Below are 72,089 nucleotides of genomic sequence, written 5' to 3' on the forward strand. Positions count from 1 at the left end.
ATTTGGGCTAGAAGACTCAAAACCAATCAGCATACCAATGGCAACAGACCATAAACTATCCAAGAATGATGAGTCTGTTGAAGTAAATTAGACATTGTATAGGTCAATGATTGGAAAGTTGAAATATGTTGTACATAGTAGCCCAAAAATTGCATTAGCTATTGGAATAATAGCAAGATTTTTTGCCAATCCTAGAGAAAATCATTTAATGGTAGTAAAGAGAATATTAAGATCCCTAAAAGGAACTGATGACTTTGGTTTATACTACAAGAGAAATGAGAAGTTTGAATTGAAAGCCTACACTAATGCAGATTGGGGAGGTAATATAGATGATAGAAAAAGCACTAGTGGAGGAGCACTTTTCTTAGGAAAGAGGTTGATTATATGGACCAGCAAAAAGCAAAGTTGCACCTCATAGTCCACTACTGAAGCTAAATATGTGGTAGCTACTATAAACTACACCAATATTGTATGGATCAAACATTTGCTGCAAGGTATGAAGGAAGAGGGTAATTAAGCCTGTGGTACTTTATTGTGAAAATAAAATGCTATCAATATATCAAAGAATCCAGTAATGCATGCTAAAACTAAGCATATTGCAATCAAGTATCACTATGTAAGAGAGCTGGTGGAAGACAAACAAGTGAAGATGGAATATGTTAGCTCAAAGGAATAGACTGCTGATATCTTCACAAAAGCACTACCAAAAGATGCTTTTGAGTATCTTAGAGGTAAGTTAGGGGTGATACCCCTAACTAAGGCTACTTGAACTAAAAAGCAAGTATGCCCTACATCAAATAAGCTAAACGTTGAAGATTTTATACATTGATGCAGAGGATGTTTACTTTGGGATCCATGCATAAAGTAGTAGGAGTGATAAAATTTCAAATCAATCACAAGTAAGGTGATAGAGGGAGACATTGAATAAACCTATAAAGCAACACTTGCATATTAAAGATGCTAATATCTCTTTGGTATTGTTGTCAAAGAGGGAGAAATAGACAACTGATCAACAACTATTGAAGATAAAGGATCAGAAAAGAGGGAGAAGATATTTAAAACTAATCAAAGAAGATGGAAAGAGAAGTTGTAAGATGTTGATTAGAATAGTAGAATTTGAGGAATACTAAGGGAGAAAGACAAAGAACAAGGATACAACAGCAAAGAGGGAGAAGCTGAAATGAAGAAATAAGAATAGTAGAAGGAGATGTGATGTTATAATTTACTTTTTAGCATTTGACTCACTATTCTAACCTAGATAGCATTTGGTTGAATATTTTAGTCTGATGGTTGATCAGTTTGGTTTGCCATCAATGCAAAAGAGGGAGATTGTTGGATATCTAATTGAAAAGCTCATTATTGTTGAAGATCAAAGAGGGAGATTGTTGTAAAAGAATGTTTTCAATCATTATTTTGTCATTGATGTCAAACCTACTATTTGTAGGGATGATATGTGCTTATAAGATCCAAGTACTATCACTTAGTTGATTGATGAAGAGGATTTGATCAAAAAGATGTAACAAAATCACCTAAGAGAAACGTTGAGTTATGATGTTGTAATGAAGTGCAAGGATCAGTTAAGACAATGGTTAAGTAATGTACTGATGACATACCCAAGGATACAAAGGTTGGTCACACTTAGAAACATTAGAAGAAGAATTTGTAGCAAGGTTGATTGCAAAGCTTAAACTAAGATCATAAATGGGTGTCGAGCAAGTTAGTTGAAGCCAAGCAAATTTTCAGTTGGTTCCGAGTGATCTTCATGTGCCGAGTGAAGATCAGGTGCTGAGCGTCAAAAAAATTTTAGTTGGTGCCAAATGATCTTCAAGTGTTGAGCATTAGGAAAAACATAGTTTATGCCAAGTAACATAGTATGTGTCGAGCACTAGTATTTCAATGGTGCCGAGCTGCTGCATTATTTAAAAAGATGAAGATTTTCCAAATCTAAGCTAACATAGTGGTTACATTGAATTTTTTGAATGAGTTGGAAGATAAGGATGAGGATTTGGTGGCACAGAATCCTATGTAACCATTTTTGGGCAAATTCTAAAGGATTATTCGAGAAGTTTCTAGAGGAAACAAAATATGGGTTAGATGCAATGAATCCTACCTAATCCATGTGAATTGAAATTGAAAAATGGAAGAATCAAGCTGGAAAAGGTACTCCAAGACTTCTATTTAAGAAGTCATAGACCAAGAAGCAAAGAGTTGTTGGTACTATTGTTTCCAAAGAGCCAAATCTGTGAAGTGGTTAGAAGGGTATCAAGGAGGAGACATCTAGGAGAAGGAAGAGCATAGAGGCTCTACTTCTATGAGTTGTCATGAAGAGATGATTACATTGGTACATTGAGTGTGGAGACTCAAGGAGGCAAAGCTTGAAAGAAGGGAAAGCTGTCAAGAGTTGCAGAGATTGAAGGCCAGACAAGGGTATGAGTTGAGAAGTGATCTAAGATCTACAAGATAAGTTGTATGTCATAGTCAGGTCAAGATTTTCTAACAATTATATTAGATCTAAAAATCCTGTGGACTTAGGTTGGCCTAACATCCATTTGTAAATCCTTTAATAGGGTGGCATTCCTAGTGAATGTTCTAAAGTCCTTTAACTAGACCCACTTCTAATAGGGTGGTTAAATCCTCTAACAAGGTCACATTTAATAGTGTGTTGTAAGCCTTTAACATGGCAGGCCTTTCACAGGGCATCACTTCAGAAGAGTGAGAATTGAGTAGCATGTTACTGGTGGTTTTTCCCAAATTGGGTTTCCACATAAATCATTGTGTCATGTGTTGATTTCTTATGTGTTAATGCTTGCATGTTGATTTATGGTAACTTGTTGATTAGAAAAGTTAAAGCTTGGATGAATGAATGGTTGAATAGGTTCACTACACTTAGTGAAAAGTTTGAATAGGACATTTGGACCTTGAATAACTAATTCACCCCACCCCCACCTTTCAGTTATTCTAAAGTAATTATAACAATATGTATGTATGTATTGGATGTGATTTCTTGCATAATTATATTGCAATCTTTTATAACCAAAAGTGGAAGAGGAAATGAATAAAATAAATTAAAATGTTTAAGAGATTTGAACTCCAAATCTTCCACCTTTTGATTCTACCCTTAACCAACTCACCAATGTAATTCTTCGTGAAACATAACATTGAAAGTGGATTTTAAACCTTGTCTTAGTAAAACTCAAATAAATAAAAATGTCGCAAATATTGAACCCTTGACCTCTTAGGAAAGATCATGGAGACTTAACCATTGTGCCATGAGAATCCTTTAAGGACCATGTTGCAAACTAGATAGTCTAATGATGGTTAGGAATTAAAACCAAATTAAAATCATTAATTAAAGGTTTTATTTATTTAATCAAACCTTAGTGGAGTCAAATGCAATAGATGCAACCTTTGCAATGACTTATGCTCCCTATAAATTAGGAAGACTTCTAAAAAAAGAAAAATTTAGAAGGAAAAAAGAAAAATATAAATACATGAAAGGGAAAATATAGTAAAATATATATGAAGGAAACTTGCACTGGAAGAAGATCTAGAAATATTTAGGGAAAGAAGAAAACCAAACTTCACTAGAGTCAAGGAAGTTTGAAGAAACTGAGGTTACATAGAGACTACTCCACAACCATCATAGAGAAAACAAGTAGGCCACTATCACACCAACTCTTACTTTGAAGATTGTTTGCAATACATTATGAAAGAAAAGAGATTTGGTTATGTAAAAAAATTTGTGTGTGTTATATTCTACTTTAGGTATGTACAACCCTATTAAACAAATGTGTCGATATAGAAAAGGCACAATTATTCTTTGCACATGCACCATTCTATTGGATGAATGCACAAAAAAAAAAAAAAACACAATTAAAATGAATAGATGTGTCTTTCTGCTATATCTATGCATATAAGTAATACAAGCAAAACAATAAGGAATGGATGCACAATTATAAAGAATAGATGTGCAAATTAATTTATTTCTCTATTATGTTTGTTCATTATTTGATACCTTATGGTCATTTTCTTTGGTAGAAATGGTTATTTTTCCATTTTGCTATTACTTGGCTTTTCTAAGATACATTAGATTGTTCTTATTTTGTATGGAATGTTATATTGGTTTTTGGAGTAGGGTAGGAACCCCTAGGTGAGTGGCTCACCATATATGTTGGGGCCCAAAAGTGGCTACATGAGGATCTTATCCATAGAGACTAGTGCCCTATGCCGGTTGGCTCTATAAGTGAGTTGGATAACAAGTGATAACATAATAAAATGAATGGGTTGAGTATGGGTTTCTCACATTAATCAAGATTAAGATGGAGTATTGTTAGAGTACTCAAAGAGGGGACAATCTATGTAGATCATGGTCCCTAACTCATGAGAAGGATCCCAACATTACTAGGCCATGCATATCCTATTGGAGCACTTGGAAGAAGAACATTTTGGGTGGTAGGATATTCCTTGGCCTAGGGGAATGATCCCAACATCACCTAGATTTGATTGAATCCCTTACTCTGGCTTTTGGTTGCTTTGGTTTTACTTTTACTCTTCTCATCTTGTTTTGGGGTTGAGCCTTAGTCCTATCCTTTAGCCTAATAAGATCATGGTTTGTCTCCTAGCTAGGGGGAGTGGTTCCTTATGGTTCCACGCGGTTGGGTAGCAAAACTTTTAGAGGCTTGCTAAGGTCCAGTATTGGAGTGTTATTCTGCTTATAAAGATGCATATGAGGATTCTTATGATGATGTATTGAAAGATGTCTCCAAATTATGATGTATTTTAATTGATGTAAAATACAAATGCTTAAAGGGAACTTGTTGTTGTAATTGAAAAGAAAGAAATGTAAAAGGTGTGGGTACATAGGGAAGAATGGTATTAATAGGATTTAATGTTGTATTAAAATATGGTTGTTATCTCGCTCTCTTGAAAGTTTATTAATGACAAATATTCCAATTATTCTTTTGGAAAGTGTTATGTATCAAGTATTTATTAGTTCCTATAGGAATACTATTACATCCATTAGATGCAATAAAAACTATAAAATATATTAGTTTAAGCAATAAGATTCAAGCATTTTTTTAGGTTCTAAGTTTTTTTTATAAAGTTTGAACATTTTTATTATCTTTTGAAATGGAAAAAAACTATTTAACTAAAATCTTATTGGCTCTCACTAATAATAGTAAGGAAGAAAATTAATTTTTGAAACCAAAAATAAAAATAAAAATTTAAGGCTCTAATTTTTACAATTAATTGTGCAATTAATATGATTGAAAATATCATAAAAGATTATGTGACACTACATTTACTTTATCATTTCAAGAATTTGAGATTTAAATTCTTTATAAAGTTTGAACATTTTTATTGTATTTTTTGAAAAACAAGATTAGTATTTAATTAAAATATTATTAGGTTTTACTAAATACTACTAGATAAATTTAATTTTTAAAACCAAAAATTAATGAAAATTTAAAATTTTAACTTTTCTATTAATTGTGCAATTAATATAATTATTATAAAAGATATGTCACATCACACTTTACCTCACCATTAGTCAAAACAATAATAATAAAATGTACTAATTCATAAAATTTTGATTCATTTTGTCCTTAAAGCATTATCTTTCGAAAGAATTAAAAGTGATAAAAACTAAATAATGTAACAAAGAATTTTAAAAACTAAAAACTAAATAATATTAAAAAAAAATTTGAAAATGGTAGTTATTGTACGTCAACTATGTTTATTAGTCTTTGGCAGAAAACTAATGGAATCATTAGATTCCATATTAGTTACATAAATCTAAAAATTTGAAGATATACTAATGTTTGCAAAAGCTATATTAAGTTGAATGTTTTTTTGAAATTGAAAAATACAATTTTCTCTAGAAAATTTTTTTTTAAATGGCATCTAGGCAAGCATCGCATCCTCCGAGATGGAAACCAAGGTTTGGCAGAGATGCATTGACAATGCCCTGGTTACATAGAGATGGCAAAGTCAAAGGGAATAGGTTATTCCATTCAAGGGCACACAGGCAGACTGGTTTGAATGGTGAGGCATATGGAGGTTCAAGGCAGTTTTCTAACATCCCCTGGGAAATACATGTTAATGATAGGAAGCCTTCATGATGGACTGGTATTCGATGGGGCTGCGTTTTTCAAAATGATCAGAGACCTTGGAGGAAGGGGAATGGGGCTCCTCAGCATTTTAATGGAGATTTGGCAATACCTCGTCATTTAGACTTTGAGCAGATTGAATGAAATTTTTGGCAACTGAAATAGGTCCAACAAGAGAAAACGACGACAGTGAGTATGTCTTCTGATGCCTTGAATAAAAATATTTGTAGGGTTTCTACTCTCCTAGTGTAAAATCCTTTCTGTAGTGAATTTGTTAAATGTCTTCAATGTAGGGCTTTGCTTAGGAAATGGTTAGAACCTTGGCCTTCTATAAGGAAAATTCAAGACTGGTTGAATCTAACTGAGGTGAAAATATGGTGCTCAAGCCTTTAGCTAATGAATTTTTCCTAGTAATTTGTCCAACACCTGATGATAAGAGGGCCATTTTGAGTGGAGGCCCATATATGTTGGATGGAAAAGGTTTCTATGTATGTGATTAGCAACCAAATTTTAATTCGGAGACTAAAAAGGTGAAGGAAGTTTTGATCTAGGTTAACTTAAAAAAAATTCCATGGGAATACAAGGATGAGGAAACCCTGCAAATGATCAAGAATAGTTTAGGAGTTTTCATTAAATCAAAAGAATCATTGGAAAAGAATTGTTTGTATTAGTATTCTAGGATTCTGATTAAGATGCAAGACTGCTATTTTGTGCCTGACCAAATTGATATTCACACTCTAGAAGGGGAATTTTCTATTGTCATTGATGTTGTTTATGTTGATCATTTTACTCTTCAAGAGTAGATTAGTAAAGGGAAAGGACAAGTGGAGAACTATTGTTTGGATTTGATGAAGTATATTGAGTAGTAGAGGGAAATTATTCCCCCATGGTCTATTTCTTTTGAGGAGGAAATGATTTATAGATCCGAAACAAAAGTGGATTGCATTGATGGCTTCGAGATTAGCTCAAGTGATGGTGGTCATGGTCTAGGTGTAGGTGGGAGTTGTAGGACCGTTGCCCAGTCTACACAGGTTGTTATAGAGACCCCTTACTCTAAGTAGCTTAATATCTAGGTAGCCCTAAAAATTGCTCCTACCCCTCAGGGTCTGAATTTATATGTTCTGTATACTTTTGACAAGAATGTTGGTGGGGATAGTAAACAAGTTCTAGATGAGAGAGAGTTAGTGCCATAGAGGGAGGAGTGTGTCAATGAGGCGGTGGAGGAGGCTTCAATACTGGTGGGAAAGGATTGGGTGGAAGATGAAATCTACAAAGATATACAAATATCCCCAATCAAAACTCTACAGTCTTTTTTGGATAGTGAGAAGGAACGTAGGAGGGATGCCCTAGATTCTAAATCAAAGTTTTTGTCTGATGAGGATTTTGGGGTAGATGAGTGTGGGGTTATGGATTCATTGGTGATTGAACAAGAGCATTCAATTCAAATGACACCATCAGTTATTAGTAAACATAAGGTCTCAGAAAAGAAAAAAAGGGGCCCGAAATCGGTGAGTGTCAAACTTGTCATTGCTAGTTGTGCAGTGGACTAGGCTAAACTACTAAGATCAGGAAGAGGATACACCTCTTCCCGAAAGTCATGAAGCTGCTATGTGGAATGTTAGGGGCTACAATGCCCCTGAAAAATTGTGCTTGGTCAAATGGGTGGTTGATCAAGTTAATTCTGTTGTTGTTTTTTTACAAGAAATGAAGTTAAGTGGTGAAGGTATTGTTTTTCTTTCTAAGAAACTTGAAGGTAGTGTTTTTCTTTCTAAGTAACTTTCTTCATGGCAGTTTATGCTGGTAGATGCTAATGGTGCATCTAGAGGTTTAGGTATCTTATGGAAAAAGGCTTCAATTCATGTTTGTTTAATGGATTCGGGTCCATATTGGTAACTACTGAATATTTCCTCTTTTCAGTTACATATGAACTTTTTGGCTTTTAACATATATGGGCCATGTTAACAAACCCTTAAATCTTAGTTGTGGTCACTTTTGACAGATAAATTGAGATAGTGGGAGGGAAGGCTGGTGTTGTTGGGTGGTGACTTTAATGCAATCCTATCTTCGAGTGAGAAACTAGCTGGGGTGGTGAAATTAAATAGAAGCCATCAGGAGTTTGTTGATTTTGTTCTAATGAATAATTTACAAGATTTACCTTTTTCTAATGGAGATTTTACATGGACTAATTCGAGGAAAGGATTTACCAATATTTCTAAGAAGATTGATCATTTTCTATTGGGTGGTTATTGGAGCAACATAGAGTGGTTATGCCGAATTGACATCTTGCGCCTTACAGGTTCTGATTACTTTCCTATTTGTTTAAGTATAAGGAATGATTCAATGCTAGAGCGTGGTCCTTTTCGATTTGAAAAGATGTGGATGCAAGAAAATGGTTTCTTTGATTTGATTAAAGGATGGTGGAGCTTAGCTCCTAAACATAAAGGCACCTTTTCCTTCAAGTTTTTAAAGAAATTGTAGTTTGTGAAGGAATAGCTAAAAGTGTGGAATAAGGTAGTGTTTAAGAATATATTTGATGAAAAGTTTAAGCTATAGAATAGTTGGCAAAAGTGAATGAGGTGGTGATGGCTAAGGGTATGGATGACACTGTATATCAACAAGAGTTTAATCTAAAGAAAGAATATGTAGTTTTAGAGAAGGAGGAAATTTTTTGGAGGCAAAAGTCTCATGAATTGTGGCTTAAGGAGGGTGATTGTAACACCAAATATTTTCATAATTTAGTTAAGGAAAGGAGAATAGTCAACAAGATTTTCTCTATTAAGAACTCGAATGGGGATTCCATTACTGATCAAGCATAGATCAATGGTGAGGCTGTAAAGTTTTTCAAGGATCTGCTAGGTGCTCCACACAATGAAGCCTCAGAGGAGGATTGTCAAGGTTTGTTGGATGATATTCCTAAGTTAATTTTAGATGCTCAAAATAACATGCTAACTCATTCGGTGTTGATGGAGGAAGTCAAAACTACCCTCTTCAGTATGGGAAGGGGTAAAACACCTCGTCTGAATGGGCTTCTTGCTCTTTTCTTTTAGGAAGCATGGGATTTTGTCTGGCAAGAACTTTGGGAAGTTGTAGAGGAGTCTAGAAGGAAGGCATTTGCATTTAAAGTTGTCAACAATACATTTATCTCACTCATACCCAAAAAAGGAGAAAGAGAAACTTTCGACAACTTTAGGCCTATCTCTTTATGTAACATAGTTTATAAGGTGATTTCTAAGGTAATGGTGAATAGGCTTAAGTTGATAAGTAAGAGATCATTTCCATAGTAAGTCAAATTGTGATATTGCTATCAGGATTTAACTGTGTGATTTTGAGTCAAACTCATTGACCCATGTTTCATGAGTAGTGATTCAACATGAATCCATCTCTCATGAGAATAAATGGAACACTTAACACTCATTAGATTTAGGTGATGCTCATAGGGGTGAAGCACTGAGACTTCCCGGGAGGTCATCCATCCTAGTACTACTCCAGCCTGAGCGCACTTAACTACAGAGTTTCCTCCATGGTTAAACCCAAAGCTAGCAACCCATTTGCAACCCAAGGCTTAAGTTTTTTTTTCCCACAATTATTCTTTCAGAACATAGTGGTTTTGTTCCTCGTAAGTCTATTTATGAAGGAATTATTATAGCCCATGAGCCATACATTTGTTGAGATTGAACAAGGAGGCAAGGATGATGATTAAATTGGACATACAAAAGGCTTATGACAATGTCAACAAGCCTTTTTTGTTAAAGGTTCTTGATAAGTTTGGTTTCAACAGTGGTTGGTGTAAGTGGATCTTCTCTTGTATTGATTCCCCCCATATCTCAGTGTTAGTTAATGGCAGCCCTCAAGGTTTCTTTGAAATAGAGAGAGGTATTCGTCAAGGAGATCCTTTACCTCCCTTTCTTTTTATTATTTTGGAAGAAGTGTTGGGGAGGGCAATTTCAAAAGCTAAAAAGGATAAAAGGTGGAATGGCTTGTAGGTTGCTAGATGTGTGGATTCGGTTACACATTTACAGTTTGTGGATGATAATTTTTTAATGGGTGAGGCAAGTGTTAGGGAGGCTTGTTGTATTAAAAATGTTATAGAGGAGTATGGAAAAGTATCAGGTCAGTTGATTAATTGGCAAAAAATTGAGATCTTTTTCTTTAATACTGCAAGTAAGATTCAGGGAAAGATATGTCAAATTTTGGGGGTGAGGCATGGAAATCTACCCAATAAGTACTTAGGTATACCATTGTTTCAAGGTAGAAATAATTATAATTTATGGGAAGAATTTATTGATAGTTGCATTAAGTGTTTGGATGGTTGGAAAGGGAGGTGGTTGTCTTTTGTAGGAAGGATTTTATTAGTATAGATAGTAATTTTATCTTTTCTAGCCTATTCTATGAGTTGTTTGAAAATACTGGTGGAAGTGTTAAGGTATATTGAATAGAGGATGAGGAAATACCTTTGGAATGGTACCAAAAATGAAGAGAAAATTCCTTTGGTAGCATGGGAGTCTTTGTGCCAGTCAAAGAAACAGGGGGGGAGTGGGTCTTCATAGATGGCAAGATGTCAATAAGGCATTGGGTGCAAAGTTGATTTGGGATATGTATGAGCATCTCTAACAATTATGGGTCAAAATACTACAAGCTAAATATTTAGACTCCAAAGACCATTTGAGGATTCTAACTATTACAAACCCACCGAAGGGATCGATTGTTTGGAATTTGATGCTAGATTGCAAGCCTATCATCACTAACCACATCTCTTAGCACATTGGTAATGGGGAAAAAGCCTCCTTTTGGCATGACTCTTGGCATGGGTTGTGTAGGTTGGCTGATCTTGAGGGAGTTGAAGATCTTATTCCAGTAATGGAGGTGGAATGGGGTGACATAGTAGATTTTTATGTGGAGAAGAGGCAATCAAAGGTGGGCCCTTGCTAGGTATGGAGGGACTTCTCCAATTTGCAGCTATTAGAGGAACATAAATTGAGATTAAAAGGTATTTTTTAGGATAGGTAGATTAATTTGAATAATAAGGAGGATAGGATTATATGGTATGCTTCTAAGAGTGGATGTTACTCAGCTAAATTGGGATATCAGCTTAGTAGAAAGGTCACTATTTTGGATGGGTGGCCCCATAAGTTGTGTTGGAATAAATTATGCTTGTCCAAGGCTGGAGCTTTTGCATGGTTAGCTTTGAAGGGTAGGATCCTAACAGATGATAGGAGGTATAATTTTGGGTTTGTGGGCCCATCTCGATGTGCTCTTTGTATAAATGCAATAGAAATTGTGAATCATCTTTTGGTTCAATGTGAATTTTCTCAACAATGTTGGATGCGTTTGAAGATGCATCTATGTTGGTTGGCTCCCCTACTAGATTCTCTTCAAGGTATGTTTCAAGGCTGGTTGGTAGCTTTTATAAATTCTATCTACTCAAATATTTGGGTTGTTAGTCCAACCTTAGTCATTTGGGAAGTATGGAAGGAGCGTAATAGGTGGATCTTTCAAGATAGATTGGAAAGTGTGGATAAGGTTTGGGAAAGAATTCATCAAGCTATTGAAGAATGTATGAATGCTAATGGTATGTTACAACACTTGAGGAGAAACTTTAACTGTTCGGATAGCAAGGTGCAACATTTTTGGCCTGGGATTATAATTAAATGGGCCAATGATGGAGGAAGGGAAGGTAAGATGACAGTTGATAGGAAGGAGATTAGGTGGTGCCAGCGCTCGCCAATAGGGGACTGGATTAAAATTAACTTCGATGGCACTTCAAAAGGGACTAAAGGGTTATCAGGTGCAGGGGCAATAGCCAGAAATGGAAAATAGGATATTATTGGTTTTGCGGTGAAACTAGTGGATGGTACTAATAATGCGGTGGAGATAGAGGCTGCACTTTAAGTAGTATTATTAGCTAAAAAATTTGGTGTTAAGTATCTTCATCTTGAAGGGGATTCAAAAATTGTAGTATATGGTATTGTTAAAGGCTCGATGTAGGCATGGTTCTACCAAAATCCGATTCAGAAGATTAGAGAGGAGTTGTAAACTTTTGTTAATTTTAAGGTGAGCCATGTGAATAGGGAGGGGAATGTGGAGGCAAACAAGCTCGTAAATTGGGCAACAATAGTCCCCCAAATAAATTCAATGGCATTTGAGGATTTTAGAATGGTATGATTAGAGGGAGGATTTGGCACTGGAAATGGGTAATTATACTGATGTCAATCATTTATTGTTGGCGAGCGAAGTTTGTTGAATTTGATGGGGTTGCACATGAGAAGAGTTGGAGATTGAAGCTTCATTCTTATTAGTATCTGGATTATAGATTTGTGTTAGAAGCCAGTATTAATTCGATGGCAAAATTTTATGGGATTTGGTTTTAAATGGACGGTTTAAGCATGCGAGGTTTATTTTTTTTGGTGAATGGAAGTGGTTTTTTATTTACAAAATGTTGGAAAGGTGGTGTCTATCTCTAGTTTTTCTAGTAGAAGACGACAATAATGGAGGCTTCCTTTGCTATGGATTCCAACAAGCAGTTGAAAGCATTTAAAGTGCCCCTAAGTAAGGAGCAGCTGAAGGGCTTGCTGAAGATAAAAATGAAAGGGATGATTGAGGCAATCTTGGGTGTTATCGGTGCGCAGTTTCAAGAGTGAATGGTGAAACATTATTCTAATTTGGATGTTATTGGGATGGTAGTGGCGTGGGGGCTGGAGTTGAATAAAACTACAAAGGAAGTGAGCTATGTAGCCAGGTCACTATTTGAAGAGGACATGTTGGGTGGCCTAGATTCCATCCTCGAGTGGTATGTTCCAACCATTGGGATAGATTTTTTGGAGTGCTTTGAAGATGAGGATGAAGGAAGGCGCTATGGCTACATCCCCTTCCTAAGATGGAAGGCAAAGGAAGATAAGCCTTCTCTATATAAGGTAGTGAAGGATGCTTGGGTGAAGTTGTGGGAGGAATTAAGGCAAGCGGAAGGTGGTGAGGATCAACCAGAGAGTGCATGTGTTAATTTTCCACATTGACGGTGCAGTCCACAAGGCGGGAGAGCTGTCTCCAATAATTAGGGATAGGCATTGGTGGATGGTTAGTGTGCTATGGGTGTTGTTGGGTTAGTTGTTGGGGGTTAAAGCTTTTTTGCTAATAGGTGATAGTTGTGTATGTAATTTGTTGGCTTTGTTATAATGTAGAGGGTTTGGGCCAAGGGTAGGATGGTTAGAGTTATTTTGATCATGGCTATTTTAATGCATTGAAGTTCTGTTAGGCAGTTGTAGGTTGGTGTTTATGGTTGGAGGGCTTTTTGTTAATGGTGGTTTGATGCTCTTCGAAGGCTTATATGTAACTTTTCTATTTTATGATTAATATAGATTAGAAAATATTACCGATAAAAGAAAAAAAAATTGAAAATTGTATTGGTCCATGATAAAAAAAGCAATTAAAAAATTCAATTTTCTCCAACAAAAATATTTTCTAACAACTCTATTAATGAATGCATTAATTACAACTTAATCTTTTCCACATTTGTGACAAGTGGATTAACTTTTTAAAAGAATGTAATCATTTTTATCTTCCACCTCACAAATGAATGTCTAATCAATATTAATTATCCCTATCTATTTTCCTTACCAAGTTCAAATATAGAGTTAAATGTTTTATATTTCTTATTTTAAATATATTTATGATTAGTTATATTTTAATCAAATATAGAGTTAAGTGTTTTATATATCATATTTTAAATACATTTATTATTTAAGATAGTTTATGAAGAAGAAGACATATGAATTTATACAGTTAAATGTTTTTTAAGTTGTATAATTTAGATATTTTAATCAAATATAGAGTTAAGTGTTTTATATTTCTTATTTTAGATATATTTAATGCCAATAGGCATTCTACAATGGCAAAATGGGGGAGTGGGATGGTGTGAGCATGTTAATGTTAACTTTTATTCTTCTAGGTAAAATTTGACAATCATCTACATGTCACAATTTTAAATCTTATTATAAATAGAATATACTTTTTAAAATAATTTAATAAATATCACATAAAATATCCATTTAAATTATAATATTTGGAGATATAAGTCATCCATTTTTTAATGAAATTAAAATATTTAAGTTAGTAAAAAACTAAATAAATGGATATAAAGGAAATATACATAATTTTAAATGTAGTAAATTAAATTATAATTATTTTGTAGTGGACATATATTGGCATTTCTTTAGATAGATTTATTTGAGATATCTATACTAGTTATTACTAGTTTTACATTGATGTTTATTTTGTAATTTGTAAAATGTTATTTCTTTAAGTTTACACTATATTTTACTAGCTATTTTACCAAGTTCAAATATAGAGTTAAATGTTTTTATTTCTTATTTTATATATATTTCTTATTAGTTTTACATTGATGTTTATTTTAAACAATTGTAAAATGTTATTTTTCTAAATTTTACACTATGTTTTACTAGCTATTATTTTACAATTTTGCTCAATTTTTTTTAATACCACTAATACTACCCCTCAAACTTGCTACATATTTTGGTACTTTGATTTAAGCAATCAACATTTTATTATTATTTAAGAACCTGAAAAAGTTTATCATCAACAAGTTTTTGCTAAAAATTGTAATTAATTTAATTTCCCCTTCATGCAATTCTACTTTAGTGAACCATAAAAACATGAAGGCGGGAACTTTGGCATGTGTACTCCTTGTTGTTTATGTATTTAAAATTTGAAATATCTTATATCATTTTAGGGTGTCAAGATGTTGATTAAATATTTAATAGTGCATAAAGATGACAATTGATTGTAGTTTTTTTTTTAAAATAAAGAATTATTTGATGTTAAATATTTGTAAAAAAATTATTTTTGTTTTGTAATTTTCAATTTCTCTAGTTTTTAAATCATATAGTTCTTTCTTTTAGGATAAACAATTGGTTTCAGTTTTCTTACATTACAAACATGCTAAAAATAAAATAAAATTTATTGTACTACAGACTCCAAGACACAAAGAATAAGAAATTTAAATTATGGATATCTTTTCTATATGTAGAATTTAGTTATAACATGCTTATACTTTTGTTAGGGTTTTGGTTGGTATTGTTTAACCTTTCACAAGATCTCAATGATCCATTTGTTCCCAACACATTACAAGACATTTATGACAACTTTATAATTGCATTCAAACTAATATTGTAGAAATTTTATTTATTATCCCAAGACTTCTCATGAAAAAACCAATAATGCAAAAAATGTTTCGCCTTGTAATGTATGCGTGATTTTTTTAGTGAAATTGAACAACATTCTTAAGGGCTTATGAAGATGTTTTCCAATCTCAAAACTCTTGAAATTAAAGAATTCCATTTTGTTCTAAAATTCTTTTACACTTTTGAGTGTTCCAATTTAGAGCTTGTTGTAACTTTTTTTGTAAAGGCATATTCTAATGACACAAAGAAGTATTTTTGCACTTGGTAAGAGCTATAACTTATCTACTCGCATTCAACTACAAGCATTAATGCAAAATGTAATTTCTCCACTGTCTTTAGTTCTTAAGTTCTATGTATAATTATAATTAATTAAAATATAGTTTAAAGATGGTTCAACCTCTAAAAGATCAAAGGGTATAAAGAATGTTGTTCTGATAGATTTTGCATTCCTTCAAATTAAAAAGTTTATTCCTCCATCTCAACCCTTTATTGCCACAATCTATAATACTATAACCATGACACATATGGCAGGAACTATGATGCTTTGAGTCTCTTGTTAAGAAATGTGTTCCACTTTTATATTATGATTTTTTTCTTTTCAAGTACAATTTGATATGTAATTATGTCTTACAGATAGGACAAGATTAGATTAGTCAAATGTAAATACTTTAAGGAAATGAATCTAAGAATGTATTTGTTAGGGAACCTATTAGGACTCTTACACTTAAGATCAAATGAACTTAGAAAGCAAGATTTTTTATATTTTTTTTTAATATCCAACACATCTTTGCAACATTTAAGGCTTACTTTCTCAAGTTCCTTGGAGGGGCATTACAGTCATTATTTCTTACTTGGTTGTGATGATTGGATTTCCTTGGTTGAAAAGTTTTCAATATTCTTAATATATAGGAAAAGTGAGGTTTGACATTGTATAGGGGGGAATGTGAATCAAGGAAAGTAAACCTAAGCTCATCAAATAACCATGCATACACAACTCAAAGAGGGAGACAAGGAAATTGATCCTTTCAATCTCAATTCTAAATGACCAGATCCAAGAAGATTAGTGTTATCCTAGTAGTAAAGGAGCCCTAATGCAAAGTAGAACTAGTGAATGGAATAAGGGAAAAGATGCAAAATCCCTTAAAACCCTAGTTGTAATAAAATCTAGGAAATGAAATTAATGCACAATATATAATAGATAGATATGGTGAAATAAGAAAGGAAACTAGAAGAATCGCGTTTGGATCTATTTTTCTATTTGTTGTGTTGCTCAAACTGGACAAACAACGTCAGATTTGGGCCTGAAACTACCAAATCTGCAAAACCAAGGAATTGTTTGATGATCTGGCAAGGTCAACTTTCTCTTAAAGTAGGGAGAAATGCATCCCTAATAAACTATGTTTGATCCCAATTCTGATTTCAAAATTCCAAAAAATAACAAAAAGCCTGTATCTAAATCTACAACTTGTTCACCAATCCAAGATCTAAAACATGCAAAACATGGTTTTTTTTCTATTGATGGGGGTTTGCCTCAGTCAAACCCCATATTAGGAATTAACCTTGAATTGAAATGATTTATTTTTAGAAATGTAAATTAAATGTACGAATTCACCTTTCAATAGCTAGATCTCTCGAATCAAATGAGATAATCTTGCTTTACCAATTAGATTGGATCAAGAATGTTGTTGAATGAATGTCAATGATGCAACAAAGGACCTTAAATTGATCAAGGGAGATCTTGAAGATAAACTCCTTCAATTTTTTGAATGCTTGAATCCTTAATCTTTAATGGAGGAATATTATTGAAGAATTCTTGAATACTTGAATTCTTGAGTTTTTGAATGCTTGATAGTGTTATGAAATGATGTTTGATACAAAATTGAGCAAATGGATGGGTTTATAAAGGGCTTAGATTTAAATTTCTTCCCCAGGCTGATAGTATCATGCATCAACTTTGGGGACCAATTTGGACACAAGACCCGAGGGGTGCTCCCAAGATAGGGTCATGTATCCTTGTCATCTAGGGCCCAAAACCCTCAAAATTCCTTTGGGTTCCCAAAATAGGTCCCAAACCTTGAAAATTAGATACAAATTTTGAGATATGATTTTTACAATGTGGAAAAGAAATTCTAAGTGATTGGAAGACTAGGGAAATGGGAGGGAATATGTGGTTAGATCCTTCCTTGAGCTTTATGCCATGAAAATATGGTGTAGGAGAACCTATTTATTGGATGTCTCATGGAGAATTTCATATTTTACATTTTCTTTAATATGGTTTCAGTATAATTAAATGTCCTAAAAATATTTGGAATCCATTCAAATCATTTTGTAAGGCTATTAAAGCCATTAAATCATAGTGGTCTATAAGGTCCTAAAAAAAATCAAACATGATAAAACCACTCAAATGTATCAAAATAGAGAGGAACTGGTGTGATTTGAGTCTTAAAGTCATTTTTATCATATTTTAAAGGTTTATGGAAAGTTTGAGGTCATTTGGATAATAATTGTAAAAGTTGTTCAAAAGTTTCCAAAATTGTAATGACAACTTTTACAACTTCGTGACAACTTTTTAAAAGTTGTTAATGGGTAGTTAAAGGTTTCTTGGATGGTTCAATATGATTCCAAATTATATGAAGTTGGTCTCTGAAACATGAAATTATAAGCTTGAGGAGTCTAAAGAAGAATTTGGATTGGAAGAAAATTGGTTTTTGAAGATAGATATTCTAGTTTTCTTATTCATTTTTCCTAAAATTAGTCTAATGTTTTAGTTGTTTCAATCTCATTTTAAATTATACATACCTAAAACTTATATTTTCATAAATTTATATGAGTTAACTTTCATTTGGTTAATTTTCATTACATTTACAACCATTTTGGTGTAGACTAGTCAAATTTTGTCACATAGTGAGCAATTTTGGCAAAAATGCAATAGCTTTTGTTCATTACTTGGATTTGGCTATAAATTGAAGAAAATGTTGGTAATTTACTACTCTTCTATCTCACCAAATAAATTGGCTTCATTATTCAATTTATGCAAGTTATTAATGATTGTTTGAGGGTTTAAAATTATGCCCTAGTTTGAGAAATTATTTTTTAAATTACAAAATATTTGCATTTATTTAAATCATTAAATAAAGGTTGTAAATGTGAACCCTACCTCTACATAAAAACAGGAGCTTTAAAGATGATTTATTAGGTCTTACCCTAGTTCCACCTAGGAGAAATGAGGAGAAGAGGGAAGAAAGAAGGAGAGATGCAAGGAGATGATGATCTCACATTAAATAGGTGCTAGAACCATCATTAAATTGAAGTGCTTCCAATTTAAGATGATACATCTAGCCCCCACTTTAGCAACAATGTGGACTCAATCCAAACTCTTGGTAAAGTAGAGCACAAAACATGAGATAATTATATCACAATCAAGGAGACAAAGAATTCATCAAGCCCCTAAGGGATTGAGTCTTTGCTAACTCCAAGATCATAATAAGAGAGAAAACATTGATTGAAAGAAGCAGAGAGATAAGGAGTGTGATTAATTTTCTAATCAAAAATTTTCTCTCATTGTGAATCACAAAAAAGAAGAAAATATTACATGTGTATGGGACGTAGCATGTTGTGCTTGAATGTGTTACCCATATATGAGATTCGGAAATTTATTATGTGTTACCCATATATAAGATTTAGCATGTGTTCAGATGTGTTATGCATATATGAGATTTAGTCAGCTACTATGTGTTATCCATATATGAGACTTAGCATATGTGTGTGCAAAGGAGAGAGAGAGAGAGAGAGAGAGAGAGAGAGAGAGAGAGAGAGAGAGAGAGAGAGAGAGAGAGAGAGAGAGAGAGCAAGTGCCAAGGATGCTCACTTCATAAATTGAAGGTGTACATAATCCATTCTTTAGGATTGTGCATAATCCATAAAGGGATTCACAAAATGTGTGCAAAAAGGAGGATAAAGTAGTAATGCATAGATTTGAGAATAGTCTAGAAGGAATACCAAACATCCAAAGCTAAAGTACCCTAAGCAATACTTAGAATCCATATTTACTACTGCATAATAGAAAGTAGAATGAATAAAGTGTATGCCCCCACATTAAATTCATTTCTAACACTTTAATAGGAGAAATGACTTTAACAGAGTATACATGCATCCACTAAGAAGTGTTTCCATTGTGAGATGCCTCCAAGAGAAGGAAAATCAAGGAAAATCAGCACATAACATATATAGAGAGCACAAAGGGATCTACTAACTTCAGGATCAATATGATCATTTGATAACATATAAATATTATATCAAGTATGAAATATCATCATTACCCAAAGGAAGTAGAGCTACAACACAATGGAAGAAAGACACATAAGAGGTACAAAGAAGAGCCTTTTTGGACTACCATCATGGAGACCAAAAAGAATGGGTGCTACCATGGTGCAAATACAAGTAGACAACACAAGGATACAGTTACGAACACTAACACATGTACAAGATTACATTTAACAACATATAGAATAAATGAGATTGAAATAAAAGAATGATATGACATTTTGATTCCTGTATCACCTTATGCCAATGGAGTAACAAGGGTAGTCTAAAGAAACCTAAACAAACATATAGAAAATACAGTATGGGGGATGCATGTCACAACAAGAAAACACACAAAAAGCTACTATGTGGTATCACTCACTCAAGGGCATTTCCCTCCTCCCCTATCATAGTTAGCAGTATGTAGAGAAGGTGCAAAACTTGAAAGAGGAGAAATGCCCAACACAAAAAAAAATAGCTAAGTCTAAAGAAGGACCCCCTTGAGAGTCACTATGCCCAAGACTAGATGTAAGTGTAAGTTGCGTAGATAGCATGATATGAAAATCAACATCAAGATCAATAATTGCATTCTCATCATCATCTAATGCATCTGCTTCATCAATATTAATAGTAATAAAATCCAAAATATGAAAATCACATTTATTTATCTCATTAGTATGATTAACTTCATTTATAGACATGGCTGATGAGAAGCATGCATATGAGCTTTAGCACGAGCTTGACAATTATTTTGATATTCACAAGAATTTTGATTATGTTTAGTCTTACTAGAAATTGGATCAACAACCATAGGTTCATTAATATCATTAGATAGGTTAATAGGAGGACCAACATGAGGTTGAGAGCTAGAAGGAGGAACCACACTAGGAGGAGGAACCACACTAGAAGAAGGAGCCACACTAGAAGGATCATTAGATGTAGAAGGTGGTTGATCATTAGAAATGGAAGAGTTAGAAGAAATAGGTGTAGAGTGTGTAGGAAAAAGACAACATTAGACATTTCTAGGCATACTCAACTCAACAATCTTTTTACATTTATGACCTTGATAGGATTGAAAAAGATAATTAGGACAAGGAGGAGGTGTAGTAGGAATAGAAGGCCAAAATAAATCAATGGTAGCACAATCTTTAGGCCTAAAAAGATGATAAATACTATGATTGATTGTCTAAATTTCACCATCATAAGGAAATTTAATGCACTGTTAATTAAGAGAAGTAATGGTTTGCATGGCAATCAACCAATGAAAACCTATCTTCAGATGGAGCTGATCAGAAGTAGGAATGAAAACAAAAATTATTATTCACCACTTTCTACATAGCTCAACAGATAAGGAAACAAAACCATAAGGTGGATACCAAAAATTATTACAAGTCTAATTCCAAGCATTAGTTGAATCATAGAAATCACAGTGTATTTTCTTAGAAAATAAATGTTCCTTAGTAATAACATTAACTATGAAAGTAGGATCAACAAGACAACCATAAGAAGGATACTCTAAAATTTGGATAGCAATATAAATAGGATCATCAAGAGCCTTGTATATATCAAAATTAATGAATTAAATAGTAAGCTCTCTAGCATGCTTAAGGTTAGGTTTAGGCTTAGGTTGATCATGAAATTTAGATGGAACTTTCTTCTTAGGTGGAGGTGGAGATTCAGGTACACATTCCATAGTGTTAACAATATGATCATTATTTTCCCATAAGGTATCATATGGAACATTTAGATTAGGAGAAGAAAAAGAAGGTTGAACAATTGTATAAGTAGTGTGTTGAACTAAAGGATTGGTATAGATTTGAAGATTTTAATTAGGAGTGCCAAAAATTTGTTTCCATTATCATGACTATCAATAGATAACGTGTTAGAATCAATCATGTTTTAAATATTATGTTCTAGAATATAAGACACCTTAGTATCATGGCCAATCTAACGATGATATTAACAAATTGCTTTAGGATCAAAGTATGGACTTGATGTCATAGAAGGAAGAACTAGTCTAACAGGTGGGAGAATGGTAATATTAGCACTAACTAACCTTCCCATAATGGAATGCAAAGACTCAAAAAGAGGAGTAAACTTATGATTCATCTAAAAAATAGAGGAAGAAGTAGTGACACCTTTGAATGTAGCAGCTACGTGTTCATCTATTGTATTTGTGGCTTTGTTATTCTTGAAATAGTTGTTAGGTTTCTAGAATTTATTGTGACTAGGTGTGACATCACTCTTATCAATAGGTATAGGTGCCATTGGAGTGGTGCTCTCAAATTGAATCACTTGTAATTGATAATGATGAAGCATTGCACAAAGTTGTGAAAAGGAAGTAAACTTAGTAAGAAAAATCTTATCTATAATGTCTTTTTGTAAATTTGCAACACACATATGTTGAATATCAATATCATGCACAAGACAAGAAATCTGAAATGCTTAAATATACCAATAAAATGAATCACTTTTTCCTTAGGATATTGTCTACAATGCATCAAATCAGTTAAAATTACTTGAGGACCAATGTGATTTTGGAATTGTCGAATGAAAGCATTAGCAAGTTTGTGGCAAAGAGCAATACCATTGCAAATCTTTTTCACAAAAGGTACAAGAAAATAACTTTCTAAAATCCTATTGTTAATATTATAATTCTATCGAATAAATTATATTATACATATGAGATATATAATATATGAGAAATATTATATATGGAATAATTAACTTATATTAAGAGTGATATATATATATATATCTTATTATATAATCATTATAATATATTGAGGGTATATTAATTGTGTTATAACTATAGCTAATGTAAGTTAATATATTAAAGAGACATGTATCTTCAATAGGCATGCCTTTTTATATCACATATATATTCATTTGTATAGTAACTTGAAAAACACAGAAAATATCTAGAAGTGTTATTACAAGCTACAAAGTAGATTAATTGATCTTATTTCACTAACATGGTATCAAAGCAAGGTTTGAAACCGTGGGAATATGAACAAAATTGGAAGGATAGAAGTCAAACATGGAGGATAGTTGTACTAAAACTCATATAAAAAAATTATAAGAATTTGTGGGTGTTCGTATGAGGAATTCGTTATACCAGAGCCAGGTTATCAATTAACGGTGCAGACAAAACTTACTAGCAAAAAGGGACCCACCCTACTTGAGTTCTTACTTTATTTTAGTTTAAAGAAGACATGGACAATATATGTAGAGGATACTTTGCACTCTTGCAAAGAGGACTGTGAACACAAGAGTATCCTACGGTGTATACCACATAACATATCCTCAAGAAAATTTCATGTTGTTGACGTGACAAATCAATAAGAGTCATCACAAATCAATAAAATTTATTAGGTGGCTAATGATGGACAAATACAAATACTCAATCAGATGTCCACAAGAAATTTGATTACTTCAAAATTTCAATGTATCTATTTGAAAATAACATGCATGTTATACATTAATATGTGATGGCATAAATATTTTCTAGTGGTGTATATGTAACTGAATCATAGCGAACATATAGCTTCTACAATTATACTAGCATTTAGTATTATGCACAGATTTCAAAACGTATATGGTGCAAAGATTTATCAATAGATAGAGTGGTACATGGACAAAGCCAAGCCAAACACTTTGGGCCAACCAGGCAACACTGCAAGTAGTGTAATAATCTCATCTTGATGCCACAAATTTTTATCAGAGTATATACATTCATGAGTCTGTGCATTAGTTGATGAAAAGAAAGTGTCAACAACTTGGCTGATTCATCTGTAGATTATTATAAGTGGTAGCCAATCTCATGGATATTACTCTATTGCATGTTTGGCAATTATAAAATATTAACAAAGTGAAAACTCTTCGAACAACAAGATGTTGATATTGATGTTACTGTGGAGTGGCAGATAATATTATCTTGATGAGGATTAATCACTATCTAATTGCAAGGATTTGTTGAATCTATCCAATAGAAAATTTGTCACATGATGTAGAAGGAACATCAAGATATATGGAATTATAACCTATGAGATTAGAATCGTGAAGCTACTAGACTGTAGGCTTGATTTAGATCATATATAATAGAATTGTCTCTTATCATAGATCGAAAGCTTATTGAGAAGCTTCATAAAATCTCATCTTAAAAAGTGACCACAGTTGATAGTGGAAGAAGAGCTCTAAAATTATTGGAAATGAGAGAAACATTACTATGCAAACCATTAAATCAAAGGTTGACATAGATAATCATCAACTATAGTATGTCAAGAATGACTAGCTATGAATTGCTCAAGAATATAAAGCCTCTCCTTAGACACAGGAAACTCCACAGGGGCATCAAGTTCAACATTACATCTAAATACATTGAATGGAAAGTGAAACTAAAATAAAACAAAATAAGAAGGCATTTTATGATTCAATGTCTATGGACCATGTGCAGATAAGTATTTCTCTCTTATTTGTACTTCTATATGTGTTATAAAGAGTCATTTGCCTTAATCTTTTCCTTTGTCTCTGAGGATGTCCTTACAAGAGAGAAGATTGGAACATTAGGCATGCTACCAAATATTGTACAAACTCAATCTTATGATAGTAACTCTAAAGAGGCTATGATTTAGGATTCATTAATCGTCTAATGATTATGTTGGATAATGTGAGGCTCTTGAAGCAAATATCCATGATGATTATGGTAATGAGAGGGAGTCTGACACTTTATCTAAGGCAAGAAGCTTTGAAGATTGATGTTCAAAGGGAGCCTAACATTTCATTAGAGGCAACCTTGGAGAAAGGGAGGGAACAGAAAATAAAAATGCTTAAATCAAATTTTTGATGATCTTGGTTCAAAAGGAGTAGATCTACTAGTCAGAAACTATAACAGCTAAAGGACTATAATTCATTGTATAAAGTCTCATGTATGTAGGCTAGAAGGCCTTATGCTATCAAGATACCTATCGAACTAGGGAAGCATGAAATGACTTGCTACTAAGAGGTTAGAAGGATGATAACAAATTTAGAGGGAGCCTGACACTTCATTGGAGAGAACCTTGTGCTAAGTGGTCAGAAAAGTTGATATCAAACTAAGAGGGAGCTTTGAAACTTTATTAGTAACCTTAACAAGAAGATCAAAAGTGGATGTTGTGACAACATCATGTGACAGTATTCATGGAGACTTCATGTGAACTTTTGATGTCATACATGTATGAGCCTATCCCCTGTGTACATCATGAAGAAGTGACAACTTCTAAATGATTATCACTTGTATTAGGAGAAGTTATTGAAAGTTGACAACATTAAAATAACTTGTATCATGATATACATTTTGTGTAAATGTTGAAATAAATCATGAAAGGCTTTATCTTATAAATCAACAACTAGGTGTTAGAGGTTATTAATTTAACTATCTACAAGTTGTTTAGATATATTTTAGGTACTTGGTGAATATCTTGCCTTGATATTCTACTAGGCCATTACCACATTGAGTAATTGGTGAATATCATTTAGTTGATGTTTTGATAGGCCATTACTCAAAGTGCTTGGTGAATATAATTTTATTGATGTTTTCATAGGCCAATACTCATGTTACCTAATATGATATCAAATAGTAATTGGTGAATATCATGTGTTGATATTTTGATAGGTCAATACTTATATGATATCATATTCTAGAAATCTTCTAATCAAAGATTTCCTATATGTATTATTCTTGAAATATTACCCATGGTGTAATATCTATGTGTTTTATCCTTCTTCATTAAGAGGGAGTGTTAATGTTATAGTTCTATTTGATAAATTATATTATATATACGAGATATATAATATATGAAAAATATTATATATGGAATAATTAACTTATATTAAGAGTGATATATACACATCTTATTATATAATCATTATAATATATTGAGGGTATATTAATTGTGTTATAACTATAGCTAATTTAAGTTAATATATTAAAGAGACATGTCTCTTCAATAGGCATGCCTCTTTATATCACATATATATCCATTCACATAGTAACTTGGAAAACACATAAAATATCTAGAAGTTCTATTACAAGTTATAGAGTAGATTAATTGATCCTATTTCACTAACACCTACGATCATGAGCATAATTACTACATAGATCTTGAAAAGTTTTAAGATGACTCACAGGAAGTATCAAGGTGAGGCATGTTAGTGTGTTGAGGAACAACAATACAGATAATTTTAAATGACACAAGACTACCCATATCACATGTAGGTATGTTAAACTTAGATTGTGTAAAGGAAGAAATTTTTTGTTGCAATGAAGAAACAGTTTGAGCAAGGGTGATGATAGTGGAATAATTATAGGAAATATGTGATAGTAACAAATTTGACACACTAGGAAGAGTGTATGAAATAGTTGGAATAAAATGTACTACATATGGGACACTAGGAACCACAGTAGGAGGATTAGGACAAGTGTAACGAATACTATTGTATGAAGGTTGTGATGTAGGCAATGAAGCAAGTGGAACACTCACAAGTAGAGAAGGAATAGGAAGACTACCAATAGGAGGGCTAGATGGTTGAATAGAAGTAGTCATAATAGGAGCAACATAAGTAGGAATGCTAGAGATAGGTGTGGAAATAAGAAAGGCACGTTTAATAGTATTGGCAGGTGGAGTCATTCTTATTTTAGATGTGGCTTGAGCCAAAGGCTTCACATGAGAATGGACAAGGTGAGTAAGACCAAGCTAAAGATTAACACCATGTTCGTCATTAAGGGTCACTTTCTTAAGAGTGTCAAAACAAAAAAAAGTATCAGTATTGTGATTCTCTTGAAGAAGCCAGTCATGCATTTTATCAATCTTAGCATAAAGCTTATGAACTTGGTTAAGAGGAACTCTTAATGCCTCATCCTGATTATGAGATGAACGAGAAGATTCATGCTATATGGAAGGATTAGGTGATGCAAAGGCCTTTGATACACCTCTAAGGAATGCTAGCTCAACTCAAGGGCTTCACAATAAAAAGGTAGACCTTAAGGTGTAATCACCCAAAAATGGTCATCTAGACTATGAGCCTCCTTTCTAGTTTTTTTCTTATTATAACAATTGCTTATCTTTGATCATATCATTAATTTACTATTTATTTGATTATAACCTATGGTTTGGCCATTTTATCCTAATTTTTTTATTTAATTGAAAGAACTTTTCTCCCTTTTAATAAAATAAAATCCCCAAAGACCCACTTATCCTAAGTGTGCACATGAAAATCATTATTCATATTTCAAAAATAAAATGAAAGGCATTTTTGCCTCACATAAGGTACGTGCTTTCCTGATGTAGGAGCATCTTGGGTTGATGTGTTATCCTACTCATTTGTGTTCATTGTGCTAGTTGTTGTCAAGTTATAGCCATTTTTGAGTTGTAGCAATTGTCAAGTGATAGTAATTTTGCAATATAAGTTGAGTTGAAGTTATCCCACATCATGTTAACACTCAGGTTAGCATGTTATCCCATCTCACTTTGTAGTGTGTGTCAAGTTATCCTTCATGTGTCGAGTAATCCTTCATGTGCTGAGTGTTCATGTTGATGTCGAGTGTCAGCATTTTGGACAAGTTTTTTGCATTTTTTATGGGATTCGAATTCATGGATTAATTTTGATTGTGACATTTATGATAAGATCTTTTCTTGAGTTTTGTGCAAACCATCTTTGGGTTGGCCTTTCTATTTTGTAATATTCTAGAATCTTTTGTAAGTCATTTTGGCAAGTATAAATAGGGTGTTTAGACTTAGATTTAGAGTAGAACTGGAAGATGTGAATTTGAAGTTGGATCTTAGATCTTGAATGTATTTGTGTCTAGTTGTAACCCAAAAGGCCTTATAGCTAGGCATGTATGTTGATCATTTGTTGAATCACTAAAAGAATCTTGTTCTCTCTCTATGGTGTTGTTCTATTTGTGTGTTTTCTTTCATTGTGTTTACTCTGCAAGGTTGGTTTAGATTGTTGAGTGTGCCTTTGGCCCTAGTTATTCTATCCCTCCTTACATTAGGTAGTATTAGAGCCTAAGGTTCATCCTTGTGGAGATTGGATCATGTAGAACCCTGATTTAGATATTTGGTTGTAGGGTTGCAGATCTGTAGATTTGACCTATAACTTGTAGAGGGTTATGATCTTACAAAAACCTTATTTGTAAAGATGGTTCAAGGTAGAGGAAATGTTGATAATGCAATATTGGATATATTGGATACATTGAGACAAATTGCAGCTAGATTAAATGTTGTGGAGAGAACCCAGAGGATCCAAGGGATCCAAAGAATATCACTAAGTTTGCCAAACAATTTTTTTTTTTTTTAAACATGAAAGATAAACCATTTACAACTCATACTTGATAATGGAAGCAATAGCAACAATTCGAATAAAAGTAAACATAACATACATAACAGGTTACATTCTTTAAGGATCCCTTAACGTTGAATCGCATCTAAATTAACCATTAATGATTCCATCTTATCCTACATCCATATAAAATAATAATGAAAAGTCCAATGTTCATAAATTACATTTCCAAATGCTCAATCATCCACTACACATGTCACAGGGTATGGAAGGCTTGAAAAAATAAACATCCATGTAAATAAAGTACATCATCATCCAATATTAATCCATGTTGCAATTTAAGTAAATGAAACCACATGTCATACATGATACATCATCATAAAAGATATTAACATTCATCATAAAAGATAACCATACATCACAAACATAAATAACTAAGTGCATGGTTCCTCCCAACTGTAAATAGCATCATTAGACCATCGTGGATCCTAGCCATCCCTTCGTACATAACATTCCAAATCACCGAAGAGATCATCAGTATTAATATAGTAGGAATGTCACTCCTAAAACATGCTACATCATATGCAAAAAGTAATCTAACATGCAAAGTAAAGCATAAGATAACATCATCTAACATATGCAAATCATCAATATAAGAAACATACCAGTAAGTACATCCATCATAGGGTATATCATCTATCATAATGATCCAAGAACATAATTAAGATAAATACCAACCAAGGATGCTCCAACCACAATATCTACGAATGGATCTCAAATGATAAGAGTGATAAAACACTACCACTCGACCACGTGGAACCTAAGTGGTCCACTCCCACTGTGCTGAGGAGATAATCTCAAGACCCAAACATGCTATCAAAATCACATAGCATAAAAATACTCTCTAAGTATAGGAATCCTAAAATTATACTAACTCAAAGGTTCCATTCACAAAATCGACATCTAATCCCAGAGGCACACAAAGACATGTAGAAAACCTACTATGCAAGCAGGCAAGTGTCATCGCATATATCATGTAGAAGTTACTCTGGTAGTTAGCTTACAACTCCACGAGTCTGTATTGATCCTTTTGCGGCCATTAGTATCCTCTCGTACTGACAAGGCATACTATGGAATGTAAGGTCGCAACCAAGCATTCTCTCTACTCCCATCCTAGTCTGTACAAGCACTTGAGGCATGGACGAGAACAAAACAATTATCTTTTTAGGTTCATTTAATCCCCATTTAGTATAAATGTTATCACTTATTAATAAAACTTACAATGAGTTACCCTGATAGCCACTTAGGGCCCCGGCCCTCATTGCAAGCCACTTCTCGACACTACAAGTAGATAACCTACCCTAAGCTCATGGAATCATAAAATCACCCCAGTCCTATACAAGCGACTAGAAAGAAATACCAAAAGATAATCCACAATAAGAACACCAAATATCCACAATAAAAGCATCAAATCTTCATGAGCATCTACAAAGCATCCTTAGATAATCATGACCACAACAGTTCGCTATTGGCAACTGAAGGTATCTCTAATAATCAAAAGTATCCATTGGTTCTCAATAACCAAAATATATCTCAAAATCATACTGATCGAAGACTCCAAAATGGTTGAGTCAAAACATGTCACAATATGACATCATCAAGAAATAAATCAACATTTCAATCCCATCATGGCGACTGGAAAGTAATCCAAGGATAACTGATCGATGACTCAAAAATGGTTAAGTCAAGTGTCTCAAGTACATATAACTCAGCTTCACTCAAGAAGACTGATGAGAAATAACAATCAATAAATACAAATATCTCATGAAGCATACGATCACATTACCATGGTTGGGTTTAGAAAGATCGAGATCAAAAACATCAACATGCCATCACAATCATAACCCCTGAGCCTCTGGTAGAAATCCTATAACTGGTCAACACTAGTCAACCCAAAAACCCAAAACAAGAAGCATAGAGAATACACAATGCAAACACATGTTATGGTTTTGCTATATTACATGGTTGAATTAAGCGTAGAGCTTCAGTTTTCGTTTCAAGTATACTTCAAGTATATAAGAGTAATCATTTGATCTACAAGTCAACCCGTTTGTTCCCTCGATAACATTATCCTTCCATTATTTAAAATAATATTCTAAAAATAACTTAGAGATAAATATTTACTCATTAACTTATCTTCTTTGACCCTTAATTAAATTGTTCACTTCATTTGCTAAGATCCATGTTACTAATTGAATAACTCTTCCTTAATGTTACTTCAACTTCTCAACATAATCAAAGGATCATTATTCGTTAAACTATAAGAAGGCCAGTTATCAATCTTTGAATAAGAAGATTATGATCAATTAGCATAGGTACACAATCCATGACTCTTTAACATTCTAATAGTTCTTAATTAAAACTTAATTAAATATTACCAAAACTTAAGTCTCTTGATTAAATCATCACTAACAACCATTAAAATATCTAAAGCCATTATTCAAGTCATTAGAATAAGACTTATCAACTTCGATATAAATACTTAACAACTTTGTTAAAAGAATCATATTAGCATATCAATTAAAAACTTTATTCCATAACTTAATTACTAATTAAATTTAATTAACTCTAATTAATTAATTTAATTAATAATTACATATCCAAATCAACGACCCAATTAATAACTAGCCATAATATGTAAGTTAAAGGCCAACCATAATCCAATTCTCTAATATTAATAATGACGTGTTAACATTTAATAACAAGTTATATACGTGAAATATTAATAAATCTATAATGACCACATTCGACATTATTTAATGAATACTAATATTTCTTTAACAAATTGTATTATTGATAATCATTTAGACCATTATACTATTATTTATTAATAATTTGTTAGACCCAACAAACATTAATAAACTCATCAAAACTATTATTAATCGATCCAAAGAAACCTTCCATAAACTTCAATAGTTAATATTGTACTAACTCTTAACACCATTAAGGTATATCAATAAGTTATTTAATAATACATAACGTATTAATCAATAACATAATAATAATTCAAATCATAGCTATGTTATAACAATGACTCCTTGTCAGTTAAGTCTTAATCCATTACCATTAAAGTCTCTTAATTTAAAATCATCCTCATTAAACAACTATTATTAACATAATATAAAATTACCACCTCTTAATTATTTAATATATATTAAATAATATTTAATACATATTAAATAATATTTAATATACATTAAATAATTAATATTAAAAGTCAACCATTAGACTCAATTTTCTAATTGTTCTAATAATATTTTGTTTGTATAAACATTGTTTGAAAAAGACCCCTATCAATTTCCAATAACCAATTAGCAATTCTAATGAACCCAATATTATCAAAACAATGATTGCATAATTCAAAACTTCGATTTATAATATATTCTATTGATTAACCTTAATTAAACTAAATTTATTTAAGTTAATTATTAAATTGTAAATATATATAAAACTATATTAATATCTCTCCTTTTTAATAATAATTCACAAATTATTATCAATCATTTATCTTTTACAATTTCAAGAACCCCAAAATAATTGATGACTTAAATATTTAAACTCATAAAATTCTAACTATATCACTATTTGAAATTTTAATGACTTGATTAATAAAATTTTATTAATACTATATATTTATATATACATATATATATATATAATTAATATTAACTTCATCACTTAAAAATCAAATATAATATTATATTATATTATATTATATATATAATATTAATAACCTCATTTAAATCGAATCACAAACATATCATAACCCCTTTTTTTTTTTTAAACGTATTGATTAAACCCGCGTCATACTGTGCATATGAATCATTGTAATATATTTTATAAAGAGGACCGTGTGGCCCTGTACCCTATCACAGGGCCTGCGACGGCAGTCGCAGTACCTGTGACAGCAGTACAGTCATCCGTCGGTTGCAAGCCATAATACATATAAAAGATGGGGGTAGGGGGGGGTAAACCCGCCCCTCCCCAATACATAATTTCATTTTTATTTTATAAAACGTTTACAAACATTTCAAAACATCTTTCAGTACGATTTGATTGCGAATTCAAATAAATATATACATATATGTATATATGTATATATGTGTGTGTGTGTGTGTGTGTGTGTGTATACGTATATATATATGTATATATATATATATATACAAAATTTCTTATCAATTATTACTGCATTTATATATATATATATATATATATATATATATATATATATATATATATATATATATATATATATATATATAGATATATATATATATGCAGATTTTACAAAAGAGAACATATACTTAGATTTAAACAAAAAGGGCTTTTCTAATTAATTATTTTCCCTTTAAAATTATCGTTTTCTAAACAAACCCAATAATCCATCTAGTAGGTTTAACTATAAATTTTGAAACCATTTTTAAATCCATTTCTCAATTCGATTCTAATTTGAACCCAAACTCGATTTAAAACTAATTTCCTTCTTAAATTGAAACTAGGGTTTTCTATTATTGTCTTTGCAACCAAATAAACTTAACATACATATCTAGATTCCAATTTTCAAGATTTTAAATTTAATCACAAAGAATATTGAGACACATATAATAGACACGATGAAGATAGGAAGAGAAAGAGTGCAAATAGAAAATCCATAGAAAATCCCTTCCCTCTCCAACATTCGCAATTCCTCCAAGATCCAAGCCAACTGAAATTCTCACGTGACTAGAAGTACTTGAAAAAGCATAGGAGCATGTAGAAACATATGAGCATGTAAAAGCATATGAGCATGTAGAAGCGTATGAGCTTCTCAAATGCATGTAAGCTTTGAAGCTTGTCCAAACACACTAGGAGAGCCTCTATTTAAAGGCCTCTAAGATGCATCTAGAATGTGTCTAGAAAGAATTAGAAGATAAGCATGACAACTAAGCATGAGCCTTCTCCAACCTTCTAGATGAGTCATAAGGTTGTAGACACCATGTGCTCAAATAATATGCTAACTCCTAAGTGTAGACAACTTGTGCATTCTTAGAGTACAAACTCATGTGTTGTCTACATGACAACTCTGAGAATTTGTAAACTCCTATGTGAGCAAATATTAAAATAATGCACATTAATTAATTTAATATTTACTTTACTCTTTGCAATTTAATTTATTTATTATTTTTAAATCTCATGCACTAACTTTAATAACTCCACTTATTTAATCTTAATATATTTATATTTTAATCACATGAAATCTTAGAATCTTTTAATAATTTTAATATATTTTCCACTTTTACATTTATTTTTGAAACTTTAATTAATAAAATATTTATTAACTTAAATAAATATTATCACATTCCAACTTTAAAATTATAACTTTTATCTTCAAATTTAATTATTTTATTTTATTAATTTTTGAATTAATAAAATAAAATAAATATTAAAATATCATATTAATTTTCCATTAAATTAAACCATTAATTAAATCTTTTAATTAGGCTTAATTAATAGAAAATACTCCAAAGACTCACAAGGTAAAATATGAAAATCCATCATAGCCAAAATACATACAAAATCAAACCAAAGATTAATATCACGAATTACGTGATTTGATGCATTTAGAGGGTACTCAACTCATATACTTGTCCTAATTTTCCAATTAGGACAAATGGCTTAAAGGGTTGGGATTTGGACTTGAGAATTTATCTCCCCTCTCTTATCATTGAGATAATGTGATAAGGTACGCTCATCTTGGCAATTTAGGGAAGTCGGTACCCAGTACCTACAACTTCCATAAAATCCATGCATGTACATACAATATATACTAAGCTAATCAGGCAATGGTAGGAAGTGGTGCATTGTGTAGATCCCAAATAGCAAGTGACTATGACTCCCTTCCTTAACCACATCAGAAATGCCATACAAGAAGAAAACAAACACGCACACCATACACATGCAAGTATGGGGTAAGTATCCATAACAAACACATATGATAATAAATCATCTAACTAATCAATAACTAAAAATAATGTAATAATCATCATGCATACATGAAATTTAAAGTACCAAGTAATTTCATCATATTATAAACTGAATTTGAAACAATATCTGATAATCTCAAAACAATGTTGCTAACCAACAACATAAAACTAGCCCTAAAAGAGTTCGACAATGATAAAAAAAATGCGACCTAGGGGCAGGGCCTACAGATTGGATCATGTAGAACCCTGATTTAGATATTTGGTTATAGGGTTGCAAATCTGCAGATTTGATCTATAACTTGTAGAGGGTTATGATCTTGCAAAAAATTGATTTGTAAAGATAGTTCAAGGTAGAGAAAATGTTGATAATGCAATATTGGATATATTGGATACATTGAGACAAATTGCAACTAGATTAAATGTTGTGGAGACAACCCAAAGGAGAGGAGCGCATCTTGAGGATGTGAGTGATGATGAAGCAATAGCACCAAACCCTAATCTAGAACCAGAAGATGATCAAGATGAGAAAAGATTGTTGAGAGTATTGCTAGGACACATTCAAAGCCTGTTGTAGAAGTTTTTCCTTATAATGGAAAATTGGACACCAATGTTGTGTTGGATTAGATCTCTGATATGGAGGATTGTTGAGAGTATTGTCTAGGGCACATTCAAAGCCTATTGTAGAAGTTGTTCCTTATAATGGAAAATTGGACACCAATGTTGTGTTGGATTAGATCTCTGATATGAAGAAGTTCTTTGAGTATGAAAACACTCCTGATAATAGGAAGGTGAAACTTGCAGTTACTAGGTTGAAAGGTCATGCTTCACTATGGTGGGACCATTTGCAAACTAATAAACAAAGGAGAGGAAAGGAAAAGATCAAGACTTATTGGAAGATGGTGAACAAAGTAAAGAAAAAATTCCTTCCTGTTGATTACCAAGTTAGCTTGTTGAGAAAGATGCAAAATTTGACACAAAAAGACATGACTATGAGAGAGTATACTAAGGAATTCTATAGATTGGAAATCATATCTGGATATGTGGATGATGTTGTTGAGAAAATTGCAAGATACATAAATGGATTGAGATCTAGAATTCAAGATGAAATAAGTTTTGTGAAATTGGAAACTGTGGCAGAAGCATATCAATACTTGTTGAAAGCTGAGGAGATCTTGACAAAGAAGCATGAACAAAGACAAAGAGGTAGAGGTGGTAGATTCTAGAGAGGCAGAGGTAAATCTTATGGAGAAGGTGGCATATCTGATAGGTTTGTGCAAGATAAGGGAAAATCTAAATGGAGGAATGATGAAAAAGACAAGAGTGAGTGGAAAGGTGGTAGTTCTTACTGAGGAGGTACTATTTCTTACTAAGGAAAAGGTAATTCTTATTCTAGAGGTGCTTTTCGTGGTAATTGTTTCAAATGTGGTAAAGAAGGGCATAGATCTTTTGAATGTAGGTCCTTTAAAAGTGGGCAAGGTAATAGAAATGTTGTGATTCAAGAGGACATTGAGAATTCACCAAATGATCCTGAGGTTGGAGAAAATCTAATGGTGAGAAGAACCTTATGTAATAAGGGAAGTGATGAGGAACCTGTCCTTAGGAGAAGTCTTTTCAAGGCCAAAGGTAAGATGGTTGGAAAATGCTACAAGGTGATTATTGATAGTGGAAGTTCTACAAATTTGGCATCAAAAGAGTTGGTTACAAATTTTTAGTTGTAGAGATTGAAGCATTCCAAACCCTATCGTGTTTCATGGATCAAAGATGAGCATAAGATATTGGTAAGTGAGCAATGCATTGTGAAGTTCAAGATTGGACATTAGTTTGAAGAAATACTATGTGATATTATGCCTATGGATTGTTATCATATTTTTTTGGGTAGACCTTTGCAATATGATAGATATGTTGTACATAATGGAAGATTGAATCAATATATTCTTTGGGTGAATGGTAAGAAGAAATTATTGTTTCCTTTGATTGAAAGTCTAGATGAGGTTAAGTGTACTACTATGAGAATTTGCATGTTAATAGAAAGCAATTTGAAAAAGAAGTAAAGAAGAATGAAGTTTTTTTTGCTATAGTTCCTAGAGGGCTGAGTTTGGGTAGTAATGGCCAAGTGATAGCAGAAACTAGTAATGACCAAGTGACAGCAGATAGTGGTAGCCAAGTACCAAAAGAAATTATAGAATTGTTGAATGGGTATAAAGAGATTGTTGTTGAGGATATCCATGATGGTTTACCTCCAATAAGAAGTATAATTCATTTTATGGATCTAATTCTTGGAGCTAGTTTACTGAACAAAGAAACATATTGATTAACACCTACAAATGAATGAAGAACTTAACATATAAGTGCACGAGTTATTGCAAAAGGGATCAATCAAAGAAAATTTGATTCCATGTGTTGTACTTGTTGTATTGGCACCTAAAAAGAATGGAGAGTGGAGAATGTGTATTGATTCCAAAGCTATTAACAAGATCACAATGAAATGTAGGTTCCCTATGCCAAGGATGGATGACATAATGGATTGTTTGAGTGGGGAAAAGTATTTTACCAAGATTGATTTGAAGAATGGCTATCATCACATTAGAATTACAGAAGGAGATGAATGGAAGACTGCTTTCAAGACAAAAGATGGTTTGTATGAATGGTTGGTTATGCCATTTGGTTTGACTAATGCACCTAGTACTTTCATGAGATTGATGAATGAAGTTCTAAAAAAAAATTTGGGTAAGTTTGTGATTGTTTATTTGGATGGTATTCTAATATTTAGTAAGACTAAGGAAGAAAATCTTGAGCATGTTATCCAAGTATTATAGAGATTGAAAGAGGAGAAGTTGATGATTAATCTGAAAAAGTGTTCTTTTATGCAAGAGAATATTGTGTATTTGGGATTTGTTATTTCAATTGATGGTTTGAGAATGGATCCTAAGAAGCTTAAAGAAATTTTGGAATGGCCTACACCTAAGAATGTGGGTGAGGTAAGATCATTTCATGGTTTGCCTAGATTTTACAGAAAGTTTATAAAGAATTTTGGTGTTGTTTGTAATGCTATGACTGAGACAATGAGAGGAGATAAAAAGAAATTCAAGCTTGACACATGGAGCTGATATGAGTTTTGAGATTTTGAAACAAAAAGTTATTGAGTTACTTGTATTGTCTTTGCTTGATTTCAATAATGTATTTTAAGTTGAATGTGATTCAAGTGGTAGTGCAATAGGTGTTGTATTAAGTCAAGAAGGTAAGCTTATTGCTTTGTTTAGTGAGAAGTTGAATGATGCTAAAAAAAAGTATTATGTGTATGATCAAGAGTTTTATGCTATTGTTCAAGCATTGAAGAAGTGGAGACATTATTTGATACCTAAGGAGTTTGTGTTCTATAGTAATCATAAAGCTTTAGAGTACTTGGGAAGTCAACATAAATTGAATCAAAGACATATGAAGTGGGTTGAGTATTTGCAGAGTTTTACATTTGTGATCAAACATAAAAGTGGAGTTACTAATAGAGTTGATGATGCATTGAGAAAAAAACATTCTTTGTTGACTAAAATGAAGGTTGAAGTTCTTGGTTTTGATGAGATGAAAGAGTTGTATGATACCGATCCTAATTTTTCTTAGGTGTGGAAAGAGTGTCAAGCACCAAATCTAACAGATCACATCAGTAAGTATGATGAATATTTCATTGAAGAAGGTATGTTGTTCAAAGGTATTTAGTTGTGTATCCCTAGAAGTACCATGAGGTTGAATTTGATTAAGGAAAAGCATAGTGGTGGATTGGTTGGACATTTTGGAATTGATAAGACATAGAGTTTGCTAAAGAAAAATTATTATTGGCTACAGATGTATAAGGATGTTCAAAAGTTTGTGAAGAGTTGTAGAGTTTGTCAAGTTGCAAGAGGAGTAAGTTAGAATACTATATTGTATACACCTATTTTTATTCCTGAGAAATCTTGGAGTGACATTAGTATGGATTTTGTTCTTGGATTTCCTAAAACAACAATGGGGTATGATTCTATATTTTTTCTTGTGGATAGATTTTCTAAAATGGCTCATTCGAAACCATGTAAGAAGAAATCAGATGCTAAGCATGTTGCTGAAATTTCCTTCAAAGATATTGCTAGATTGCATGGATTACCAAGAAGTATTATTTCTGACAAAGATAGTAAGTTTTTTGGTTATTTTTAGAGAATATTGTGGAAGAAGATGGGTACTGAATTGAAGTTTAGTTTTATGTTACATCCAAAAACTGGTAGATAGACAGAGGTTGTGAATAGAAGCTTGGGTAATTTTTTGAAATGCTTAGTTGGAGATGAACCACATAATTGGGAGATGGCAATCTGAGTTTGCATATAATAATTATGTGAATAGGAGTATAGGGAAGACACCTTTGAGATTGTTACTAGAATGAAGCCTATAAGAGTATCAGATTTAAGGGATGTTTCTAGTGAAGAGAAGAGAAGTGCTATAGGAGAAGAATTTGCTAATTTTATGGAGTCTTTGCATAAGGAACTAAAGCTGAAGTTGGAACACTGTAATGAGAAGTATAAGGAGAGTGTTGATAAGTCTAGAAGACATCATGTTTTTGTAGTTGGTGATGAAGTGATGGTACATTTGAAGAAAGGAAGATTTCCAGTTGGAACATACAGTAAATTGAAGATGAAGAAGTTTGAACCTTGTATGATCTTAAAGAAGTTTGATGGTAGAAATTTTTATGAAGTTGAGTTACCTGCTGACATGGATATATCTCCTATATTCAATGTTGTTGATTTGTATAAGTATCACAAGTTAGATGATGAATTTTTTGTACCTAATGATTATCCTAAGAAGAAAGTTGAAGAGGTTGAACATATATTGGATCAGAGAGTTGGTAAAAGCACAAGAGGAAAAGAATACTATGAATATTTGCTAAAGTGGAAAAATGGACCAATTGAAGATGCTACATGGATTTCTCAATCTGAATTGGATTTAGCTTAGGTTGTGACACTTGCATGATTCAGGAGAATCATTTCTTTCTACCTTAGTTGTCTAATATAGGAGCATCTTGGGTTGACATGTTATACTGCTCATTTGTGATCATTATGTCAGTTGTTGTCAAGTTATAGTCATTGGCGAGTTGTAAAAATTGCCAAGTGCAAGTAATTTTATATTATAAGTTGAGTTGAAGTTATCCCATGTCCTGTTAACACTAAGGTTAGTATGTTATCCCATCTCACTCTGCAGTGTATGTTGAGTTCCACAGTGTGTGTCAAGTGATCCTTCATGTGCTAAGTGCTCTTGTTGATGTCGACTGTTAGCATTTTGGATGAGATTTCCTTATTTTTTATGGGAGCTGACTTGCGGGATTAATTATGATCATGATGTTTATGATAAGATCTTGTCTTGTGATGTGTGTTGACCATCTTTGGGTTGGCATTTCTATTTTGTAATGTTCTATAATCTTCTGTCATTCATTTTGGCAAGTATAAATAGGGCATTTAGACTTAGAGTTAGAGTAGAACTGGAAGGTTTGGAAATTTTGTTGCATATGTGTTTGGAATGTGCAAATTTGAAGCTAGATCTTAAATCTTGAATCTGGCCATAACCTAGAAGGCCTTACAGCTGGGCATAAATGTTGATCATTTGATGAATCAATAAAAGAATCTTGTTCTCTCTCTATGGTGTTGTTCTCTTTGTGTGTTTGCTTCATTGTGTTTACTCTACAAGGTTGGTTTGGATTACTAGGTGTTCCTTTGGCCCTAGTTATTCTATCTCTCTTTGTGTCATTTCCAAGATGGGTAGAATCTTTATTCTCCCCCACCCATCTTTTCCTCTTAAACATGTCCATTTATCTTGCTTAGTTGTGATTCTTATGCACATGGATCACTCAAGGCTCATCCTCTACCCTTGATTTTGCCTCTTAATCTCTACCATCCTTTTTTATTTAAAACAAGGTTCTCTCCTCACTCCCTCATCTCTTATACACATGCTATTTTTATGTAGAGGTTTCCCTAGTGATTTTTGGAGCACTTGGATCATACTTGTTAGATTACTCTTGCCTTTCATTTAGAATAGCTTGTGTTTGCATTGCACTTCATAGATTCTTGGATATTGGCATTCTCGCCTCTACTCTTTAAATATTTTTTACTATGGTGCACCTTGTAAGGGTTGCTTTAGCTAGGTTCATTTTAGAGCTACCATCTCATAGTTCTTTCATGTCATAGATAGGAAGCTATAAGTCACTTCTTGAGACTCTCATTTTCATGGGTTCTCTCAAGTGTAATGGTTCATAGAAGTGTACCCTATTTTTGGTATACATTTTTGGCATGCACGATGGAGTTGGACATCTTGGTTTAGCTCTTTTTTGTTGGTTTTTGTTTCTTTTTGCACTTGCAGGTTCAGATTATGTTTTCACAGCCAGAAGTATCATACGATACTTTCTCTGTGAGTGTATGTTATTTTCTGCAGTAGGATATGATACAGGGCCAGTTTCACTATCATATTAGTGTTATGTACTTTATTGTATTGCTTTCTTTAAAGTGTAGTATTGTTGTGATACAAAGTATCTACTAGGTAGAAGTATTGACTGGGTATACTAGGAAGCATTGTGTAACACTGTATTATAGCAAAAAGTATCATCTTGTATATTTCATTTGCACATCAAATTTCATTTTGCATTACCAAGCTTTCACTTTCTGATTTATAGACTTTCTAACATGTCCTAACAGTGGTTTTGCAGGGCTTTTTTTGAATTTTATTGCTCGTTTTGATGCCCTAACCTTGTTTGTTTTGTATGGGTCTATCTAGTTGCTTTCCTTGCTAAGAGAAAGTTGCAAAAAAAGGGCTACTAACATTTTTTGGAGGTATGTCCAAGCAAATATCAAATAAAAATTAATGTGTCTTTCTTTCATTTCAAGTGCTTGCATTTACTAGTTGCTTTCATTTTCATAGGCAAATTAAAACCCATTAGTAAGGTTTCATTGTTGATAGGAGAGTATGCTATTCACCTTCATGGTGAATTAAAAATTTTGACTCACCATTGGTTCAAGAAAGTGGGTGGCATATTCCACTTCTTAGTGTTCTTAATTAATTTTTTGGCGTGTTTGTGGGAAACATTGGGGAATAGGAGAGTATGCTCTTCACATCTTGGTGAATCAAAAATATTGACCTCCTTAGTGTGGATCTATTTTTTTCAATATCACTAGTGTAATTTTACCTTTAAAGGGTCTGCTATTAGTGGAAAGATACCAACATGAATGACCCAAAGTGGGAACAAGCAAAACCCATCTAATCTAACCCACTATAATCAAAATCTCTTGACAAAGGTGATATTCTTGGGGGCATAACACTTGACTTCACATAGTAAGATTACTTGTGGGATTGTGGCCATGAGGAAATCACTAGGTGGGTATGCTTAAGGTATTCTTGTGGTCGTGAGGCCTCTATCCTATATTGGGTGCAAGAGGGGTGTTATGAACAGAATCCTTACTAGACACCTTAGCATTTAGAGGCTACCCTATTTTTTTGCTCAATATCTTGGTGCAAGGACCGATCCTAGTGGACTACTTGAATACCCCAATATTTTAAACTCATCATATGTGTTCCTTTAGATGTGGGTAACCCATATATGACAAAGCCATTATCTATTGTAGGAAACCACTTTTTGTGAAGTGAGGGAGCATCAAGTGTCGGTCAAAATATTAAGTAATGAGTCGTGTCCTTTAGGAAGATATTACTTCAATGTATCTTCAAATGTGCTAGACCCATGGATGTTAGAATCTGATAAGATTAATAACCCAGAAAACTAGTGCAAAGAATAAATATCTAAACTATGAATGCAAATGATACAAAATCGAAATAGCATCATAGAGTTAGTCTCCAAGAAAGTAATGCAAATGCTGGAAGAAAAATAGCATTAAGAGGATGCAAAAACAAGAAATGCAAATACAAGCCAGGTAGCATGCTTATATAGGCTAGGAAGAGGGAGGAGGTGGCAACACCAACCAATGAGGAGCAACCATCTATCAGACTAAAGATAGCAAAGTATCTTCCCAAGATAGCTAATAGATGCTCACATGTAGGAAGGTGACACCTCACAACCATTCACCTAATAAGACATGCTTTATTAACCTAAACGAGATTATTAAAAGTGTAGGAAAAACCTAGCAAAATAGGAAAAATAAAAAACTACACTAACACCCCCCCATAAGCGAAGCTTAGGTGGATGTAGAAATGGGTTCCGGCAAGTCAAGCTTGATGAGGTACCCATGTACATAAGATTTCCCAAAAACAGAGAGAAAAGAGACTCCCCAAAGAAAATCAGGACTCCAAGTGAGAGGAAGCAGCCCTCCCAAAAGATGAAGCATCCCATACCCCCAACAAAGCTTGCAAATTTTGTTCGATAGATCCACTTACTTCAAACAATTTTTCTTCCCTTAGAAAAAGGGACAAGATCCCAAGTGTGGTTCCTCATCAAGGAACTATACTCTTCCTGCATAGTTGTATCCCACTCAGAAATACCAGAAGCCTCATGAAAGGACTGTGGATTTGAGGTAGTAGCAATGAAGATATGTAGAGCATCCTGGAATTGTGAACGAGTCTGCTTGGTGTCTGATGGATCCCCAACCCAATCATCTGCAAACTGCAAGGTCTGTCTAGCCCAAAGTGGACCAAAAGGTGGAGAGTCTAGAGGAGAATCATCAACCTATGAATGATGACTAGGAGAGGAAGGAGGTGAGTCCTCTAAATCACTCTCTGCATCAAAAGTGGAGGTAGAAGACTGCTCAAGTGAATCTGACCCATTAGAAGATCTATCATGTATTCCAAGTGACTCCAATGTCAAAGTAGAAGGCAACCCTATGACCATGCTCTTCTGGTTAAGCTAATGCAAGTAGTGGAAGTTAAGATGGCCAAATTGCTCATGCCATAATCTGCTCACATCATTAGAGTGAGTGAGAAAAACAGTCAAAGGAGGATCAGGAACAAAGTGAGAAAACATATAGAGTCGTGACTGATGATTTGTTCTCCCAACTGAAACTATAGAATCATTGTGCAACTCACGTATCTCCACTGAATCAGGAGTGAACTCAACCCGCTTGCCCAAACCTATGTGAGTGATTTGGTTTACTGATAGGAGATTAGTTGACAATGAGGGTACACAAGGAACATCATGGAATGTTCCATCCCCCACATCAACAGACCCTCTCTCGCACACCTCAACAAAAGTGTTATCACCCATCAAAATAGAAGGCATAGTACACAGCTCCAAGGATGCAAGTTCTTTCTTAGATGAAGCCATGTGGTGTGAAGCACCTGAATCAAGAACACAAGTGGATGATGAGGAAGCAACTGCAAAAAGGGCCTTGCCCTTTCCTTTCCCCTTGCTATTTTCTTTTTCCTTGTTAGACCCTTCATTAGAACTTTGTTTGATAGACTCAGGAACACTGATATTATTCTTCTCAAGAATGTATGTCAAGTGATCAAGTTGTTTCTGCAAACATTTATGTTCATCATAACCAGGTCTTTTACAATAGGCACATTTGACCTTTTCTTTCTTAGGCTTATCGCCCTTGGAAGATGGTGTATCAATAGTTGCTTTTGAAGAAATCGATATCTGATCCTTCTTCTCCTTGCTATTCTTTTGTTTCTTGTCCTTACTATTGTTGTTACTACTTTGTCCTTGTTGTTCTTTTGTGCCTTGGTTGGCAGCCAAGGCATGTGACTTAGAGGACTTAAGAGTGCCCATCTAGATTAGCTTGTCCTATTCTCGAGTGAGATTGACAGCAAAATCATCTAAAGATGGCATGGTGAATTGATTACCAAGTGCACCCTTAGTAGCATAGAAGGTAGAGACAAACACAGAATATTCTGAACTTAGCTTAGAGAGAATACTAAGAATCAGTTGTTCATCTTTCTTTTCAATTCCACATTGTTTTAACTGCGGCCTTAGTGATTTCAATTTGGTGAAGAAATCTTGGATTGTGTTGAAATTGCCTAGACTCAAACTAATTAATTCATTTTCCAACATATGACCCCTCATTGAATCTTGTGTGCCAAATAGTGTTTCTAGCTTTGTCCATACTTCATTTGGTGTATCCAAAGACTCAATGTGAAATAGCAAGTCAGGAGAAACAGACAAACACAATGTTCCATATGCCTCATCACATTTGTTAAACCACTTAGGCTTATCATCTTTAGCAGGTTCAGTTTCAAGTCCCATAGTTATCCTATTTAATCCAACTTTCTTTAAGTGAATTGTCATGCATGATTTCCACTCAAAGTAATTGTATGGAGTTAGGATGGGTATATTTGTTTGATCCATGATGAAGAAATACAGAGAAAAAATGCTAAAAAGAAGAGAACCCAGCCACGGCAATGCCCCCCTCCCCTTTTTACTCAATCAAAGAACCCCTCCCCTCCCCCCCAAAGAAATATGATTTGGCACTTTATTTTAGTGCGTTTACAACTACCACTAGAAAGAAATACTTAGTGGTCTCTATTTCAATGCATTACAAACCCTCATGAAGAGCATATGCTAAAAGTGAAACTTGGGCACAATAATCAAGGAAATAAATAGCACCACTGTGATCTATTTGAAAAATCATGCACTTTCAAAAAAAGAATTGCCTTGATACGAGGTCATATGAGAAAGTTATGATCCTCTAAAGTTTCCAAAACGAGAACTGTGCACAGTCACGGCTGAGAATCTGCAATTTCTGAAGAATTCATGCATGAAAATAAAAAAACAACTCCACTAGTGGATAGAGGACAAAAAAAATAGCCAAGTTCATAATAAAAATCATCAAAATCAGAGTCTGTATGAGCAAGAACGAGACATTTGAAAAATGCGTTCAAATCTGTGACTACCAATGGAGAGGGGTATGATTGTAGCTTTGCATGCTCAATTCTGCAAAATATATAGCTTTCATGCAAAATCTAAAAGATACCCAGATGGTTTTTCGGGGCTGCAAGCAAAACCCAGAAAGCGTTTTTCTTTTTGATGTACAGAAGATGTTGTTGTAGTGTAAATTATATGCCTTTAATAGTAAAAAATGACTCCAAAAATCAAAAAATGACCCCAACAACCAGAATATGACATGCAAATATTGGATTAGCTTCCTAAGTCCATCAATGGAATGCTGGAACCTACAAAACTGATTGAAAACTCCAAATATGCAAGTTGGTTGTCAGATTTGAGATTGAAACCTCAGAGAAAAACCATTTTTGTCAAAACTTTTTTGATTCTCAAGATCATCCAAAGATGCAAGAGAAGAGCATACTTCATTTTTCAAAAACTACAATAAAGTTTATTAGCCCCCCCCCCCCCCGAATCTCTCAAATAAGGAAACTAAAATTTACTTTTGCACATACAAAAGCTCTGATACGATGTTAGAATCTGATAAGATTAATAACCTAGAAAACTAGTGCGAAGAATAAATATCTAAACTATGAATGCAAATGATACAAAATCAAAATAGCATCATAGAGTTAGTCTCCAAGAGAGTAATGCAAATGCTGGAAGCAAAATAGCATTAAGAGGATGCAAATACAAACCAGGTAGCATGCTTATATAGGCTAGGAAGAGGGAGGAGGTGGCAACACCAACCAATGAGGAGCGACCATCTATCGGACTAAAGATAGCAAAGTATCTTCCCAAGATAGCTAATGGATGCTCACATGTAGGAAGGTGACACCTCACAATCATTCACCTAATAAGACATGCTTTATTAACCTAAGCGAGATTATTAAAAGTGTAGGAAAAACCTAGCAAAATAGAAAAAATAAAAAACTACACTAACAATGGAATCATTCAAACATGCACACAAGGTAGTATTAATAAGGCTTTTTACTTTCAAAAACTTCCCATGTGTTTGTATTGGTAGGGTTTCTTTGTCCCTTATCCAATTGCTTGTAGACGTGTGTTTGTGTCACAATTGCTTTCAAAATTTCTAGCTTGCTATCAAAAATTGAAAAAAAGTCTACTATCATAGACATATTGCACTAATTGATCAAAAACTCAATCAAACATAGGTCTTTAAGGCACAAAAGTCACAAAAAATTGTTTATGCTAGTCCATTATCGTATTGTTCTTGTGAGAAGTATCATATGATACTTCTAGTCTCTGCATATTATTGTACTTCCTTTCAAACTCTGTCATACTGATATCCATATTAATATTGTACTACCATTCATAAATTTTCATATGGCTTCCTGCAAACTATTGTACAAAATTCCTAGTTGTCCTACTATCATTCTGCTTCCTGAATTCTTTTGTTTGGTCTCTGCACTTTCTCAATTTGACTTTGACTACATTCTTGGCTATTTTAGGGAAGTCTATACTTGATCACTTTACCTATTTAGTTTGAAATCTGCATGTTTGGCTCTATTTTAGGCTGAAAATGATCACCTTGGCTCCTTGGTTGCATACTTGATTTGAAAAGATTGTTCACTTGTCACTCTAGTTACTCTATCTAATTGTCTATTTGGCTTCTTTCCTACCTCTTAACTCAAGTCACTAGTTTCATAAGTTCCTTGGCCACTTTTCTTGACAAGTCACTCTCTCATTTATACCTCTCTTTGATAAGTAAATATCTTGATTTTCTAAGTTTTGACTCTGAAGTGCTTTGCATTATCTTGCTAGGCTAAAAATTACATCTTACATGTCAATTACAACTAGGTTCCAACTTGGTCAAGGAAGTCATCCTTCTTCTAGCTTTGAAGAACTGCCCTCTCCAAGTAGGCATCCCCGTTAGTAAAATTTTGAGGATGAACCTATTTTTGACAAAGTAGAGGAAGATAAATCCATCGCTTGATGTGATCCTCTTAGTCACTTTGGTAGTTCTTGGGATACTTTACTTGATACCCCTAGGGTGTAAAACAATATTTCTTTCACCATGAATCAAGAAGAGATAAATTGATTCTTAGATAACTACTTTGCATTTAGATGAGAAAAAATAGAGAGAAAGAGAGAGGGAGAGGAAATCCTACCAAGAGGAACAAGCCAAACAAATGGTCGCTAGGATGAATGCTCATATGTTTGAGGAAAATAATGGTCACAATGTTATGCTAATGGTTTTGGAAATCATTACAATAGTACCCTTGGAGACCAACATGGTAATGCTACATATAGCAATCCCTTTGCAAATGTTGGGAACAATGGCAACAACAACCCTCCTAGGACTCAAAGGTCCCATCTTAAGGGTACCATGTCTCCACCTAAACATTCCCACAATGGAAAACCTCCACATAGGTCACAACATGTAGTGATATAGATAATGACGTTACTAACAATGACCTCATAAAATTCCAACAAGATGATTACCTTTAATGACTTATGCTTAAATCTTTAGAGCAAAATGGTGACCAATATTTCATCTACTTGACTTCTATAGGATAGAAGCTATCCCATGATTTTGATGTACAAAGGATTATTCAAAAGATAGAACCTACTAAAAATGATATCTTGAGAAAACAAATACAAGACTTACAAAATGAATCCATATGTGTGCTTCTTTTTGACAAAAGTATCTATATGATGTCTTATCCACGAGATGTTAAGATTCCTAAATATGATAAATACAATGGCAATGGGGATCTACATGATAATGTTAGGAAATTAGATGCTCTTAGTATGGATTTGATGCATGATTACACATATCTCATGGGACTCTTCCTAAGGAGTTTGAATGGGCAAGCTATCAAATGGTTTACAAAGATTACACCTCCTCTTAAATATTTTGATGAGCTTGTACAAAGGTTCATATAGAGTTATTCTTACAACATACAATATATTGTTTCTATGTTGGACTCATGCAACATCAAACAAAAAAAGGAGAACCTTTTGTCACTTATTTTCAAAGATGGAGAAATTTACATTCTAGGTATCCTCAACAAATTCCTAAAAATGAGAATATTGACATCTTGCTTAGCACTCTAGAACTTGAGCTACATTATAATCTTAAAAAATAAGTTTTTCTCACTTTTAATGACATGATTGAGAGTGTGTATCACATAAAGGATGTCAGTGTTAAAAGTAAAGAGATAATCTTGAACAAGGATAAAACAAATGGCAATGGAAATGGCAAGGACAAAGGTAAATCTTGAAACAAAAATAAGTATGTTGTTAATGATGGGGTAGTTGATGTTCCTAAAACCAAAGACCCTATCTTCAACTTGACTATCATTGTTCTAGCTACTAGACAAAGGGCTATAAAGACCTATGATTCCAACAAGAATAAGTTCACACGATCATCTAAGCCTAAATGCCATATCACTTCTATGGTTGATTCCTATGAGGTGATCCTTAAGACATTGCTTGCTAATAAGATCATTACACTACTCGACTATTATAGACCTTATGATCTTCTTGTTAATCCTCCTTTGTGGAGACAAGATCACTACTATAACTATTGTAGGAACAAAGGTCACAATACGGATAATTATCTCAATGTTAAAGACATTATATAAGATCTTGTTGAGGAAGAGAAGGTTGGTGTGGATGGGCTAGTTAAAACTTTGATCATAAGGCTATCAAAGAGCCCCTCCCTAAGTATTTAACAAGAGACAACAAGTGTAAACAAGAAGAACAATGATGCTAAGATCAACTATACCTTCACCAACTATAAAGTCCCTCCTCGTATGTACTTATTAAATATAAATTTCTTTGTTAAATCCACTATAGGAGATTGGAATGGAAATCAAGTAATGTTTTATGGTATAGATGTCCTAATAGTAACTAAGATCAGCTGATACATTCATGTTTTAAAAACTCATTGATTTGAGAACTACTAACATTATCTCAATTGGTTAAGCATTAAATTTACAATAACAATAATACGAGGTGTTTCACCTTATGATGATGATGTTGATTATGGTACCTTAATAATTAGGTTATATGCATTCAAATATTTCAGTATGCTCTATTGATGATTTGATTATGATATGCGTGCCTAATGATATTATTCTAGTATTTTAATTTGAAATAATGAATAGGTTAGGTTATATTGATTATGTAATTATTGATGATTAAATGTGAGTAGAAATGAGATAAACAGTTATTTATATGAAAGATTGATGTTTTGATTTATGTGATTATTCAGATGAGTTTTAAATATATGCATGTGATTTTTCTCAAGCTATTGATGTGTGAAATGAGTGTGCAAGATTATTAGCAGGAAAATCTAACAAAGAATCAAAACTTAACCCTACGTATAGTTTGTGAAAACTAGGGTTGAGGCTAATGAAAGACGCAGACCCCATTGTTTCAAATTTTATTTGTATCATAAATTGAATGTATGTATCATTATGTAATCACATAATGTTTAATGTTTTGTAACAATGATTTTATAGTGTCACTTGACACTCATAATCCATATATGCATATCAGTATGATAATTAGGGTTAGCTAAGTAACTTAATAATTTGAGATGGACTAGGTTAGTAACCTAATACTAATTAGTTGGTAATCAGGATTGATTATCCTAATTAGGGTTTAGTGATAAATTTACATTTTTAGTTTTTTTTAGTAAAGTCCAAATATTGAACAAGCAATTTAATAGGTTCCTAAGTAGTCCTAAAGGCCAAAAATTATGAAAACTAAGTGCCTAGGGGTATATGTATGGGTTGGGAGCATTTTCCACCCCTCTAGCCTTTTTGTTGACTTTTGCAACCACCCAAATATCTCTTTTTTGGTTTAGTGCAAAAATTGTAACTTCACCATGAGTTGGACAAGTTTTTACTCCACCTTGAAGTTTGCCTTAATGCTAAGGTTAAGTTAGAAGACTCTAGAAGCCTTAGTCAAGTGGGGAGTTATTGTAATTGGTAGGTGGTTGAGTTAGGAGCCTATTTAGTAGCAGATTTGAGGGTGAAAGATTATTCACCCCACCTATAGATTTAGAGAGTAAAGTCAAGATTGAAGGAGGAGGAAGGAGAGCTCTTCTCAAATTTTAGTTTTTCATAACCATTTGTGAAGGTAGGAATCCTTCAAGCTTGTGTCTTCATCCTATTTTTTATTTCTTAAAGTAGGTTTTTGTATGTTTGTGCATTCGTATGTATGATGAACATGTTAGGGATGGGATTGTGATGGGTTTTCTTAAATGGTTTCCTTCATGTTTTACATTTTGATTTTTGAGAGAATCTGTAAGGGTTGTGTTGGCATTACTCACCCTCAGATAGGGCATAAGTGTCCATGTATGGGAGGAGGGCTTCAGTTGGACTTTGGGTAGTGCAAAGTCTCTCATCATGATGAGAAGGAGAGAGTAGGGTGTCATGGCCCCCTACTCATTAGTATAAACCATGTTCGTGTTTTGGAAAATGGAGAAGTGAAAGAATAGGAGTTCTTGTGATATTAGCCTTGAAAGGGCATCTGTGAAAGAATGGAAGTTCTTGTGATATTAACCTCGAAAGGGCATTTATTATCGTGTTGTGACCAACTTCTCCTACCTAGAAAAATCCACCTTCTCCCTAGTTTGGTTCGTTAATGAACCTGTTGTGCAAACCTAGGATGGGAGTATCTAGGTTGAATGTGTCTTCATGATAAATCTACATGTCTCCTGGTCAATTTCATTTTCTCCATGGTTACCTTGATGAAAATTGCAGATTTTGTAGTGGCTACCTTGTTATGGAGCCAAGCATGAATTCATAGTTTTTGTTTCAATTCAAATGTTTGGGAGATTTCTCCTTAGGATAATGATCCTATTATAAAATGTTATTGTTAAGCTTATTTTTGAAATGGCCATGATGTTGGGTTTTCTTCCCTGGTTCTTTCCTGGCGGAACCTTTGAATCAGGTGATTCAATAAAATAAATGAGGAGTGGCTAGCCAATGTATGTTGAAAAAATAAAAAGAGTATTATCCTTGCATATGATATTTCTTATAATTTAGTTTATATGCATATGCTAATTAGAAAATGGATGCAATGATGTTTTACCTTTCTTGTGACATTCTTATAGTTCAAATTGTATTCATGTGATTAATGGTAATTAGACGAAATAATGTTTTATATAATGCTATGTAATTTGATTTCGAACTATGCTAAGAAAATTTGATTATATGAATGGTATTTCATCTTGTAATTTTGTAATTGTTGAAATGAAAAATAGTGCTAAGTGGATGAATAAACAAAACATTGAACTCTATGTTATAATCCAAATTAGAAAAAAAAAATGCCCCCTTGCCTTGAAACTAAATAAATTTAAATATCCAACACTTAGCAAAAAAAAGAATAAGGGACTTGAGAAAATTTATCACTCTTGGAGCAAAGGCTCTCTGGATTTTTATTGGAAAAAAATTAATCCCCTTATGATAACAAGGAATATTCTCCTTGGATTCTTTTATATATCCTTTGTTTTATTTTTGCTAAATTTATAAATTAAATAAACATATAAAATATACATATAAAATGAATATCTATCCTATCCTAAGACTACCAACTAATATTTTAACATAACTACCCATCCCCCTAAAATCCCATCTACCCTTCCCACTTACACCTACCTTTAACCTAGGCGTTTGAAAGGGGAAGCTCTTCCTTGGCCTAAGTGCCCATCACATCACCTAGGCTAACATCACTCTCCCTTGACTCTCCATGTTGGTCATTGCATGCTTTTGAAAGGAAGGGATTAAAGTTAAAACAAGTTTGAAGGTCACCTTTTTATTAAAATCCCTTCCTTTCTCTATGGTGCTAACAATGGTGGGACAACATGCCCAACATGGGGCAGCATCCCCTCTCCACTACGTGGATTTGAAAAGGTGTGGGAGGGGGGAAAGTATGGGGATAAGTTTGGGAAGTGCAGCGCCATGTTTTAAGCTTGGGGCAGTTGGGGTTGGGTTAGAGGTGGTTAATTAAAGTTAGTGGTGGGAGGGCTAGTATGTGTGTTGATTGGGTAGAAAGTGATGAAGTTAGTTAGTAGTTAGATTAGTTGATAGCAAAATTAAGTAGTTTTAGTTTGTATTAATTTAATTATTATGGGTAGTTAAGAGTTTGTGTTAGTATGTATTAGTGATTAGATTATAATTGGTTTTAGTTAGTAAGTTAAAGATTAACTGTTAATTGCTAGATGTTAGAATAAGTTAGTTCTTTTATATTATTTTGTATTAATATTTTAGTTAGCAGCAGTTAGTAAATGTTAAATTGAATTTAGTAGTTAGTCTAAGATAAAGTCAAATAAAAGGCTTAGTGGTTAGTTTAGGGGGTTTAGACTTCTGTTAATAAAGTTAAGTGTAGATTTAATTAAATCTTAGTATATTTTAAAATAAAGTACCTTGGTAAGTAGGCTTAGTAAAGTATTTAAATAGGAAAGGGGTTCCTTGATTAATTTTTGAAGAGTGCAATGTGGTAGATTAAGTAGAATAGTAAAGTGTTTAGTTAGTGATAGAATGTTATGATTAGTAAGTAAATTGATTAGTATATTGGTACTCTAAATTATGTTGTAATTAGATATTTTAATTGTAATGTCCCCAATATCATTAAATAATAATATTTTGTATGTGGCTGAGAATCAACGTTTTTAATATATTGGGCCCACTTTTTATTTAGTACTTGTTGGCTTATTGCCATTTTGTAATGGTTTGAGAAGTTTCCCCAAAGCCCTTTATAAGGCCTTCTTGTAAGTTGTTTTAGGCATGTGATTTGGATTATTTTCTTTGTATTGTGAATTCCTATTGGAGTTCTCTATTGTTCCCCATTTTGGAAGTGAAAGATCTTCCCTACTTGGCTTTTTGGTTTCAATGGGATTCAACCCTCACCCTATTCTGTTGCCTATAATACTTCACTTGAATTTGACAAATCAGAGCACCATCTTTGTTTGTGAGTGTTAATTGGAGAATATATGTACTCAATATCTATTTGTGCTTGGCATTTATTTGATGGAATTGTGTTCTAATATTATTTGCATATGAGTTTGTATGCTCTTTCCAATTTCTATACAATACCCAACGTACTCCTCCATCCACCTCCCTTTGAACCTCTTCCTCCAATCGTACTCCTTCATCCATACTCCTCCCTCCATTTGTACTCTCCCTCCATTCGTACTCCTCCCTCCATCTGTCATACTACCTCCCTCCATCCATACTCCACCCTCCATTCATACTCCTCCCTTGATTTTTTGTACTACCTCCCTCCATTTGTACTCCTCCATCCATCCATACTTCCCCTAACATTTTTTGTACTACCTCCTTCCATCTATACTCCTCCCTCCATCCATACCTCCCGCTCCATCTTTCGTACTACCCCCTCCATTTGTACTCCTACCTCCATCTGTCATTCCTACTACCCCCCTCCATACTCCTCCATACACTTCCATATTCCACATTTTATATTCCATACATTTTCATTCCCTTCATACTTCAATTTTGATTCTCCACTAACAACCACCGTATTAGGGTCCTCTTCACCATATGTATGCCACAATTCATAAATTCCTCTGTATTCACAAAAAGTATGACGTACAATCTTGTATCCAATGCCTCTTTGTCTAGACAAGGGACATTATAGTGGTATTAGAGCTGGTGATCTTGCTAGACTATCAGTAACATTGGATGCCACCAAGATCCTAGTCAGTAGGAAGAATGGGTGAATCAAGCACTGAGATTATGCAACTTCTAAGGGAGCTAACAAGAGGACAAAAACAACTCATTGAAACCTTGTCAAATGGACAACGAAAGCTTAGTAAGACCTTGGTAAATGGGAAAAGATCAAATTGGTGACACCCTCCAACTTTTGGCACAAGGAAGGTCAAATGAGGACACAATTCGCATGGTAATAATTATGCCAATGAAAGGCTTCACATAGAGCAATCCCACACACGACCAATGATGCTAACATTTCCCAAATGGTTCGAACAAGCTAGGGAACGAGAGCCCACCCTCCTTGAGATGTAAGATCAATTCTATCGAGACTATTTTGATGTCAAATTTGGTGCAGAATTGTCCTTCAAGGATTATGTGGATTTGTGGATGAGATATTCTAGCAGGCAAGAGCATTACAATGGTGACATTAGACAAAAGATTGGAAAGATAAACTTATCATGCTTTGATGGATCTGGTATACATCAACATAATCATGGGTTCAAAAGGCTAATACATACTTCCAGCTCAACCCCATGCTTAAAGAAGAGGCAATCAAGTTTGTAGCACTTCACTTGGAAGGGATCGCCCATGAATGGTGGCACCATGGGATGCTCACCCACAGTCATGATCAAATCACTTCATATGTTGAATTCATGGAGAAACTTATTTACCACTTTGACAGAAAGGATTCGGAGGTCAACTTCAAGGAATTCACACAACTAAAGCAAATTGGAGTAGTAGAGACCTACATTGCAGAATTGTAGAGGCTATCAGTACTAGTGGTAGACATTTCAGAGAGAAGACATTTTTTTTTAATTCATGGATGGGTTGACTAAACCCTTAAAGGGTTGTGTGGAGGGTTTTAACCCTGACACACTTGTGGCAACAATCAAGAAGGCACAAGACATGGCAACATTCACTTCTTCTTCTAAAAGTTATTCACATGATAGGCCACCCATCACTCTAAAGGAGAAAGACAACAAGCCCCCTCCAAAGAAGTAGACAATAGATGAAGCTATGTTTTAATTATAAGGAATCATGGGAACTAGGACATTGATGCTTAGGGAAGGGGAAAATCCATTATATAGAGGTGATGCCTAACAATGAAGAGGGTGAGGAGCCAGAAGTCAAAGAAGATGATCAACAAATTGTGAAAGAGGGTAACATAAATCATGCAGAGAGGATTGTTGCACTAGTACATTGAGGAGGAACCATTTCTCTTGCAGGCATTATGAGGTGTACTATTTTTTGGGTACAAGGAACTCTCCAAGGACAATGGGTCATAGTCATGTTGGATAATGTGGCCACATTTAATTTCATTAATTCTTCACTTGTGAAATGAAGAGGTTTAACTACAGAGACACATGCAGGATTCCAAGTCAAGGTAGCAAGAGGAAACCTCCTATCATGTACCCATTTGGTCCCACAACTTAGTATTACCATGGGAAATCATATGATGACTGAATATTTCTTTGTAGTAGATCTAGATGACATGGAAGTCATTCTTGGCATCCAATGGATGGAAACTTTGGACGAGTACACACAAAGCTTCAAAAAAATGGAGTTTTCATTTGAAGTGCATGGAAAGAAGGTGGTCCTTAGGGGAATGTCAAATGGAGGGCTGAAGGAAATCTCAGCACAATGGATGGAAGCCATTCTTCAATATGATGACATTGTTTGGGCAGCACAATGTTTGATATCAACAAAACCAATGAAAGGACAATAAACCAACTACCAAGATGATGAGCTTCACACAGTGTTGGATAAGCATACTATAGTCTTCATCAACATCCCTCCAAGCATCCATCCACACAGAGGATTTGAGCACACCATTGAGTTGGAGGAAGGAGCCAAACCCATCATCACTACACCCTACCACCATCCTAAAAGGTTTAAGGATGAGATAGAAAAGATGATCCAAGAACTCCTAGAGAAAGGATGGATTAGGCCTAGATCCAATCCCTTTGCATTGTCAGTAGTTTTGGTTAAGAAGAAGGATGGAACCCTCTGAATGCATGTGGACTATCATGCACTGAACAAGAAAATGATTAAAAATAGGTACCCCATTCCTAGGATTGACAAATTATTGGATGAGTTACATGGTGCACTCTATTTTTCCAAAATATATCTTTGTTTGGGATACCATCAAATCTGCATGAGGGATAGAGATGTGGAGAAGACCACCTTATGTTGCCACTACGGACATTATGAGTTCCTAGTTATGCCATTTGGTCTAACCAATGCTCCAGCTACTTTCTAGTCATGTATGAACCACATCTTCAAAAAACAATTGTGAAAGTGCCTATTGGTATTTTTTGATGACATACTTATTTACATTAAGACATGGGGGAACATTTGAAGCATTTGGATGAAGTACTCAGAATTATGGAGTCACAATCACTATTTGAAAAGAGGTCTAAATGCAAGTTTGGAATGACATAGATATTTTATCTGGGGTATATAATCAATAATCAAGGGGTTCAAGTACATTAGGAAAAGATTCAAGTCATCTTAGATTGGCCACCTCCCAAGACTTTCTCTAATCTACATGGATTCCTTGGATTGTGCAATTATTATAGAAGTTTTGTGAAGGGTTTCTCACAACTTAGTGCACCACTAATAGACCTAACAAAAAAAGGATCTTTTTATTGGGATATGAAGGCACAACACACTTTTGACAAGTTGAAGGAAGTCATGAGTTCATGCCCGGTGCTGGCACTACCCGATTTTAATCTGCCCTTCATCTTGGAGAGTGATGCTTCAAGAGAAGGTATTGGGGCAATGTTGATGCAAAATCATCACTTTGTTATGTTTGAGAGTCAAAAAGTCTCAAAAGTAGAATGATTGTACTCCATCTATGATAAATCACAATAGCCTGAGATATTTTTTAGAGTGAAATGATTTAAATGAATGACAATGGAAGTGAGTGAGAAAAATCCAAGCTTTCAACTTTGATATTGAGTATGTGAAGAGAAAATGTAATGTAGTGGTTGATGCTCTATTGAGAAAGCATACAATATGCTTGTTGTCTGAAATTTTAATAGATTGGAAGGAACACCTATTGATTGAATGCTCCAAGAACATATTTGCCTACCAGTTGATGGATGGTCAAATAAAAGATGATAGGTATAAGGTGTTAGATTATATTATCTACTACAAGGGTAGGATTTATCTGGTGCCCGAGTCCAAAATGAAGGAAAGAAATTTGAAGGAGATGCATGATTCACCGTTGGCTGGACACCCAGGATACCTAAAAACCTATAAGTAGATCTGAGAATGTTTTGCATGGAAGGGCCTTAATAATTACATCTTACAATATGTAAGTGAATTCTCTACCTATCAGAAAAAAAAATCTAAGCACACCCTACCTGCAGGACTTCTCCAACCATTGCTAATCCCTGATCAAAAATGGGAAAGTATTTCAATGGATTTCAACACTAGGCTACCCAAAGTTTAGGGGAAGGATTGCATTTTTTTCATGGTTGATCATTTGACCAAGTATGCCCATTTCTTTTCCATTTCCACCAAGTACCAAGCATCACAAGTGATCGAGTTTTTCTTCTATGCGGTTTTCCATTTACATCGTCTCCCAAAAAATATAGTAAGTGACAGAGATAGTCATTTCCTTAGCATTTTTTGGATGGAGTTGTTTAGTCTAGTGGGAATGAAGTTTTCACCAAGTATGAGCTACCATCCACCATCAAATGGTTGGAGGGCTATCTGAGGAATAATGTTTTAGCATAGCAGAAGGCATGGGTGTGTTGGTTGCATCTGGGTGAGCATTGTTACAACACTACCTATCACATGTCAATAGGCATGCCATCCTTCAAAACATTGTATGGTTATGAACCTTCATCATTCATGGATTTGGCATCGGGAGATATTCATGCACCGAGGGCTAAAGATTGGCTACAAGAGAGTTTAGATATCATAAGATCTCTCAAGAAAAATTGACAAAGGGATCAAAATCAATAGAAGATATTTGTAGACTGACATTGAATTGAGAGAATTTTTTAGGTGTGTGATCTGGTATACCTTTGACTTTAACCATATAAACAATCCTCCCTAAAGTCATCTTTTAAGGAGAAACTAAAACTATGCTTCTACGAACCATACAAAGTGGTTCAAAAGGTAGGAGAAGTTGCCCATGAATTGGAGCTTCCTGAAGGGAGTCAAATCCACAATGTTTTTCATGTGTCATCACTAAAGAAGGATATAAGACAATGTGTCACTGTGTCAAAGGAATTGCCTCCCATTGATAAAGAAGGGAAATTAATTTTAGAGCCAACAAAGATCATAGATGTCTGGGAGAAGAAGCTCAGGTCCCATACCATTAAGGAGTTTCTTGTATGATGGAAGGATCTTCCTGTCAAGGATGCCACCTTGGAAGGCGAGCAAATTCTAGATCATCCAAGTTTGCAATTACTTGAGGGCAAGCAATTTTTGGGCACAGAGTACTGTAATGTCCCCAATATTATTAAATAATAATATTTTGTATGTGGTCAAAAATCAATGTTTATAATCTCTGAGGCCCACTCTTTATTTATTACTTGTCGACTTATTGCCATTTTGTAATCCTTCAAGAAGTTTCCCTAAAGCCCTTTATAAGGCCTTCTTGTAAGTTGTTTTAGGCATATGATTTGGATTATTTTCTTTGTACTATGAATTCCTATTGGAGTTCTCTATTGCTTGCCATTTTGGAAGTCAAAGATCTTCCCTACTTGGCTTTCCAATTTTGGTGGGATTCAACCCTCACCCTATTCTGTTCTTGTAATACTTTGCTCGAATTTGACAAATTGGAGCACCATCTTTGTTTGTGAGTGTTAATTGGAGAATATTGGTACTCAATATCTATTCATGCTTGACTTTTATTTGATAGAGTTGTGTTTTAATATTATTTGCATATTGAGTTTGTACGCTCTTTCCTATTTTTGTACAATACCTGACTTACTCCTCCATCCACCTCCCTCTAAACCTCTCCCTCCAATTGTACTCCTCCCTCCATATATCATACTACCTCCCTCCATCCATACTCCTCCCTCCATTGGTACTCCTCCCTCCATTTGTCTTACTACCTCCCTCCATCTGTACTTCTCCATCCATCCATACTTCCCCCAACATCTTCCATACTACCTCCTTCCATTTGTACTCCTCCCTCCTTCTATACCTCCCCCTCCATCCGTTGTACTACCCCCTCCATTTGTACTCCTCCCTCCAATCATCATTCATACTACCCCCCTTCGTACTCAATACACTTCCATATTCCACATTTCATATTCCATACATTTCCATTCCCTTTGTACTTCAATTTTGATCATCCACTACCAACCACCATACTAGGGTCCTCTTCACCGTATGTACACCATAGTTCATAAATCCCTCTGTATTCACAAAACATTTGATGTATAGTCTTGTATCCACCACCACTTTGTCTAGACAAGGGACATTACATTAATTTAGTAAAGTTGTTTTGGAGTACCATTGTAGTATCTTTATGTTAGTTAATAATTAGTAGATTATTGTGGATAGTGATTAGAAAATATGATTAGTATCTTACATTTTATGTGAGATCATTCATTATTATTATTATGTTAAAACAACATTGGTTTTTTGAATTTCAATGATTTTATACTATAGTTAGTCTTGGCACTGGCTAGTGGTTAAATATAGGATGTAGTAGTTATTGATAGAAGATAAAGTGTAGGTTGTAATTAGTCTTTTGGTGAATATCTTAGTGTTTTTAATTAGATCCAAATAGGTTATGATAATATCTTGAATTAAGTATTAATATCTTATGATGGATTAACCTTTAAATGAAAAATTAGATCCTCCTAAGGATTGACCTAGTATAGTATTAAAAGGGATAGCATCATAGTTGACTCATGAACTTGGAAACCCTAAAATGTAATTTGAATTGGAAGTTTTCCCTTTGTAAATTGAACCTAAATGTAATCGATCGACTCATTCAACTGGAGCTAAGTGTTTCTATAACACTAGGACTTAGGGTTTCAACCTGTGCATTGTGTTGGAATACCAACTCTACATCTATACGATTTGTATTTGAAACTCACTCTTAATCCTTTGTCAACTTTCCATAACCTAATCAGTGTAGCATGTTTTAAACATAGAGATTATTTAACTTTTATAATTTTAAAAAAAAATTGTTGGTGTGTTTTTGCCCTATTATTTTGGGCATGATACTAATGCTAAAAAAGTTATTCATGTGCTTGAACCCGTTGCTGAGAGAATTTAAATGATGAGACCTAAGTATGTTGAGGAGGCCAACTATGACATTGATGATGAAAGACCAAAGGTTATCTTGAGGGGTCTTGGTTCCTCCCAAACACAAGATACTAGCGAAAACAAGCCTATGGTCATGCTTAGGACTGTAACTTCTTCCTTTCATGGTGAAAGAATAATTATTTTTACTAGAAGTCAACCAAAGGTTTTCCTTAAGGTTGTAAATACTTCCAAAAAAACTCAAGCTAAACAAGTGGGGTCTTCCTCATCCAAGCAAACATTTACTACTACTAACTCCACTTATGACCTTGTGGATCAATTACAATGTACCCCTACACAAATTTCTATATTTGAGTTGCTATAATTATCCCCTTTGTAGAAGGAGATCCTAGAGAAAGTGCTACTTAGGACTAGTGTCCCTACTAACATTAATGTGGATAAGTTCCAATATATGGTCAATAACATCTCCACTCCACATTACCTAATATTTTCTAAAGAATATGACAAAGTGCTCAGCCATCCACACAACTTTTCACTCCATATTGAGGTTCAAATCTATCATACCTGAGTCAGATGTGTGTTGATAGACAACAGTGTAGGGTTGAATATCATTTCCTTTGACATGGTTCAACAATTGAGTCTTTATGATTTTTTTATTGACCCTAAATGAAAGATTATTATCAAGGCTTATGATGAAGTTGAATTCTCTTCCAAACATTTAATTGTGTTACCCATTCGATTTGGTCCTATTGAGAAAGATATGGTGTTCCAAGTTCTTGATATATATCCCACTTGCACATAAAATTTTGCTAAGAAAACCTTGGATACATGACATGCAGGTTGTCCCATCTACTTATCACCAATGTATCAATTTCCCTTTCAATGGTATAGAAGTTTCTATTTCTTGGGATAATGTTATGTCAATTAGCACACTTACTATTATTGAATCCTTGGTTCCAAACAATAGGGTTGCTAATGAGGCTAGAACTACACTTGTTTATTGTGAGAAGAAGATTAAGATGATGAATATTGGTATGGGGGAATATACACTTGACTCAATTGTTGCACTTCCAATTTTCCCTCGTTCCTATGGGAAATTGTTTGAAAACATGAAACCTTCATCTTTAGCTATGGCTATCTATGGTACTTTTATCCAGTCCTCAATTTCACTAGAAGATAAAAAGGATGATTAAGATATTAAGGATTAGATTCATAGGGAAGAAGAGACATCTGATGAGGTTACACTTACAACTCCTATTTCTCCTAAGAGATATGGAAAAGGCTATGAGTTCCTTAGAAAGATTGGTTGTTTAGGATATGGACCTTTGACTAATAGTAAATATTCTCTTACTAAACCATGAATCACACCAATGGACACAAAATCAAGGACAATACCAGCTTGGGTTGTGTTGTTGATGATAGTCAACATATCTATGACCAATAATCTTCTACTACTAGTGACTCGAAAGCTGAAATTCAACCTATTACTACCACTACTCTTGAAGATGAGAATTTTGTGCCTTCTACCTCCATTCTTTGTGGTGAAGATGAACTAAAAATTGATCATAGTGCTACGGCTTCCACTTCTAGATAGCTAGAGATTGATGAGTCAAATGTAGAGGGTCCTAATAGAGTCATAAAAATAAGGAACATAGCTCGCCTTCTAGTACGTGATCAGAGAATAGACTCTAATGAATATGAATGGGATTCTCTTTCAATTGCATCCCATGAGTTGTGAGTAGATGTTATATATGCCTATGTTGACCAAACCAATGCAGTTGATGCAGAATTTGTAGGGTTTGATGAGTTGGACTCTCAACTTGCTTTAGTGGACCACTTTGATTCTCCTAGGACTTACCTTGATTTGGGTACCTTTGAAGATTTCCTGATAGATTCAATCTCTCTTGTCATTGGAGATGATTCCTTTAGCATTAACAATCTAGAATCTTCCACCTCAATGTTACTCATGTACCCCAATCTCATTGATTAGTCTATGCAAAATCAACAACCTGAGTATTATCCTTTCAAAATTGCTATGAGATTTCTTTCTACATTAATGACATTAACTTTATAGTCTCTTCCACCACTGAACTGACTATAAACATGAGAAAAATAGATATCAAGTACATTAGTTACAAAATAAAAATGAAAATGAAAAAGAGACACTTTGATGGCCAAAACCACTTTTTGGCAGTGTTAGAGCCTAAAAATAGTAAAAATAAAGGCATATCAGAGGGAAAAAACCTCTTTTAGGTGCCCGAGGATGAGGTACTTGGTAGTCTTCCTAGCCACGTCCAAGATAGATCATCAATGTTGATATAGCCTACACAACCTATTAATCTTGGCACAAAAGATTCTTTGAAAGCTATACATATAGATCAATCTTTTTCAGTTAAGGAAAAGGAATAGTTCAGTCAATTCTTTCATGAGAAAAAGATCAACTTCGCTTGGACTTATGCAAACATGCTCAGGCTTGACACTAAAATCATCATGCATCATCTCTCTATAGCTTCCAGTGTCAAGCCCATTAAGCAAAAATTGTGAAAGATGCATGTTCATGTTTCCCTCTTGGTGAAAGAAGAATTAGAAAAGCTATTGAGTGCCAAATTTATAAGAGTTATAGACTATGCAGAATTGATCTCCAATAGTGTACATGTTTCAAAGCATGATAAATTCATTCAAGTGCGTATTAACTTTGAGGACATGAATAAAGCTTTCCCTAAGGATGATTTTCCACTCTTTAATATTGATATGATAGTAGACATGATTTTCGGCTATGAGATGTACTCCTTAATGGATGGGTTCTCGAGATATAACAAAATAAAGATAACTCATGAAGACCAAGAGAAGACCACTTTCACCTATGCATGGGGTACCTTTTCTTGGAATATCATGTCATTTGGGCTTTAAAATGTTGGTGCTACATATCAAAGGGCTATGACAAACATTTTCCATGACATGATGCATAAAAACATGGAGGACTATGTAGATGACACCTTGGCTAAGTCTAAGAAAAGGAATACTCATTTAGATGACTTCAGCTTGATATTGTTTAACATGGAACAATTTTAGCTTAGGCTCAATCCTAAGAAATGTGCCTTTGCTGTCACTTTTGGTAAACTGCTAGGCTACATCATATATGCTAAGGGAATTGAGGTTGATTGTAAAAAGGTGCAAGAAATCATGAAAATGTCACCTCTTCCCAATATTAGTCAACTAAAAAAACTTCAAGAAAATCTTCAATCCATAAGGAGGTTTATTTCTCAACTAAAAAATAGAGCACAACCCTTCAACAAGAACTTTCTTAAAGGGTCTACAAGTGTTTGGAATGAAGAATGTAATAAGAGCCTTAATCAAATCAAGGAATACTTGGTAAGCCTCCTATTCTGAGAAAGCATTTACTTTTGTGCATATCAGCTATAGCTACTTCCCTAGGGGCGTTATTAGCACAACATAATGAAAATGAAAATGAGTGAGCTATTTATTACATTAGTAGAACTCTAGTTGCTTATTAGATCAATTACAACAAGATTAAGAAAGCTTGTCTTGTTATAGTGTTTTCATCTCAAAAATTTTGACACTATATGTTAGCTCATACTACATACTGAGTTGCCAAAATTGACCCTCTTAAGTACCTCTTAAGTAAAGTTGCATTCATTTGTTGACTTGCTAAATATATGTTGATTCTTTCCAAATTGGCATTCAGTAAATTGAATATAAAGTCATAAAAGGACTAGCAATTGCAGATCAATTTTTGATTGCTTGCTTCAAGACAATGCCCTTATGAAAATGCATTTTTTGGATTCATCTATCATGTATGTTGTTGAAAGGACTAGGAAGATTTTCTTTGATGGATCCCATACTCAAAATGGTGTTGGTGCAGGAATTTTGTTTATTACACCTCATGGCTACACTATTCCTAAGTCCTACAAGCTATTGTTCCCTTGTACAAATAACATAGCAGAATATGAGGCTCTCACAAATGGGATCAAGTAGGCTATTGAAAGGAGAATCATTGAGCTAAACATCTTTGGAGACTCCTATCTTGTTATAAATCAAATCAACAATGACTACCAAACTAAGGATGTCAAGTTGATTCCCTACAAGAATTTGATTGACGCCTTCATGAACTATTTAACTTTTATTACTTTTCAAAAAAAATCTTAGGCTAAAAATAAGGTTTTTGATGCAATGGCTACCTTGGCATCCATTCTATAGTTGCAAGAACATGATTCTAGGTTTGAATTCCTAGTGGAAGAGCTACGTCACCCTACTTCTTACTTACATGACCAAATAATTCTTGACAACCTAACTCACAATGAGAAGTGTCAACTTATTTGCAATGCCTCCCACTATACCCTCATCTCTAATAACTCGTATAGGAAGGGTCTAGATAGAATGCTACTTAAGTGCTTAGAGAAGGATGACTCTGAACAAGTATTAGATGAAATATATGATGGTATTTGCAGGACTCACTCTAGTGGTCTTGTGCTTGATCAAAAATTGCTTAGGACTAGTTACTAATGGCCTACTATGAAAGTTGATGTTGTGTGGTATGCTAAATCTTGCAAGAAGAGTCAATTCCATGGTATTTTGATTTGTGCTCCTGGGCGTGAGTTGATTCCCTCTATCAAATTGGCCTTTTTAGTAGTTGTCCTTTGACTTGGTTGGCAAGATATATCCTAGTTCTTCTAGTGGATACAAGTTTATCACTACATCTGTTGAGTACTTCACTAAATTGATTGAAGTTTTCCCTCTCTTTGCTACTATAGGAAAATATGTTGCTCTCTTCATCCTAAATCACATCATTTACTACTACAGTGTTCCCTCCTCTATAGCCACTAATAATTGGGAGAAATTCAAGAATAAGGACCCTAGGAAGCTTTGCAAGAAATTCAAGATTAAATAGCATTGCTCCTCTATTTACTATCCCCAAGGGAATGGTCAAGATGAGCCTCTAATAAGGCACTACTCAAAATCTTTCATAGAACTATACACACATCTAAAAGAGATTGACAGCTACATATTAATCCTACATTATGGGCTTATAGGACTAGCATACACATGCCTACTGGGGCTACATCTTTTTCTCTAGGCTATGGTTTTGAAGGTGTTATACCATTAGAGGTTGAAATTCCTTCCTTTTGAGTCTCCTTGAAAGGTTTGATAATTGATAAGGACTATAGAACTATACAAATTCAAGAACTTGAACTCCCAGATGAACATAACAAGGCTAGTTTTGATCACATGAGAATGTATGAGAAATAGATATCTACTAGCTACAATAAGAAATTTCATCCTAGGGAGTTTCAAGTTGGTGACCTTGTCCTTAAAGAAAATCAAAAGAATCAGCAAAATAGAGAATAGAAGGGAAATTTTGAACCTAATTGGTTGGGTCCTTACATTGTTACTGTCACTTTTGGCTCTAGTGCTTATCAACTCTCTACACCTGAGGGAGAATAGCTCCTTGAGCTCATCAACATACTACATATGAAGAAGTACTCTACTTAGTGCTCTCACTATGCAACACTTGTACATAATTTACAATCCTAAAAAAATCCAAAAATAATCATATATGATGCTAAAAAAACCCTAAAAAGTAAAAAATATCTTGAAAAAGTGATCATATTAGTGAAAACCTAGTAATATGTGCTTTGGTATATCACCAAAAAATAATCTCAAAAATTAAAAAAATCATAAAAAATCCCTCAAAAAAAATCCTACCAAGTGGTGAAAACCTAAAAGTAGACGCTACTTAAGACCCTTGTGCTTATGTCTATTGGCATCTTACTTTGCACTCTAAAACATTCATCTCATACTACTTTGCCTTGCCTAGCTTGGAACTGATTGTTGTTTACATCTAGGGGGCACAAACTATATAGCTTATTAGGGTCTTTGGGTTGCATTAGGGTTCATTTGAGAGCTCTCTAAACACTGGTTTTTAACACTTTCCTCGACATTGAGTGTTTTTCAATAGTTATCAGATACTTTTTCCTACAGTTTAAGATGTGATATTTCTCACTAGTAGACTTGAGTTCTAGAAAGATAGTCATGTGACTTTCACACACAGACTTAAACTAAAAACTAACTGAGACTTGCTTGACTTATTTTCTTTGTGTGTTGTCTATGATGATTTATTTTTTAAATGTTTCCTCTCTAATATTCTCTTGAGGATGTCATGAACTAGAGGACTAGGGTATGGAGCATATTTTCCTTTAATTTATGTTTATGGGTGTATGTTGTTAGATCTTAGGTGTCTTGAACAATTTTCTTGATACTTAGGATCTTCAATGTTACATCCTTGTTTATTTTGAAAGTGTGTGCTTATGGTCATCTTGATATTTTGTGTCTCGATGAGAGCATAATCTTTTTACACTAAACCTATGGAATATAACTTCACCATCATCTTGACCTTTATGTCTTTGATGCAAAGTTTGGGTTCCCACATTTCTATATGATATAGATCATATTTATACAAGTGATGATGTATGATCTTTTGATGTCCCTAATAAGGCTCAATGATAAAAAATAGGACCTACTTATATAACCCTTGCAATTTCCCTTGCATATTAGCTTGCATTTTAGGGTTCATTCTAGCTTAGCTTTGCATTTTGAGTGTTCAGAGTAACTATGTTCATGTCCTTGATCTTGTCATCTTGTCGCTTCTCTTCTTTTTCTGTCATCACAAGGGGCTAATTTTAGCATCATATCTAATCTATCCAAATGCTAAATTTTCAAATCATGAATACATATAATAACATATAGCTAGACATATGACAGAGATATCAATAAATATGTGATCATGTCAACATAAAATGAGCATACATATCAACATCACATGAAAACATTAAAAAAACAAATTGAAACATAAGGATACATCCATAACATAAGCATAAAAGAGACAAGTACACAATATTAAATTCAAATCTCATATATATATGGTGAAATATAAATTATACATCCAACATGAGTACAAAATTTGGATCAATGTCTCAAAATGATACATCAAAGTGTCACACTAACATAGATCCATATATTACACCCTATGTCTAGCTCACTCCTTCCTTAGTCAGATGTGGCTGAGGAGGAGGTGTATTTGTCCTATCTGGTGGTTGTGTCTATCCTTATGATTTGTTTTCTCTCTTTGAGTAGTGAAGCACTTGTTGCTCTAAGGGAACTACTACTATTTATGCATCAAAGCATTACATTTATCTAGCCTCATGCCTCTGCATCAAGTTGTGCTTGAGATAGATCCTCCCATAGCACTCTCTCCCTCATTTGATCCTCAACTTTGTGTCCTCCAACTATTAATCTCTTATAGCAATAGTAATCCTGGCCTGCTAGAGCTCTGCCTCTAGTGCCCTAATCCTCTAATCCTACTCATCCTCTTCCCCTACTGGTGTATCTTGTTCCTACCTCTTAGCCCTATCTCTCTCTCTCTATTTCCACTTGAGGTTTCCTATTGAGCCTCTCCCCCTCCTCTAGCTCCTCCTCCTCTTCTCTCACCTTGCTTTGAGATCTAGTGTCGACATGGATACTAGATGGACCCCTCGACCCATTGGGCTAGTCTCATCCTCTCCATCCTCTCCCCTTATCTCCCTTTTCATCTCCATCATCCTCTCTCCTATGTTTTCCACATTTATTGCATTGAGGACTATGAATCTAGTGAAGGGTCACCTCCTCATCTCCTTCATATAGTTTAGAAGAAGATCCTACATCTATCATTGTTGGGAGGATATCCCAGGTCACCCGTCATAACTCCATTGTCTCTTGTAGTCATGGGACATAGATGAGCATTGATAGCCACCCTATATCCTCCTCCTCTTTGTATTGTGCATAAGTGGCAGCCTCTATACTCACCCTCTACCTCCTCCCAAACTGCTACCATACTTGGATGGTGGTCAATTGCTCCACAATCCTTGGATGTCTCCCCAACAATGTCTTGCTATCAAACATATATGACAAGCCCTCATGTGCCTCTTCCCATGCCCCACACCCAACATATGTCCTCCTTTAGAAAGAGGCCAAGTCATCCAATACCTACCTATAATATGTAATGTCTTCACTATGTGGTTGAGCTATAAACCTTGAATACCTATATATGTAGGAGGTTGCACTGTGGGATGCACACCACAACAATGTGGTCCCAGACTCATATCTATGCTAGGATAGCACTACACACCTAGCTGTTCACCCTCCTATAGACAATATCATGTAACTCATGATACATGTTGCTACAATGGCAGGTCCCCAAGCCATGTGTCATGGTCTACCTACTAGATCCATGCCTAGTTTGCCCGAGCTAGATGAGAATCCCCTCTGACTTCTCCATATGGTAAGTGTCTACCTAGTGAAGGTGAACACTATGCATTCCACCGAGTACTAAACCCCATAGAACTCTATCAACTACTCCCAAACTATGTATCTATCCAAGATGGTGTCATCCTAGAACACCTATTGTAGGGTAGCTCTCCCATCCTCATGGGACTGGTGAAAGTACAAATGCAACCCAAAGTTTTACAATAGAGATGGTATCAACAAGACTAAGTATACATAATAATTTAAATGATAAATTGATACTTACAAGCTACCCAATGAATGGGATTCGAAGGGTCCTCAACACATCCTCTTGTGTAAAGGTAGCCTCGCCAATTGACAAATGAAAGGTGTTATGCTCATTATGCCACCACTTAGCTAGGGCTATTAGGAGACCATGGTTTCCCCAGATATGAAGTAATTGCATAAGTCTTCTATACACCATGTCTCCAAGCATAACCCACTCTATGACATCTATGCAGGGCACAAGTATCAACCCCACAACATCGAGTTCCCTAATGGAAAGATCTAGAAACACCTCCTATATTCCAAACACACATAAATGTATTAGATACATTCATATGAGAATCATAATAAAAATAAAAACATCACAACTTAGCTACAAGAGAAATCAACTAAGTCCTGATATCAAAAAATGATGAAATTTCTAAGTGTGCTTCCTTTTTGGTTGAATTAGTATAGTATGATACTTTCTCGTATACTAGTATGATACTTTTTGTTGGTACGACACTTTATTCAAGATCATATGATTAATGGGTAGTTTTGATACAATAATGCATATAACTATGGGATGATACTGTTAAAACACCAGACTATTGTATGAGAATTTTCACTATATTAGTATGATACTTTATAAGTATTGTATGAAACTTTGAACTAAACTACTAAAAACATAAGAAAAACATGCTCAAAAAGACTCAACTGAAGCTCGAATGTTAGCTACTTACTAGTGGACCATACGATCAAGGTTGATTGTGCAGTCAATTGAGCTCAAATCGGTGTCTCTCGACTAGAATCCTCCTTTGTGCCATCATACTCTCTCTTTCTCTCTATGCTTTAGACTCTAAACATCAAATAAGACAAATGATTTGAAAATGACCCCTTGGGCCCCTTCTATACCCCTTTGACCTATTTTTGACCTAATTTTTGAACTCCTTAGATTTTCCCTTACCTAATTTTGACATCCTAGATCCATTTTTGGGATTGAAATCAAAATCTAGGTTCATCTTGATGGTTAAAATTACATTTTAAATTTCTTCCTTCTTGTGCACAGTTGGCTAACCTTTTGAGGCTTCCTCTTCAAATATTTTGAGATAATCTTCATTTTCTTCACTTTCTTCATCATGTCTACTCCTTATTCATTTCATTTCATATTTCTCCTTATTTTGACGTAATTCTTATGCTTTATCTTTTTGGTCAAATCTAGTCAAACTAGGGCATATCTTGATTGCTTGGGGGTCATTCTTTGGTCTTAATCTCTTCTCTGTCATCTTGGACTTTGCATTATCTTAATTTGATCAACCCTATCTCATTTACCTCATTTCAAATTTGATCCTGAGAGGTTATGAATACTCTATCATTTCTTTTCATCATTGTAAATTGATTCAGTTATATCTATTTCTTAGGAGCATATGCTTGACCTTTCCATTTTCTCTTCATCTATCTAGTTATTTCTCATGAACATATGCTTGACTTTTCAATTTTCTCTTTATCTAGCTATCTCTCTCTAGGACATATGCTTGACCTTTCCATTTTCTCTGAATCTATCTCTCCTAATGTTTTAGTCTCGTTGCTTATTGACTGTGCATTCAGGATCAACTATCTCTTTGTGCTTCATTCTTCAGAGTCAGATTTCTCTATCATCTTGGCTTCTTTATTCTTTGAATCAATATATTCCTAGATCAACCACACATTAGTCAAAGAGGGGAAAATATAATCACCCAAAAATGGTCATCTAGACTATGAGTCCTCTTTCTAGCATTTTTGCTTAATTTATCAATTGTTTATCTTTGATCAAATCATTATTTTACTACTTATTTGATTCTAACCTATGGTTTGGCCACTTTATCCTAAGCTTTTATTTTAATTGAAAGAACTAGCTCCCTTTTAATTAAATTAAATCCCCAAAGACCCACTTATCCTAATTATGCACATGAAAAGCATTATTCTTATTTTAAAAATAAAATAAAAGGCATTTTTTTCTCACATGAGGAGAACACATTCCAAGGTGGGTGGAATCTTTATTCTCCTCCACACACCTTTTTCCTCTTAAACATGTTCGTTGGTCTTGCTTAGGTGAGATTCTTGTGACATCGATCACTCAAGGCTCATTCTCCACCCTTGATTTTGCCTCTTAATCTCTACCATCCATTTTTCTTTAAAAAGAGGCTATCTCCTCACTCTCTCATCTCTTACACCCTCATGATATTGTAATGTTGCAGGTTTTCTTAGTGATTTTTGGAGCACTTGGAGAATTCTTGCATTCTAGCTTAGTCTTCATTTTTCTTGCATCATGGCATACTTTGTAGCTTAGATTTCCTTTCTGCTCTAGCTTAGATCACATAGCTTAACTAGGTGGTATTCTAACTCTTCATACTTGTTATATTACTTTTGCATTTCGTTTAGAAAATCTTTCATTTGCATTACACTTCATTGATTCTTGGATATTGTAATTCTTGTCTCTATACTTTGAATCATTCGTTATATGGTGCACCTTGCAAGGGTTTCTTTAGCTAAGTTCATTTGAGAGCCACCATCTCATAGCTCTTGGACATCATAGATAGGAAGCTATAAACCACTTCTTGAGACTCTCCTTTCCATGGGTTCTCTCAAGTGTAATGGTTTATAGAAGTGTACCCTATTTTTGTATACACAAGGACCTAGGTACATCTCAAAAGGCTTCATCAAAGGACCCTAACATTTAAGGCAACTAAAACAACATCAACCAAATTTTGAACAAGTTCAATTCCTTTTAACCTTCTATACATGATTCACCTGACATCAATTTTGATTTCAAACTTTAGTCTTATCCTTGGGTACAACCCTTACTCTCTTGACTAGACCAAAGTTTGGTTCCAACATCAAATGTTGACTTTGATCTTTCTAAGTGTCCCAACACACTTCAAATAACATAAATTCAAGTTCTCTAGCCATACTTGGTAGTATTTTTGGCCCAAGACTAGACTGTTATGTCTAGGCTTGCTAATCGAAAAATTCCTTCAAAGTTTCCCAAATAAATTTAGATAAAAAAATAGGGTTTTAGATACCCTTTTCCAAGTTACACAACATATCCCAAGTTTAATATGGGTTCCTTTTGACCAATACACAAATCCATTTCCCTGCAACTCATAAACTATGCTTAATTAGCCTCCCATTGTTAAGAAACTCATATAACCACTTACTCTCAGACCCCCAAACCATGAAACAGTATTAAGTTGTGATGTAAATCAATAAATTTTCAAGTTTTAAAGAGGTGGAACATTTATCTTCACTTACATACACCAAACCCTCCTTTTTAGGGGCTCTAACCTAGGGCTTTATGGAATTCACCCTTCCAATCACCATTAAACAAAATAAATGAAACCAACACCTTAAAATGGACTCTTATGAACATATTCTAACACAAAAGGCGGTACTCATACAAGGAAAACTCTTAGACCTATACTTGGTGTTGTTTATCCAAACCCTCATTCTTCATGCTCCTTCAAATTGTGCCCATTATTTCTTTCACCTTGGCTTTTCCTTCAATAAAATCAATACAATGGACATATAATACAAGGCTAGACTCCTCCCAAAAGCTACTATAAACACATAAAGTGAGAGGAAGCCTAGCTATTCATATAAGACTTCAAAATTAACCAAATTGCTTTAACCTTTGTATAGGAACAACCAATTGAAAACTTACAAGTCTTGCCTTAAATCTTATTGGAATGATACACTACTGATCATAATATGAATTTATCTCCAAAAAAAAACAATGCAATTCACTTGCTAACAAATTATAATGTTTAATCATCATTAAA

The sequence above is a fragment of the Cupressus sempervirens genome, chromosome 7 (assembly GCF_028749045.1).
Source record: "Cupressus sempervirens isolate cs-2001-9-10 chromosome 7, ASM2874904v1, whole genome shotgun sequence".
NCBI lineage: Eukaryota > Viridiplantae > Streptophyta > Pinopsida > Cupressales > Cupressaceae > Cupressus > Cupressus sempervirens.